The sequence below is a fragment of the Mustelus asterias genome, chromosome 12 (assembly GCF_964213995.1).
Source record: "Mustelus asterias chromosome 12, sMusAst1.hap1.1, whole genome shotgun sequence".
NCBI classification, from domain to species: domain Eukaryota; kingdom Metazoa; phylum Chordata; class Chondrichthyes; order Carcharhiniformes; family Triakidae; genus Mustelus; species Mustelus asterias.
Window position 1 is genome coordinate 100,760,153 of NC_135812.1, and position 60,948 is coordinate 100,821,100.

General features: G+C 45.5%; 1 protein-coding gene across 2 annotated transcripts; it reads left to right on the plus strand.

Annotated features, from left to right (window-relative positions):
• Positions 1–16,430: 16,430 nt before the first annotated feature.
• On the plus strand, positions 16,431–54,786 carry LOC144501741 (parvalbumin-like EF-hand-containing protein). Of its 2 annotated transcripts, none has more exons than XM_078225719.1 (5): positions 16,431–16,476; positions 31,076–31,202; positions 35,846–35,981; positions 49,201–49,316; positions 53,469–54,786. In XM_078225719.1, exons 2-5 carry the CDS (start codon positions 31,094–31,096, stop codon positions 53,513–53,515), a joined length of 408 nt encoding a protein of 135 aa, XP_078081845.1. In that variant the 5' UTR covers positions 16,431–16,476; positions 31,076–31,093; the 3' UTR covers positions 53,516–54,786. The 2 variants fall into 2 exon arrangements, with proteins under 2 accessions (XP_078081845.1, XP_078081846.1); XM_078225720.1 differs by lacking the exon at positions 16,431–16,476 and adding an exon at positions 20,699–20,935.
• Positions 54,787–60,948: the final 6,162 nt, after the last annotated feature.

The following is a 60,948-nucleotide window of genomic DNA, read 5'->3' on the forward strand; positions in this document are numbered from 1 at the left end:
TTCTACTTGGTCCCCGTTGATGTAGACAGGGGCATGTTCTCCTTTACGCTTCCTGAAGTCGATGACAATCTCCTTCATTTTGTTGACATTGAGGGAGAGATTATTGTTACTGCACCAGTTCACCAGATTCTCTATCTGGTCTGGCCTTCACATGACTCCAGACACACACACTGTAGTTAACTGATTTAACTAATCCTAAATGGTCCAACAAACCACTCAGTTCAAGGACAATTAGGGATGGGCAACAAATGCTGGCGAGATGTAACAGACTGGGCAGATGCCATTAATGGTGAGTGATATAATCTTAAGTTTCTTATTTAATATTCATGGGACGCCCTATACAATTGCAGCAAAACATCCCTATCCCTATATATATATATTATCCCTGTGAAGGCCAACATACCATTTGCCTTCTTTACTGCCTGCTGCCTGCGCACTTACTTTCAGCGACTGAAGATACACTCGTGGAGTACTCTTAAGTTGAACAAACAAATTTTATTCACAGGATCACTTCATTAGTTGCATCTTTCGAGCTAGTCCATAATACATTCTTTCCAACAAGGAAAACTCTCCCTACTAGAGCGATTCCCTGCACCAGGTGTTGATTGGTTCAGGCATGTGACCCTTACTCAGTAAGGCTTGTCTTAAAGTGACAATCACTACAACATTCCACACAGCATTCCTGTTACATTGAAGGAACCTGTTGCAAACCCAATTAAGGGGTGGGTGTGCTTTGATTTGATTTGATTGGATTTGATTTGAGTTATTATTGTCACATGTATTAGTATACAGTGAAAAGTATTGAACTTTAGTTTTGTTTCTTGCTATACAGACAAAACATACCATTCATAGAGAAGGAAATGAGAGGGTGCAGAATGTAGAGTTATAGTCATAGCTAGGGTGTAGAGAAAGATCAACTTAACGCAAGGTTGGTCCATACAAAAGTCTGATGGCAGCAGGGAAGAAGCTGCTCTTGAGTCGGTTGGTACGTGAACTAAGACTTTTGTATCTTTTTCCCGATGGAAGAAGGTGGAAGAGAGAATGTCCGGGATGCGTGGGGTCCTTAATTATGCTGGTTGCTGTGTCGAGGCAGTGGGAAGTGTAGACCGAGTCAATGGATGGGAGGCTGGTTTGCGTGATGGATTGAGCTACATTCACAATCTTTTGCAGTTCCTTGCGGTCTGGGCAGAGCAGGAGCCATACCAAGCTGTGATACAACCAGAAAGAAAGACAGATAGCCGTATCAAATATGATGAAAATGATCAACCAATAAGTCCCAACTCTAAAGACATAGCAAGCAACTGAGAGTACCTTCTATCCATTATCACCAAGTTTCATTCAGAGATTGTCAATGGCTGTGTGTGCCATCTGTGCATCAGCTTCAAAGGATTAAACCAAATTAAGTCTCTTGACTTAACCACTTTCTAGATATGATGAACTATCTGCCACATTTATTGATTGCGATTCAAAAACAGAGACATCTGGGAGATAAAAGTGAAGCATTGCATTGAAATGAACAATCTGGAGACTGCTGAAAGGAACCTAACGAGAAAGACTGAATTATTCAGACATGTCAATCTTTTAATGTGCTGCTGTCTTGAAAAGCGTGAGCTTGTGAATAATGTTATAATCTATGTACATTTCAGAAGTTCATTCCACTTTGAGCGAAACGGGATGATGATCATTCATTCCCAAATTCAAACAACAAGTAGGTCAGAATCATGCCCAGAGACCATATGATTTGATCAGGATTTATCGTAGAATCATAGAATCCCTATAGTCCCATTCGGCCCATCGAACCTGCACTGACAACAATCCCACCCAGGCCCAACCTCCTAACCCCAGGTATTTACCTTGATAATCCCACTGACACGAAGGATCAATTTAGCATGGCCAATCCACCTAACCCGCACATCTTTGGACTGTGGGAGGAAAGCGGAGCACCCGGAGGAAACCCACGCAGACACAGGGAGAACGTGCAAACTCCCCACAGACAGTCACCCGAGGCTGGACTTGAACCGGGGTCCCTGGCGTGGTGAAGCAGCTGTGCTAACCACTGTGCTAACCGTGCCGTCAAGATGGTAACGAAAGATTGGAGGATTTATTTGACTGCGTTCTGTTGAGCAACAATGTAATGTGATCTGTGCATTTTTTAAGTCACCAATGTACTTTAAACAGTGACTATTATGTCTGGGAATGATAACATACATTAAAATCCATGGCAAGCTTCTGACGGATTGTCAATTCATTCTGAATATTGTTTGTTGCTCTTCAGATTGTCTTGCTGATTACCCTGATGGGTGGCACAATCATTTAAGAGTGAATTTCGTTTCATCAACAGTGGCTCTGGTTCCGATCTCTCGTGTTCTGCCATTTTCAATCCTGAAAGATCGTTTATAAATCGTTTGTAATAAAATGAAGCAGCCAGTCGTTTTGAAAGTATAATCCACTTAATTTCCAATTATTCAGAGACTCCCACAAGAATATGAAATGTTATCTGACATTCAGAAGTGCGGGTAAAGTGCAAAAGGCAATTTCAGTGCCCCTGCCGCAGCACCGCTCTGAAAAACTGGAGTTAATAATTGCATCTTTGACAAACCTCACTTTTACAATTTTACAGTCTCTATTCAATAAGTACAAAGTGTGGAGATGCCAGCGTTGGACTGGGGTAAGCACAGTAAGAAGTCTCACAACACCAGGTTAAAGCCCAACAGGTTTATTTGGTGTCACGAGCTTTCGGAGCGCTGCTCCTTCATCGGGTGAGCGGAGAGCTGAGTTCACAAACACGGCACATATTGACAAAGACGCAATTGCAAGATAATGGTTGGAATACGATATTAACAGGTAACCAAGTCTTTACGGGTGCAGACAGTGCAAGTGGAGAGGAGGATAGTCACAGGTTAAAGAGGTGTGAATTATCTCGCTGTTAACAACGCAGAATCGCTGAGCAGAGACTGATAGCCAAGTTCCGCACGCATGAGGACGGCCTCAACCGGGATCTTGGGTTCATGTCACACTATCTGTAACCCCCACAACTTGCCTGGGCTTGCAAAATCTCACTAACTGTCCTGGCTGGAGACAATTCACACCTCTTTAACCTGTGATTAACCCTCTCTCCACTCACACTGTCTGTATCTGTAAAGACTTGATTACCTGTTAAGACTCGCATTCCAACCATTGTCTTGTAATTGAGCCTCTGTCTATATATGCCGTGTTTGTGGAACCTAGCTCTCCACTCACCCGGTGAAGGAGTAGCGCTCTGAAAGCTGGTGATACCAAATAAACCTGTTGGACTTTAACCTGTTGTGAGACTTTATAGAATAAGATGAAAATACTGGGCTGGTGGGGTGAAAAGTGAGGACAAGAGGAACCCTGTCATGGTTCTGGGATGGAGGGAAAGGGGTGAGGGTGGAGGTGTGGAAGATAGGTTGGACACAGTTGGGTATCCTGTCAATCACAATGGGGGGATGGGGAAGGAGTGGAAGAGAACTCGATTGAGACAAAAGGCAGACATATCAAAGAGAACAAAGAACAATACAGCCAAGAACAGGCCCTTCGGCCCATCAAGCCTGCACTGATTCCTAATCCTTATTTGGACCCACTACTTATTGCCTTTACACGGTTTCTATCCCTCTGTTCTCCTCCCATTCGTGAGTCTATTAAGATATGCCTAGGACGTTGCTAACGTGCCTGCTTCCATCATCTCCACTGGCAGTGCGTTCCAGGCACCCACCACCCTTTGTGTGAAAAGCTTTCCTTGCATGTCTCCCCTAAACCTTCCCCCTCTCACCTTGAATCTATGATCTCTTGTAGTTGACCTTTCCACCCTGGGAAAAAGCCTCTGACTATCCACCCTGTCTATGCCTCTCATAATTTTGTAGATTTCTATCAGGTCGCCTCTCAGCCTCCGTCTTTCCAGTGAAAACAATCCGACTTTATCCAACTTCTCCTCATACCTAAAACCCTCCAGACCAGGCATCATCCTGGTAAACTTTCTTTGCACCCTCCCCAAAGCATCTACGTCCTTCTGGTAGTGTGACGACCAGAACTGCACGCAATATTCTATATGTGGCCAAACTAAAGTTCACTACAGTTGTAACATAACTTGCCAACTTTTATACTCGATGCCACAGCCAATGAAGGCAAGCATGCTGTATGCTTTCTTGACCAACTTATCCACCTGTGTTCTCACTTTCGGTGATCTGTGGACCTGTACGCCCAGATTCCTCTGTATGTCAGTGCTCCTAAGGGTTCTGCCATTTACAGTATAATTCACACCTGAATTTGATCTTTCAAAAGGCATCACCTCGCATTTGATTAAGCTCCATCTGTCATTTCTCTGCCCAAGTCTGCAATCTATCTATATCCTGCTGTATCCTCAGGCAGTCCTAGTCACTATCTGCAACTCTGCCAATTTTAGTGTCATCTGCACACTTACTAATTAGACTACCTACATTTTCCTCCAGATCATTTATATATATGACAAACAACAGAAGTCCCAGCGCCGATCCCTGTGGAACACCACTAGTTACTGATCTCCATTCTGAAAAGCATTCTTCCACCGCTATTTCTGTCATCTATGACCAAGTCAGGTGTGTATCCATCTAGCCACCACATCCCAGATCCCATAGGACTTTACCTTTTGTACCAACTTGCCATAAGGGTCAGAAGCATTCTTTTCAAAGGTGGCATTATTGGAACAGATGCAGCGGAGGCGGAAAAACTTGGAGAATGGGATGGTGTCCTTCCAGGGAGCTGGGTTTGAGGATCTGTAGTCGAGCGAACCAACGTTTAAAGTTTATGTATCAGTGTCACAAATAGGCTTACATTAACACTGCAATGAAGTTACTGTGGAAATCCCCTAGTCACCACACTCCGGCGCCTGTTCAGGTAGGGAGAATTTACCATGCCTAATCCACCTAACCAGCACATCTTCTGGACTGTGGGAGCAAATCGGAGCGCCTGGAGGAAACCCACGCAGACACGAGGAGAATGTGCAGACTCTGCACAAACAGTGATCTAAGCTGGGAATTGAACCCGGGTCCCTGGAGCTGTGAGGCAGCAGTGCTAACCACTGTGCCACCGTGCCGCCCTGTGGGAGTGGGTGGTTTTGTAATGAATATTGGTTGTCAGTCAATCATCAGAAATGGAGACAGAGAGGTCAAGGAAATTTTTACCGTTGGGTGAAAATCAAATTCTCTTTAGTTATTTTCACTGGGCACCTGTTAGATTCGGGAAAACGATCCACCGATTTCTACAAACAAATTAAACCTTTATTGTTAAAAACTGCCTCATAGGATGTGGGGGGCGCTAGTGAGCTCGCCATCTATTTCTCATTCCAAACTGCACCTGTGATGGACTTTCTCCTTGAATATCCGCAATTCTTATTCTGATGATGCTGCCCTGATGTTGTGTGAAGAATTCCAGGTTTCCGACCCAATGACGATAAAGGTTGTTCTTTCCATTTGAAGGTGGTATATGACCAGGAGATCTTGGCGTCTTGTCCTTCTCCTGGCAGGAAGTCACAAGGTTGGGAAGTGTTGACAAAATAAACTTTGTGAATACCTTCAGTTTTCAAATGATCAATGCACATTTCAATCATTTTACGAAGAAGGTAAAGTGGGCAAAGTGCTGGGTTACAAATGGAAAATTTAATAATGTCACATTTGCCATGTAAGTTATTCATAGTTTGTAAGTGTAGTTTCAGGTTTCTCTGAAACTACCGAGACACACTCAAAATAACCTCTTTGCATCATTTCGCTGTCACACCGTATTTAACTCTCATACAATAAGGACGTCTATCAGAAAGACCAACCTTGAAAAATTAAGTTCAAGGGCAGAATTGTTTCCCACAAAGGCGAGGGGAGAATCTCACCAAAAAATGGCAGAGCGCAGTTTCCGGCGGGAAAACCGGAATGTTTCTTGCCTCTCCCCTTGCAGACCTGACGAGTGCAAGTGAAAGTTCTGGTCTCTGAAATCCGACGGGATACTGGCATTCAATGGGAGTCTGGTGGTGACATTCCCCCATCGTGTCCAGTCATTTCTCCTGAGGGGAAGATGGGGTTTAGGTTAACAACCTGCCAGGCAACAATTCTTCCCGAATCCAGGTAATTTTCTCGGGAGACACACACCGTTCAAAAAGCACGTGCCTCATCAATGTTGTCAGCAATTGATAAATTATGCAGAGCAACAAATTTTGGAAAACCATTATTATTTTTGGGAAGAGAGAAAGAGAAATATGGTGCAAAGATTCTGAAGTTACAATGTTATCCCAATATTAGGACTGGAGGCAATAAGTGTTTTCACAGAGCCATCCTCTTCCTTTTCTAGTAAGCAGAATTTCAGTTTTGATTTGATTTATTATTGTCACATGTATTAACATACAATGAAAAATATTGTTTCTTGCGTGCTATACAGACAAAACATACCGTTCATAGAGAAGGAAAGGAGAGAGTGCAGAATGTAGTGTTACAGTCATAGCCAGGGTGTAGAGAAAGATCAACTTAATGCGAGGTAAGTCCATTCAAAAGTCTGACAGCAGCAGGGAAGAAGCTGTTCTTGAGTCGGTTGGTATGTGACCTTAGACTTTTGTATCTTTTTCCCGAAGGAAGAAGGTGGAAGAGAGAATGTCTGGGGTGCGTGGGGTCCTTACATATGCCGGCTGCTTTTCCCGAGGCAGCGGGAAGTGTAGACGGAGTCAATGGATGGTTTGCGTGATGGACTGGGCTACATTCATGACCTTTGTAGTTCCTCGCGGTCTTGGGCAGAGCAGGAGGCTTACCAAGCTGTGATACAATCAGAAAGAATGCTTTCTATGGGGCATCTGTAAAAGTTGGTGAGAGTCATAGCTGACATGCCAAATTTCCTTGTTCTTCTGAGAAAGTAGAGGCGTTGGTGGGCTTTCTTAATTATAGTGTCGGCATGAGGGGGGACCAGGGCAGGTTGTTGGTGATCTGGACACCTAAAAACTTGAAGCTCTCAACCCTTTCTACTTCGTCCCCGTTGATGTAGACAGGGGCATGTTCTCTTTTATGCTTCCTGAAGTCGATGACAACCTCCTTTGAATGAGTATAAAAAGCATACTTAAAGAGTCGATCCAGTCTGGATTTTCAGAGGCTGAGATAGGGATGAATGGAAGACAAGTGGAAGCAGGCGCTCCTTATGGATTGATGAGATTAGCTAGGCTGTCTATTTATAGTTAATTTATTAGTCACAAGTAAGGCTTACAATAACACTGCATTGGAGTTACTGTCAAATTCCCCTAGTCGCCACACTCCGGCGTCTTTTCGGGTCAATGCACCTAACCAGCATGTCTTTCAGACTGTGGGAGGAAACCGGAGCACCCGGAGGAAACCCCCGCAGACATGGAGAGAATGTGCAAACTCCACCCAGACATTGACCCAAGCCGGAAATCAAACCCAGGTCTCTGGCGCTGTGAGGCAGCAGTGCTAACCACTGTGCCACCGTGCCGCCCGAAACCTTTGTGGTATTCAGTGTCTTCAGCCATTTCTTGAAAAGAAGCAATGTGCTGGAGTACGATAAAAGTCAGGGAAATGGTACTAAGTCATGATGCTCATTTGGAGAGACAGTGTAGACACAGTGGGCCAAATGGCTTCCTTCTACACTGTGACAATTCTGTGGTTCTGTAATATCAGATGGAGTGAATCGAATTGACTGACGACTGGCATTTGTGATTCTGGAGACCTCAAGCGGAGGCTGAGACGGATCATCCACTTGGTGCTTCTGACTGAAGCTGGCTGCAAATGCTTCAACCTTGTCTTTCACTACCACAGAATGTAGTTGAAGCCAAAACGTTGCCTGATTTCAAAAAGAAATTAGATATAGCTCTTGGGACTAAAGGGATCGAGGGATATGGGGTGAAGGGGGGGAATCAGGATATTGAATTCGATGATCAGCCATGAGCAAGATGAATGGCGGTGCAGGCTCAAAGGGCCGAATGGCCTACTCCTGCTTCTAGTTTCTATGTTTCCATGCTTTGCAAGTTTTATAGCGTCTTTCCATCCATTTATCTTAATAAGTGAACAGAATCACAGGCTGCACACTACAGCTTCACAAAGGTGAAATCTCCCCAACTTTGCTGGAAATACCAAGGTGCAGAATCTCTTCAATAAAACCCGTGAAACACATTAGCAGTGAAGCCAAGTTTCAGTTTGCAACCAATTTATGGGAAAAAAATCTCTTTTCTGTGGAGAATTCACGACACATCCTTTGGTCTCTATAATTTTTCTACACGTGGTACATTGAGGAAATCCTCCCCAGGCTGTTGTAGAACTGAGTAAAAAACATTTTGAGAAATTCATTGCAGTCATAGAATCATAGAATCCCTACAGTGCAGAAGGAGGCCATTCGGCCCATCGAGTCTGCACCAACCACAATGTTACCCAGGCCCTATCCCCGTAACCCCATGCATTTACCCTAGCTAGTCCACCTGACACTAAGGGGCAATTTAGCATGGCCAATCCACCTAACCCACACGTCTTTGGACTGCGGGCGGAAACCGGAGCACCCGGAGGAAACCCACGCAGACACAGGGAGAACATGCGAACTCTGCACAGACAGTGACCCAAGCTGGGAATCGAACCCAGGTCCCTGGCGCTGTGAGACGACAGTGCTACCCACTGTGCCACTATGCTACCCATAAAACAGACGAAGCCCTTGAGGAGTATAGTGAAAGTATAGATCATAGAATCCCTACAGTGCAGAAGGAGGCCATTCAGCCCATCGAGTCTGCACCAGCCACAATCCCACCCAGGCCCTATCCCCATAGCCTCATGCACTAACCCAAGCTAGTCCCCTGACACTAAGGGGCAATTTAGCATAGCCAAGCCACCTAGCCCGCACATCTTTGGACTGTGGGAGGAAACCAGAGCACCCGGAGGAAACCCACGCAGACACAGGGAGAATGTGCAAACTCCACCCACAGACAGTGACCCAAGCCGGGAATCGAGCCTGGGTCGCTAGCGCTGTGAGGCAGCAGTGCTAACCACTGTGCCACCCCAAAGTTCTCAAGGGCAATGTAGACAAAGGCACGGCCGTCGTATTAGGATCTGGTGCATAAAGGGTTAATGTGGGACTGAGTGCAGTACCGCCCACACTGTGATGTAGGAAAGCATGTGTCACAGGGCCAGGATCAGTCTCCAGGTAGGTAAAGATCAAAGCCTTTGGTCAGCTCCATACCCGTAACCTCTACTGTCAATATGTACATATTGTGTTGTGGATGAAGACTTGCTGTTAACACACTCCTGAGTGTGAAGCTTACCTCGCGGTATCTGAAGTAGGATTCTTCACTTGTGATGAAGCAATGTGGACTCTCAGCGATTCTGGTAATTCATGAAAATATTAGCAGTGATATTGCCGAACAGTCCAATAGTTACGCCATTCTGTCCCCCATCTAAATAAGATGGGGAGGCGATGGCCTAGTGGAATTATTGCTGGACAATTAATCCAGAAACTCGGCTAATGTTCTGGGGACCCGGGTTCGAATCCCGCCACGGCAGTTGGTGGAATTTGAATTTAATAAAAAAAGTCTGGAATTAAGAATCTCCTGATGAAACCATTGTCGATTGTCGTAAAAACCCACCTGGCTCACTGAATCTCCTTTAAGGAAGGAAATCTGCTGTCCTTGCCCGGTCTGGCCTAGATGTGACTCCAGAGCCACAGCAATGTGGTTGACTCTAAACTGCTCTCTGAACAAGGATGACTGGGGATGGGCAATAAATGCTGTAAGTAGTCTCACAACACCAGGTCAAAGTCCAACAGATTTATTTGGTAGCACAAGCTTTTGGAGTGTCACTCCTTTTTCAGGTGAGTGGGAGTTCTGTTCACAAACAGGGCCTATACAGACGCAAACTCAATTTACAAGATAATGGTTGGAATGCGAGTCTTTGCAGGTAATCAAAAAGGTACAGACAATATGAGTGGAGAGAGGGTTAAGCACAGGTTAAAGAGATGTGTATCGTCTCTAGCCAGGATAGTTAGTGAGATTTTGCAAGCCCAGGCAAGTCGTGGGGGTTACAGATAGTGTGACATGAACCCAAGATCTTGGTTGAGGCCATCCTCGTGTGTGCGGAACTTGTCTATCAGTCTCTGCTCAGCGACTCTGCGTTGTCGTGTGTCACGAAGGCCAGCCAGCGATGCCCATGGCCCACAAATGAATTTTAAAAATTCAGTCTGTATGGTAAAATGTAGAAATTAGCCTTACATAATGGGTATTAGATAAGTGCAGCCTGGGAATCTCTCACTACTCTGACATGTAACCTTCGTGCCACTAGATGTCCTTTAGACTTCACCAAACAATGGCCATTGCAAAGTTTCTAATGCTAATCGAACTGGTTGACAATCAAATAGCAATCCTTGTATTAAAGATTTGCAGATTAAATTTTTCCACATTGACTAAGGATGGAATACATAACTCAGTGATTATGGATGGAATTTGCCCGCCCTGTCACAGCAGGGGCAGGACCATTAAATGCAGAGAAATGTTCCAAAACCCATTGACCTCGGCAGGAGTGGAAAATCCCACCGGCATAAAATTCTGCCCTATGTTACAGGATTAATAATCCAGAGGCCTAGTCTAATGATCCGGGGCATGAGTTCACATCCCACCACGGCAGGAGGGGAATTTCAAATTTAATAATAAATCAATCCGGATTGAAAAGCCAGAATCAGTAATCGTGATCATGAAACTACTGGATTGTCATAAAAACCCATCTAGTTCACTAATGTCATTAAGGGAAGTTACTCTGGCATCTTTACCTGGTCTGGACTATATGTGGCTTCAGACCCATAGTAATGTGATTGACTTTTAGCTGCCTTGTTCAATGGCCTAGCAACCCATTCTGTTGTATTCAAGAAGGTGGTTTCTCAAGTACACCTTCTCAAGTACAATTAGGGATGGGCAATAAATACTCAGCCTTGCCAATGATGCGCGCATTCCTTGAATTAACTGTTGATTGTCGGAGAAACCCATCTGATTCACTGATGTCCTTTAGGGAAGGAAACCTGCCATCCTTACCTGGTCTGGCCTACATTTAAGAGTCAGCCATATTGTTGTGGATCTGGAGTGACTTCAGATCCACAGCAACGTGGCTGACTCTTAAATGCCCTCTTCAAGGGCAATTAGGGATGGACAATAAGGCTGGTTCAGCCAGTGACGCCCACATCTCATGAACGAATAATTTAAAAAAATCACAGTCCAGGTTCAATTCTGGCCTCGGGTCGCTGTCCGTGCAGAGTTTGCACATTCTCCCCGTTTCTGTGTGGGTTTCTTCCGGGTGTTCCAGTTTCCTCCCACAGTCCAAAGATGTGCGGGTTAGGTGGATTGGCCGTGCTAAATTGCCCCTGAGTGACAGGGGGATTAGTGAGGTAAATACATAGGGTTATGGGGATAGGGCCTGGGTGGGATTGTTGTCGGTGCAGACTCAACAGGCCAGATGGCCTCCTTCTGCACTGTAGGGACTCGATGAATCAATGATTTTATGAAATCGTAGCCTTGATTTACAAGCATCAAAAGGCTACTAGAGTGACAATTTGAAGAATGCCTGCTGTTTACATTAAGGAGATGATGCTGCCATAGCAATCAACGAAATAAGACCACAAGACAGAAGCAGGAGAAGGCCTTTTGGCCCATCGAGTCTGTTCTGGCTGATGTTCCATCTCGATGCCATGTTATGTTTTCTCCAAATACCCCTTGTTGTCGTTAAAATCTAAAACGTTATCAATCTCTTTCTTGAATACATTCAGTGATTTGGCCTCCACAATCTTCTGTAGGAGAGAATTCCACAGGTTCACTACCCCTTGAGTGAAGCAATTTTTCCTCATCTCAGTCCCAGATAGTTGACGCCGTATCCTGAGACTGTGCCCTCTGGTTCTAGATTTCCCAGTAAGAAGTTTAACAACACCAGGTTAAAGTCCAACAGGTTTATTTGGTAGCAAAAGCCACACGTTGGACTTTAACCTGGTGTTGTTAAACTTCTTACTGTGTTTACCCCAGTCCAACGCCGGCATCTCCACATCTAGATTTCCCAACCAGGGAAAGCATCTTCCTCCATCCAATCTGTCCAGCCCTGTTAGAATTTTATGTTTCAATCAGGTCTCCTTTCATCCTTGTTTACTCTAGTGAATACAAGCCTAGTCAAACCAATCTCTCCTCACGAGACAGTCCTACCAATCTCGGTATCAAGCTAATAAACCTCTGCTGCACTCCCTCTATGGCAAGTATATCCTTTCTTAGATAGGGAGACCAAAACTGCACTCAATGTTCCAGGTGTGGTCTCACCAAGGCCCTGTATAACCGTTGTAAGATACCCCTACTTCTTAGCTCAAATCCTCTTGCAATGAAGGCCATTTGCCTTCCTAATTTCTTGCTGCACCTTCCTCTCCATTTGACAAAGGGTCACCTGGACACAAGACGTCAGCTCTTTTCTCTCCTTGTAGATGCTGCCAGACCTGCTGAGATTTTCCAGCGTTTTCACTTTTGGTTTCAGATTCCAGCATCCGCAGTAATTTGCTTTTCTCCATTTTCATCGACTGGCGTACAAGGGCACCCAGATCCCTCGTTACGTCCACACTTCCATTCCATACATATCCCAATTTAAATAACACTCTTCCTTTCTGTTTTTCACACCAACTGTATAACTTCACACTTAGCCACATTGCACTGCATCTGCCCAATCACCCAACTTGTCTAAATCACCTTGAAGCCTCCTGGCATCCACCTCACAACTCACAATTCCGTCCAGTTTTGTGGTCATCAGCAAGCCTAGAAACATTACATTTGGTTCCCTCAGTCAGGTTATTTTAATATGTTGTGAATAGCTGGGAACAAAGCATTGATCCCTGAGTAGCTCACTAGTCATTGCCTGCCACTTGGGGAAAGAAAACACGTTTATTCCCACACACCAATTCACCATTCCATGTCAATACATTAGCCCCGATCACATGTGCTTTAATTTTGCCCATTAACCTCTTATGAGGAATCTTATCAAAAACCTTCTGCAAGTCCAAATACAACGCTGGTTCTCTCTTATCTAATCTACTAGTTGCATGCTCAGAAAATTCCAGTAGATTTGTTAAGCATGATTTGTCTTTCATAAACACATGCTAATTTTGTCCAATCCTGCTAATGTGCTCCAAAAGTTCTGTTATCACGTCTTTTATGATAGACTCTATTATCTTCCCCACCACTGATGTCAGGCTAACTGATCTGTAATTCTCCCTATTTTCTCTCCTTCCCTTTTTAATTAGTGGGGTTACATTTGCCACCCTCCAATCTGTCAGAACTGCACCAGTGTCCATAAGACCATAAGACATATTCTCTGGTTGGTTCCTGAACATATTGGTCCCAAAGACCATCACGTAATCTCCAGTGAGTCCACCCGTCGCTGCAGCTCTGAAATGCGGTTAGCCAGTAGCTGCAATTGGACACATTTCCTGCATACATGGTCACCAGGGACACTGGAAGTCTCCATGACTTCCCACATAGCACAGGAGGAGCATATCATGGGTGTGAGCTCCGCTGTCATGACTTCCTTTAGATTAAGAGGAAGCAACCTCTCAACATCAACCCTTCTGAAAACCTTACATGTCTCTCATTCTTCTAAACTCCAGTGAGTACAAGCCAAATTTACTCAAGCTGTCATAAGAAAATCCCTCCATACCCGGGATCAATCTAGTGAACCTTCTTTGGACTGCCTCTGATGCCAGTATATCTTTCTTTAGATAAGTGGACCAAATCTGTCACAGTACTCCAGGTAGTCTAACAAGTGCCTTGTATAGTTTTAACAAGACTTCCCTATTTTATACTCCACTATTATAATCATATGTAGTGAATCATTATTATAAACATGTATAATATATTGTCACGTGGCTATGCCCCTTTGTTTTTGAAATATGATTTTTCAGCGTTTTTGCAATTAGAAATGATTCAACTGGGAACAAAGAAATGGCAGAAGAATTGAACATTCACTTTGGTCCTGTCGTCACAAAAGAGGTCATAAATAACCTCCCAGAAATGTTAGGGAACCAAAGGTCTAGCGGGAGGTTAGGATTGAAGGAAATCAGTATTGGTAAGTACTTGGTGCTTGGGAAATTAATGGGGTTAAAGGCTGATCTACATCTCAGAGTATTAAACGAAGTGGCTGTGGAAATATTGGAGGTATTGGTGGTCATCTTCTGAAATTCTATAGACACTGGTGGAGTTCCTACAGATTGGCGGTGGCAAATGTAACCCCACTAATTAAAAAGGGAAGGAGAGAAAATAGGGAGAAATGATTTAAAAACACAAGGCCGCCCCCCAAGGTGAAGGTGAAAAACAAACCACTCTCGCGGGAGTGTGAAGAGAGAGATATTTACAATAGTTCAGACACCTATTGAAACTCACCACTGTCGGAGGAACAGACATTAAAATGCAAAATGCTGGATATTGAAACAATGGTTGCCACAGACAGACCCACCCAAAACCCCTCACGAAATACACAAGGGGTGAAGTATTTCAGCCTAGGCTGCAACCTCTGCAGAGAGAGAGATGGGAAGAAATCTCTCCGCAGTGGAAACAGGCTGGAAGCTGGGCCCTCTCCCTCTCTTACAACAAGTCTATTATTCGGTTCAGAAGGCAACTTTACGAGCAACCGACCAGTAAACTGAAATCTTGTAATAATTGCAACATCTATATTTGACTGCATGTGTGCTGCGAGGGTTAACAGCTGGATGCTTTCCCGCACTCAAGGTGTGCAATACATTAACAAAAGCAGTGCCCCTGCAAAAAGGAAAATAGCCATCTTTTGTAGGAATATCTCTAAACTCTCTCTCTGACTGTGGAAGCCATGATGTGGAGATGCCGGCGTTGGACCGGGGTGGGCACAGTAAGAAGTCTCACAACACCAGGTTAAAGTCCAACAGGTTTATATGGAATCATGAGCTTTTGGAGCGTTGCCCCTTCCTCAGGTGTGTGGAGTCCACGCATTTATAGAACATTTGTTGTTAGGGATGGGCAACAAATGCTGGCCCAGCCAGTGACGCCTTCATCCTGAGAGTGAATAAAAACATTCATGGCAGATTCCAGTCTGACAGCCAACCACGTTAAAACCATACTATTCTCAAGGGACCACCTCACACTACTGTAGGTTTGGATTGGCTGAGATGTAATTCCAAGCTGGCATGAAGCTACAGCTCTTGGGTCGAGAGAGACCAAGGGAAATGGGGAGAAGTCGGGGGGGGGAATCAGGATATTTAATTCGATGGTCAGCCATGATCAAAATGAATGGCGGAGCAGGCTCGAAGGGTCTAATGGCCTCCTCCTGCTTCTAGTTTCTATGTTTCTAAGCCTTTTGTCTATTTGACTTCCTGGAATGGTTTTTAATGCTTGGATAAAGAAGATAATCTGGGCCATGTACCCAGCATTAAAGAGGAGGAGCTATATCATAGTCATAGAGATTTACAGCATGGAAAGAGGCCCTTCGGCCCTTTGTCCATGCCGCCCTTTTTTTTTAAAACCCTGAAACTAGTCCCAATTGCCCGCATTTGGCCAAAATATCCCTCTATAGCCATCTTACCCATGTAACTGTTTAAATGCTTTTTAAAAGACAAAATTGTACCCGCCTCCACTACTGCCTCTGGCAGCTTGTTCCAGACACTCATCACCCTCTGTGTGAAAAAACTGCCCCTCTGGAATCTTCTGTACCTTTCCCCTCTCACCTTAAACCTATGCCCTCTAGTTTTAGACTCCCCTACCTTTGGGAAAAGATATTGACTATCTGTGCTCCTGATTATTTTATGGACCTCTTTACAATCACCCCTCAGCCTTCTACACTCCTGAGAAAAAAGTCCCAGTCTATCCAGCCTCTCCTAATAACTCAAACAATCAAGTCCCGGGAGCATCCTAGTAAATCTTTTCTGCACTCTTTCTAGCGGAGACGTAGGGTGGGAATTTACGGCCTCACTCGGGCGAGATTGTAAAATCCCACCCGAGGCCAATGGAGATTGCCCCTCTGGGAACCCCGCCCGCTCCAGTTCCAGGGCAGATGAGGTGGTAGAGTTTTGGCCTTAGCCTCAGTGTCACTGCACCCACCTGCCTCTCAGCAAATTGTGTCAGCTTTATAACACAAGGCTGCTCACTAAGCAACACACCTCCCCCAGGATAAAGGGATGGCAACCTTGGCCACATAGTCTGTTCAGTTGCCAGGACATTAAAATTCTTGCGTGAAAATGTTTAAAATAAAAGCGGTAGATAAAGGAAGGGCTGGGTTTAATATGTTTTGAAACTGACAGTACGTGAAACACAGGCTTGACAAATTAGAAACACTTGATAATTCTCAGAAGAATAAAGCAAGTCCACATCTGACATAAGGTTTGCTTTAAATAGCCGGACAAAATGATATATAAACCCAAAGAACAACAGACAAACCATTAGATAGTGGGGAGAGTCTGGATTCAAGAATTAAGGAGCACTTATCAGTGGTAAGCTTACTGTTAAAGCTTATATTTACACAATCTGGATAGACTATCTAGTTCTGTTTGCAAAGTAACTCACATGAGAAGTTTGTTTTTAATGTTCTGGAAACTGTATCTGAATCATTAGCTTCCTCCAAAAGCAGATTTTGACCCAATGTATAAATTTAATCTCCTCTGTTATTTTAAGGGAACCTGTTAAAGCATTTGCGTTAATTCCTGCTTTGACCCAGCCAGTATCCCAGTTATTTTAAATTGTGTTAACAACCGCAACAAAATAAGGAAAATAAATATTAGCGAGTTAGCCAGCGTGCTAAAAATATCTGCGTTCAACTTCAGGGCTTATTAACTTATTATTTTTACGTCACGTGTGTTTTTGCAATTTGGTTTATCCGCTAATGTGTTCACTTCATGCTGGACTTATATATTTACCTTCTTCATAATCAGTCTACAGTTAAAACAGCAGCTGAATAAATGGATAAATGGACTTTGTCTCAGTCTAAGGTAGAATTCGAATTGTGGGAGGGAGATATTGTGGAATAAATGTGATGCTAAGCCTCCTTTTCTATTTTGCTTAAATCGTATAAACAAAATCAATTAAAATGTTGCACATTGCTTCTGATTTTAAAATATTGCAACATGAAACCGGAGAGTGAAAGACACCGTCATAAGCAGAAACTTAATTGTCGAATTCTTCCGCAGTGCTTAAGTGGTTATTCTTTTGGGAGCGTTTAAGTATTTTGTTTTGCCTGCCGCTCTATCATGTGTTTTGAATAAGCAAGTAGATTTTGATAAACTTAACTCTCCCAGGAGTGCAACCTAAGGAAACACCAGCAGCTGCACTCCGTGGTGATCCAGTGAAGAGGTAAACCAGTCCTAAAATAGGTGACTGCAGTGTAGCTTCAGTTACAAGATCTCCTGGCTGCCATATGCAAGCGGATATCATTTTATTCTAGAGTTTTCTGGCTTTTTAATCACCGTTTCTGGATGGTGTTCATACTTCACTTCTGTTGGGGCCGGGTGAGGGTTCATGTTAGCCTAATTATCCAGTGGGGATGTGTCAGGGTGCTGCTCTCTGTTGACTCCAGTGGCTAGCTCAGGCATAAAATCAGCATTTCCCTCGATGGCACCTGGCCAGGGCTGGGTTAAAATTGTCCTCTTGTGTTTAATTTCAATAAATTCCAGCTCCCCTTGAGTTTCAATCGCAGAACTGTGCAGCACACACATTTGACCCATTACGTTTGATTTGATTTGATTTATTATTGTCACATGTATTGGTGTACAGTGAAAAGTATTGTTCCTTGCGCGCTGTACAGACAAAGCATACCGTTCATAGAGAAGGAAATGAGAGGGGTGCAGAATGTAGTGTAAAGTCATAGCTAGGGTGTAGAGAAAGATCAACTTAATGCAAGGTAGGTCCATTCAAAAGTCTGACAGCAACAGGGAGGAAACCGTTCTTGAATCGGTTGGTACGTGACCTCAGACTTTTGTATGTTTTTCCCGATGGAAGAAGGTGGAAGAGAGAATGTCCAGGGTGCATGAGGTCCTTAATTATGCTGGCTGCTTTGCCGAGGCAGTGGGAAGTGTTGACAGAGTCAATGGATTTGGTTTGCATGATGGATTGCTCCGATCAACAGAGATATCCAGTCTGAGCAAACTTTCTAGCTCTTGGTCCGGAGGTTATGGCACTTCAGGTACTTTTTAAATGCGTTAAGTGCCTTTGCGTCTATCTTTCAGACAGTGTGTTCGAGGCCCTTGCCTCCCTCTGGCTGAACAATGTCTCCTCAAATCCTTTCCGTCAATTAATTTAAATCTATGCTTCGGTTATTGATCTCTCTGCTATGAGAATTAAGCACAGTAAGAAGTCTCACAACACCGGGTTCAAGTCCAACAGGTTTATTTGGTTGGACTTTATTTAACCTGGTGTTGTGAGACTTCTTAGTGAGCCCACCCCACTCCAACCCCGGCATCTCCACATCATGAGAATTAAATCCTTTCTATCCACTCTACTGTGGCCCCTTAGAGGTTCAGGGGCCACAATTAAATCTACCCCCTGTGCCAAAAAAAAGAAATCACAGCTTATTCAATCTTTTCTCAAAGCAATGAGCTGCTCGTTGGAGTCAACAGAAAAAAGTTTATTCATTCAGGGACCTGGGTTTGATTCCCGGCTTGGGTCACTGTCTGTGTGGAGTTTGCACATTCTCCTCGTGTCTGCATGGGTTTTTCCTCCGGGTGCTCCGGTTTCCTCCCACAGTCCAAAGATGTGCGGGTCAGGTTGATTGGCCATGCTAAAATTGCCCCTAGTGTCCTGGGATGCGTAGGTTAGAGGGATTAGTGGGCAAATATGTAGGGATATGGGGGTAGGGCCTGGGTGGGATTGTGGTCGGTGCAGACTCGATGGGCCGAATGGCTTCTTTCTGTGCTGTAGGGTTTCTAAGATTCTAAGATGGGTGTCGCTGGCTGGCCAGCATTTATTGCCCATCCTTAGTTGTCCTTGAGAAGGTGGTGAGGAGCTGCCTTCTTGAATCGCTGCAGTCCACGTGCTGTGGGTTGACCCACAATGCCGTTAGGGAGGGAATTTCAGGATTTTGACCCAGCGACTGCGAAAGAACAGCATCATATTTCCAAGTCAAGATGGTGAGTTGCTTGGAGGAGAACCTGCAAGTTGTGGTGTTCCCAGGTATCTGCTGCATTCCCACACATACTTTTGCAACTCCAGCACTGGATTTCCATCTCTGGCCGCAGACCTGGGCAGGCATATTTGATTTGATTTATTATTGTCACATGTATTAACATACAGTGAAAAGTATTGTTTCTTGCACGCTATACAGACAAAACATACCGTTCATAGAGAAGGAAACGAGAGAATGCAGAATGTAGTGTTACAGTCATAGCTAGGGTGTAGAGAAAGGTCAACTTAATGCAAGGTAAGTCCATTCAAAAGTCTGACAGCAGCAGGGAAGAAGCTGTTCTTGAGTCAGCTGGTACGTGATCTCAGACTTTTGTATCTTTTTCCTAATGGAAGAAGGTGGAAGAGAGATTGTCCGGGGTGCGTGGGGTCTTTAATTATGCTGGCTGCTTTGCCGAAGCAGCGGGAAGTGTAGACAGAGTCAATGGATGGGAGGCTGGTTTGCATGATGGGTTGGACTACATTCACGACCTTTTGTAGTTCCTTGCGGTCTTGGGCAGAGCAGGAGCCATACCAAGCTGTGATACAACCAGAAAGAATGCTTTCTATGGGGCATCTGTAAAGGTTGGTGAAAGTTATAGCTGACATGCCAAATGTCCTTAGTCTTCTGAGAAAGTAGAGGCATTGGTGGGGCTTTCTTAACTATAGTGCCGGCATGGGGGGACCAGGACAGGTTGTTGGTGATCTGGACATCTAAAAACTTGAAGCTCTCAACCATTTCTACTTCGTCCCCGTTGATGAAGACAGGGGCATGTTCTCCTTTACGCTTCCTGAAGTCGATGACAATCTCCTTCGTTTTGTTGACATCGAGGGAGAGACTATTGTTGCCGCACCAGTTCACCAGATTCTCTCTCATTCCTGTACTCTGTCTCGTCATTGTCTGAGGCTCGACCCACTACGGTGGTGTTGTCAGCAAACTTGAAAATGGAATATTTAGTCCCTGTGTCATTCACCATGGTCAATTCCCAGATAATGATGTGCATGTTCTGTGTTGAACATCTTCAGAGCAATGCAGCAAGATTGGAAATTAAAACACATTTGGAGACCTATCCAGTTTGTGCAGCCGAGTGAGTGACAGATAATGGGATTTTTAATTGCTAAAGCCTCCGTGGTGTCGTTCTGTCTCTAAAATTTACACAGAGAAACCTTCTTCTGGTGGATTTTTAGTCAAAACCTTCTGCCTTTCTTGTGTAAAAATTAATCAAGGATCTAGTCTTGGCAACGCTGTCAGGTAGATATTTTTATCAGCAATGTGTTGTCTCCTGAGGCTAGAATTTAAATATATGCGCAACGTATAAATATTACTACTGCACAAAAAGACAAAACGTGCAGATTTGGAAAGAAAGAAGAAAAAAGAGATAGAAAAGGATGACTTCCACGTACATATACGGCCTTTCAGAATCTCAGCCTGTGTCTCAATGTGCCTAAATGAAGAGAAAGGAAAGGCAGCATTGCGACCTCCACACTGAACAGCCAGCAGCCAGTGATTGCTAAACACTCTGGACTCTGTGGCTATACAGTAGCACAGCCCGTCCCAGTAGCACGTTCAAGAGCACACTCAACGCTTTATGGCAAAACATACTTCTTGCAATGGTGTATTCGTGTGACTTAATGCGGCATGTACGCCCAATTTACGTGAAATTTGAGTCAACACTTGAGTCGTGACGAACAATAAACAGGCGCTTGATGTTATTATTTAATTAGAACATTCCCGATGGCTCTATTCATGTCGTTTCGCAACAACACCTCACATAAACGATATGATCATTTCTGCTTCAGGTTAGTGTCGATTTCAGTGGCGAGTCTGCTGTTTGAACAGAGATGATATTAAAAGAATCGTACTGTGATTTCTGCTGAGTTTTAAAAATTCTTATTTAGTCTCTTTATGCAGCAAGTGATCTCGCGGAAGCAGATTCACCGCTAACTTTCAACACTAATGCGAATTGAGTATTGCTTGAAAAAAAAGAGAAATGTTGAAGTTTTTTGCCTTGCACTCTTCAGGCGATGGCCTAGTGGTATTATCACTAGACTATGGGCGGCAGGGTGGCACAGTGATTAGCACTGCTGCCTCACAGCGCCAGGGACCTGCTTGGGTCACTGTCTCTCTGGAGTTTGCTCGTTCTCCCCGTGTCTGCGTGGGTTTCCTCCGGGTGCTCCGGTTTCCTCCCACAGTCCAAAGACGTGCTGGTTAGGGTGCATTGGCCATGCTGAATTCTCTCTCAGTGTGCCCAAACAGGCGCCAGAGTGCGGCGACTAGGGGGTTTTCACAGTAACTTGCAGTGTGAATGTAAGCCGACTTGTAACGAATAAATAAACTTTTAAAAAACTTTCTTTAAAACTTTTTTTTATTAATCCAGAAACTGAGTTATGTTCTGGGGACCCAGGTTTGAATCCCGCCGCGATGATGGAATTTGAATTCAATTTTAAAAATCTGGTATTAAGAATCTACTGATGACCATGAAACCATTGTCGATTGTCAGAAAAACCCATCTTGTTCACTACTGCCCTTTGGGGAAGGAAATCTGCCGTCCTTACCCGGCCTGGCCGACACGTGACTCCAGAGCCACAGCAATGTGACTGACTCTCAACTGCCCTCTGAAATGGCCTAGCAAGCTACTCAGTTGTATGAATCACTCAACCCACAGCATGTGGACTGCAGCGTTTCAAGAAGGCAGCTCATCACCACCTTCTGAAAGGCAACTAGGGATGGGCAATAAATGCTGGCCAGCCAGCGACACCCATGTCCCACGAATGAATTTTTAAAAAAACACTTTGCAAGAATCCCAAGGAAAAAACAACAAGCTACATATGTTAGAGCACAGGGCCGTGTTCTTTGCAGGCATAAAGGCTGGGATTCTCCCAAAAAAATTCTAAGTCCCCAATCGCTGGCCAGCCCCGCAACCCCCCATTGCCAACCTTCTGACTCCCCCCCCCCGCCACCCCGATCGCAGGCCTCCCAGAGCTCTCCAGGCAAGCCCCGATGTCTCTCCCCAACCGCCCACCCAGCCAGCCCCGATCTCCCGATTCCCCCCTGACAATCCTGACCCCCTCACCCCTCCAGCAGTCCCGGTCCCCCGGAAGCCCCGACCCCCTCACCACCCGGATGGCCAGCCCCGATCGCTGTCCCCCCTCCCTCTGTCATCGATCCCAATTGCAGAGTGGAAGCAGGTCCCCCCACCCCCATCAATTTTCTTCCCAGAGGCCCCGCCCCAATAGGCCCTGCCCCCTCTGGCCCCACCCCCTTGGCACCGGTTGATGTCCAGTGGGCAGTGCCAAGGTGCCCCTTGGGCCTTGCCAGTTTGCCTCTTGGGCAGTGCCAGGGTGCCAGGCTGGCACTGCCAGGTTGGAACTGCCCAAAGGGCACCCACGCACACCTGACCTCTCTTCACGCCAGCAGGGTCGGGCCACCTGTTCCCTGTTAGCGGGGAGCAGTTGTAAACCCCACTGGAGGGAACCACTCCCGACGGGGGGAGACACTAGTGGGCTCGGAGACTTCAGTCTTAGGATCATTATAGTAGAATCCTTACAGTGCAGAAGGAGGCCATTCGACCCGTCGAGTCTGCACTGACTCTCCGACTCAACATCATACCCAGGCTTACCCCCTGCCCGATCCCCGTGACCCCACACATTTCTCCCACGAATCCTCCTAACCTACGCATCTTGGAGCACTAAGGGACAATTTAGCATGACCAATGCACCTAACCCGCACACCTTTGGAGTATGGGAGGAAACCGGAGCACCCGGAGGAAACCCACGCAGACACGGGGAGAACATGCAAACTCCACACAGACAGTGACCTGAGGCTGGAATCAAACCCTGGTCCCTGGCGCTGTGAGGCAGCAGTGCTAACCACTGTGCCAAGCCTTCCCGGACCTGCTAATTGTATGGATTTCTGGCCCGAAGCTGATTACTTTGGAAATCGTTGCCACGGAGACACGCGGACGCCGTAGTGCCCAGCGGGAAGCCCGCGAATCGACTTCCACTGATGCCTACCAGCTTGAGCAGCACAGCAGATTGGGAGAATCGGCCCCAGGACTTTAATTTTCCTGTCCTGCCCGCCACAGGAATCGTGGCGGGGCAGGGGGGTGGGCGGCGGGATGTGTGGACTATGCATAGGTCCATTGACCTCGGGTGGGATTTTCCAGTTTTGGGGTGAGTGTGGCCGGAAAATCCCGCCCAAAGAACATGTATACACATTATGCCTGTTTCAGCCAAACCAAATAAATGACAGCCATTCGCTGATTCATTCCTCAAGGCAATGCCTTGAGAAATCAGGGTCAAGCTGCTTGATTTAAATTTCAAACAATGCTTGGCAGTTATCTGTCAATCACCATCAACTGGTGCATTCTCCATGACAATGCCTTCACCAATCAGAGTCTGCTTGCCAGTCAATTGAAATTCTCTTCTCGGGCAGTGTCGATTGTTGTTTTCCCCTTGTTCTGTTATTCTTGTGAAGTGTCCTGATGAGTGCAAGACAAAAAACTTTGATTGTCTCTTTTTTCAGCAATCCTCAAATTCTATACTACCAAAGAGAGTTAAAGCAAAGTTTATTTATTAGTCACAAGTAGGCTTACATTAACAGTGCAATGAAGTTACTGTGAAAATCCCCTTGTCGCAACACTCCAACACCTGTTCGGGTACACTGAGGGAGAATTTAGCATGGCCAATTCACCTAACCTGCACGTGTTTGGATTGTGGAGGAAACCCATGCAGACACGGGGAGAATGTGCAAACTCCACACAGACAGTGACCCAAGCTGGGAATCAAACCCGGGTCCCTGGCGCTGTGAGGCAGCAGTGCTAACCACTGTGCCATCTGTACCACCCTGAATATTTGGAATGGTATATATAGATAAATAAAAATATAAGGAACAATTTGCAGGACTGTGCAGTAAGAGCAAGGGTGTGGCACTAATTGGGTAAATCTTTCAATTAGATAGTAGAGACAATGATGGACCAAAGAGCCTTTCCATGCTCTCCAATTTATGTTAAAAGATATGGCAGATAACAGAACTGTTGAACATTTGTGAAACAATTATAATTTTCACTCAGAACTCTTGTTTTGTCACCAGTTCTATCCCATTCTCTGGCCATAATCTCAGGTGAACTGTCTGCAAACTCAGCAAGCCACTTGCCCCAGAGCTGAGCTTCAAACCGTATATCTTCCCCTTCACACGGAACCCGTACTTACACCTCCATAAGATTGCCACCTCCACACCTAGAGTGACCAAGTCTGGGTGAAAGAAAATAAGGGGCACTTTGCCCATGCAGGTGCGGGCAAAGTTGTGACAGCGGAGGTCCGCATCTGCATTACCAGCTGCCCCCCCCCCGCCACAAGATTGAAAAAATGGAAACCAACAAGACACCCTGAACACAAGCCATGAACCTTCTGTGCCTGACATGTGTGCAAGAAAATGGCCTCCAGTGGAATATGGGACAAAATGGGTCCCTCGAAGGATTGACCAGGGATATGGGGTGAAAGGGTACGTTAGAGGATAGTACTGGAAAATCTGGGACAGTTAGTCACCCTGTCCACACCTGCCTCAACCCAATTTTTCAATATTCATTCTTGGGACGTGAACATCATTAGCAAGGCTGGAGAAGGAGGTGGTGAGATATCATTTTGAACCACTGCAGTCCCTATGGTGTAGCTACACCCACAGTTCCCATTGGAAGAGAACTCCGCACTTTTCACCCAGTGCCAGTGAAGAAACAGTGGTACATTTCCAAGTCAGGGGAGGTGGTTGGCTTCAAGTGGAACCTGCAGGTGGTGATGTTTCTATCCATCTGCTGCCCTTGTCCTTCTGGGTGGTTGAGTCATAGATTTGGAAAGTGTCAGAATCATAGAATCCCTACAGTACAGAAGGAGGCCATTCGGTCCATCGAGTCTGCACCAACCACAATCCCACCCAGGCCCTATCCCCATAATCCTATGCATTTACCCTAGCTAGTCCCTCTGACACTAAGGGGCAATTTAGCATGGCCAATCCACCTAGCCCACACATCTTTGGGCTGTGGGAGGAAACCGAAGCAAACCCACACAGACACAGGGAGAACGTGCAAACTCCATACAGTGACCCGAGGCTGGAATCGAACCCCGGTCCCTGGTGCTGTGAGGCAGCAGTGCTAACCATTGTGTCACCGTGCCATCCAAGGAACTTTGGCAAGTTGCTACAGTGCGTCTTGTAGATGGGACACACTGCTGCCACTGTGTACTAGTGGTTAAGGGAATGAATGTTTAAGCTGGTTGAAGTGATGTTGGATAAGTGGGCTGCTTTGTTCTGGATGATGTCAAGTTTTTAGAGTGTTGTTGGAGCTGTATTCATCCTGGCAAGTGGAGAGTGTTCTATCACACACCTGACTTGTAACCTGGACATGGTGGACAGGTTTTGGGGAGTTAGGGGGTGAGTTACTTAGTGCAGAATTCCCAGCCTCTGATATGAGTCCAACCAATGGAGAGATATCCCCAATCCCTTTGACTTCTCGGGGATCTTCACAGTAACTTCATTGCAGTGTTAATGTAAGCCTACTTGTGACTAAGAATTAAATAGACTTTAATAAACTTAAGTTTGCAAGAACTCCTTATTGTCACAATTGGTCAAATGTTGCCTTGCTGTCAAGGTCAGTCACTCTGAGCTCCCCTCTGGAATTCAATTCTTATCCATATTGGATCAAGGTTGTAATGTGGTCTGTGAGGCGCGTCTGATAAATAGACAAGGCTGATGTTGCCAGGAACAGAAGGCTTTTATTCGCTAAAAAGGAACGATGTGGAACAGACAATAAACAGAACAATACTGGGCATGAGGATCTCCCGACTGAGGCCGGAGGGGGAGGGCTGCAGCCTTTATACCCTGAGGGCGGAGCCTCCAGTTAAAGGTGCAGCCGAATTAAAGGTGTCAGGGAGTGTCTCATATACGAACAGTAGTGGCAATAATATATACAGCTCAACCGTGCCGAAGGCACGACAGTGGTTTACCACAGTCTGGAGTTGTAAAACTTAAACCGAGCATCAATGAGTAGGTTATTGCTGAGTAAATGCTGCTTGATGGCATTCTGGATGATACCTTCCATCACCTTGATGATTGAAAGTAAACTGATCCATAGAATCCCTACAGGGCAGAAGGAAACCATTCGGCCCATTGAATATGCACCACGGGGCAGCACGGTGGCACAGTGGCTAGCACTGCTGCCTCACAATGCCGGGGACCTGGGTTGAATTCCCAGCCTTAGGTCACTGTCTGTGCGGAGTCTGCACGTTCTCCCCGTGTCTGCATGGGTTTCCTCCGGGTGCTCCGGTTTCCTCCCAAAGTCTGAAAGACGTGTTGGATAGGTGCATTGGCCGTGCTAAATTCTCCCTCAGTGTACCCAAACAGGGCGCCGGAGTGTAACGACTAGGGGATTTTCACAGTAACTTCACTGCGGTGTTAATGCAAGCCTACTTGTGACACTAATAAATAAACTTAAACTCTCCGAAAGATCACCTTACCAAGGCCCACACCAATCTCCATAACCCCTTGCATTTATCATGGCCAGTCACCTACCCTGCACATCTTTGGAAGATCCTGGAATTCCCTTCCTAACGGCATTGTGGGTCAACCCACAGAACATGGACTGCAGCGATTCAAGAAGGCAGCTCACCACCACCTTCTCAAGGGCAACTAGGGATGGGCAATAAATGCTGGCCAGCCAGCGACGCCCATGTCTCACCAATGAATGAAAAAAAAGGATGCAACATAGCAGTCTCATCTTTGTAACAGCTGCACACATTTTGATGGAACAGTTCATCAGTTGCTTCAAAAGATCATAAGGGAACATTATTATTTTCTTAAGTTTGAAGCATATTGAGTGAAAGAGCTAAAAACATTATTATTAGATCAAAGTTGGTTTTTATATTATGCAGAGTTACAGTGAGCTGCACCTAGTACCCAATCACAGTCGCCTTCCTTAAGGAAGGAAATCCTTGCCTTAGAAGTGGCGGAGCAGATGTTTACACGATTACTTTCTGGGATAAGAGAGTGAGTTTGAATCAAATGGGCTTGCTTTCTTTGAAGTTTTGAAGAATAAGAGGTAGATCGCACTGAAATGTACCAAAGGGTGCGACAGGATAGATTCTGAGATCATTTCCCCTCCCTGGGGAGTATAGAACCTTTCATAATCTCAGGGTAAGGGGTCAAACCTTCACAAGTGAGATGGGGAGAAATTTCTTTACTCAGAGGGTTGTGAATCTTTGGAATTCTCTGCCCCAGAGGGCTGGAGATGCTCAGCCAAGACTGAAACTGAAACATATTTGAGGGAATCAGAGACAGTGGGAGGAGGGTATTTGATTTCATTTGATTTATTATTGTCAAATGTATTAACATACAGTGAAAAGTATTGACTCTTGCGCGCTATACAGACAAAGCATACCATTCATAGAGAAGGAAAGGAGAGAGTGTAGAATGTAGCATCACAGTCATAGCTAGGGTGTAGAGAAAGATCAACTTAATGCAAGGTAGGTCCATTCAAAAGTCTGACAGTAGCAGGGAAGAAGCTGTTCTTGAGTCGGTTAGTACGTGACCTCAGACTTTTTCCCGATGGAAGAAAGTGTAAGAATGTCCGGGGTGCGCGGGGTCCTTAATTATGCTGGCTGTTTTGCCAAGACAGCGGGAAGTGTAGACAGAGTCAATGGATGGGAGGCTGGTTGGAAAGTGGTGTTGATGTAGATATTCCCGCATGTTCCTTTTGAATGGTGAAGGGGTCTCACAGTGCCCTATGGCCCACAGCTGCTCATGCTTTTCATGTTGTAATGTTTAATATTAATTTTTATCTGACTGTGCATGATTTTATGTAATGCACAGGGTTAAGCAGGGTTAGCATTCATTTCGAGAAGACTAGAATACAGGGATGTACTTCTGAGGCTGTATAAGGCTCTGGTCAGACCCCACCTGGATTACTGTGAGCAATTTTGGGCCCCGCGTCTAAGGAAGGATGTGCTGGCCTTGGAGAGGGTCCCAAGGAGGCTCACAAGAATGATCCCGGGAATGAAAGGCTTGACATATGAGGAGTGTTTGAGGACTCTGGGTCTGTACTCAATGGAGTTTAGAAAGATGAGGGGGGATCTCATTGAAACTTACAAAATACTGAAAGGCCTGGATAGAGTGGACGTGGAGAAGATGTTTCCATTAGTCAGAGAGACTAGGATCCGAGGGCACAGCCTCAGAGTAAAGAGACGACCCTTGAGAACTAAGGTGAAAAGGAATTTCTTCAGCCAGAGGGCGGTGAATCTGTGGAATTCATTGCCACAGAAATCTGTGGAGGCCAACTCATTGAGTGTAGAGATAGATAGATAGCTTCTTGATTGGTAAGGGGATCAATGGTCATGGGGAAAGGGCAGGAGAATGGGGTTGAGAAACCTATCAGCCATGATCGAATGGCAGGGCAGACGCGATGGACCGATGGCCTAATTCTGCTCCTAAATTTTATGGTCTTATGGTCTATAAACTGTTATATAAAAATGAAGCAACATTTGTGAGGAGAAATATATCCTTGTCGGCCAAGGATTTAGACTTAACCATCATAAGACCATAGACCATAAGACGTAGGAGCAGAATTAGGCCACTCGGCCCATCGAGTCTGCTCCACCATTCAATCATGGCTGATATTTTTCTCATCCCCATTCTCCTGCCTTTCCCCCATGACTGTTGATCCTATTACCAATCAAGAACCTATCTATCTCTGTATATCATCAAGTATATTCGAATGCTTTTACCTCCTGGGAGTTGACTCATCACAAGAGTTCCAGAAGACCTTTATCAGATTAAACGTATTGAACATCGTATAACTTCAGAAAAGTGACAGGATATTTAAAAAAAAAGAAAGCAGAATAGACAGAAAAAAATCTCAGCCATACCAAACATGGAGCACTCCAACCCATGAAGGTTCAATGACTTGTCGCTGAACCAAATCAAATTATATGGTCTGAAACTTCAGTGGAAGATTGTGCTTTTTGTGTCATAATAAAAAATGATACAATGTTCAAATGATGCCAAAATCCCAGCACCCTCTGGGTCACCCCACTTAGTGAAACACAAAATGGCTGCTGTAGAATCGCGACAGATTTTAACAATCGCTTGCGACTTCAAGAGTATTTTAAGTTTAAAGATTTATACCAGTGCTGGGCAGCATGGCCAGTGAGTGGGCTGTGTGAGAGGTCCTCCTCCAATTCAGTGGGCCACAGAGATTGAAATCAGGCTTGTTCACTAACCGTGACCCCATGGATAAGATTAAATACATTTAATACACACCAAATATTTCATAATGTGTTATAGGTAACTGCTTAATCATTGATACATTAATTGAGCTCTCATCAACCTCAAATGATAAAAACAAAAGAAATATTTACACTGTGGACACAGAGGGAGCGCACAGCTCTAATGTTGTGAGCAATCAGCACACACCTCACTTCACTTGCCCCTACTCTACGTGCGAATCACTTCAGGCATACTGGCAGGATAAGCACAGTAAGAGTTTTAACAACATCAGGTTAAAGTCCAACAGGTTTATTTGGGAGCAAATGCCATTAGCTTTCGGAGCGCTGCTCCTTCGTCAGATGGAGTGGAAAAAGATTTCCACTCCATCTGACGAAGGAGCAGCGCTCCGAAAGCTAATGGCATTTGCTACCAAATAAACCTGTTGGACTTTAACCTGGTGTTGTTAAAACTCTTACTGTGTTCACCCCAGTCCAACGCCGACATCTCCACATCATGGATAAGCACTACACAGAGGAAAATCTGCGGAATGTGGCAATCCTGTGTGTGGGTAACAGTCAACGAAATGTCTTGTGGGCCGCACTCAGAACCCAGATGGGCCGAATGTGACCCCCAGGCTGCACCATTGACCAAAACTAAAGTACGATTACAACTAAACAATTAAAGCCAACTTTTTTCAGCATTTCTTTAGGGGAGATTGGACTTTCAAATGCAGCAAACAAAATTTGATGTTGCCGGAATTATTGCAAATTGCATAGAATGTACAGAACAGCACTGAAACAGGCCATTCGATCCATCTGATCCATGCTGGTGTTTATGCTCTGCACACACCTTCTCCCATTCTACTTCATGTAATTCTGTCAGCACACCCTTCCATTGCTTCCAGCCTCATGCCCCCATGAGTTTCCTCTTGAATTAATCTACACCATCCACCTCATGTGGATGCAAGTTCAAAGGAATGTAAACGTTTGCAATCTTTTGGTTCATGCAAAGTGTCATTTTGCAAAACATTGTGACGTAAATTCAGCCCTGAGTTTTGTTCTTCACGAGGTAACACGTCAGGCCTTTCCGGTGAAAGTCGAGTTGAAATTTTCAACAAAAGCATATGCCTGGTCTTCGAATCTCATCTGAGCATGAAATCCCACTTCTCATTCAGTCTCTCAACCAGGCATAAAACCCTCTTAATGATTTGAGCTTTGGAACGCACTCAGTCCTGCTGCCAAGTTGCATCCAACAGCGTGGTTCAGGATTCCAATTAATCTGCGTACATTTTTGGTTCAGTATTTTCTTTAATCCTATCGCGGAATGAGTGATTGCGCAAGGGGGATGAAATACAACGTTGACTTTTAATTTATAAATTTAAGTAACTTATTAATGTAAGTCTGTGGAAATTCAAACATAATTGCAGGCAAGCTCAATTATCACAACTGTACAACTTTGGGAAATTGCATGAAAGTATTATTTGATTTGTTGCATCATTTTTCATTGCCACTTTACATCAAGGGAATGCATGTTGAGTTAAACATGCTGGACTGCCCTGCGCTGCTCACTTACTTCCAATGAAGCATAAGATGCCAGAAGTCATTAAGTCATCTACTGCTTTAAAATGCCTGTGTTGTCTCTCGTCTTATTTATTGTTTCACTGAACTGCTGCGTCTCGTTTTCTGCTTTAGCCGGTCAAATCCGAGAAGATGGCCTCTTCGAACTTCAACGCGCACGTGAAGCAGGTCGCCCATGCCATGGGCACCAGTCTAACAGACCACGACATTTCCCTCATGCCCAGCGAACTGTGGCTCAGAGGTAACTCCATCCATCACACTCCGCCTTGCTGTAGCTGTCGGTCGCTGGTGGTTACCAATTGAAATCCAAGGATGGGCGGCACGGTAGCACAGTGGTTAGCACTGCTGCTTCACAGCTCCAGGGTCCCAGGTTCGATTCCCGGCTCGGGTCACTGTCTGTGTGGAGTTTGCACATTCTCCTCGTGTCTGCGTGGGTTTCCTCCGGGTGCTCCGGTTTCCTCCCACAGTCCAAAGATGTGCGGGTTAGGTTGATTGGCCAGGTTAAAAATTGCCCCTTAGAGTCCTGAGATGTGTAGGTTAAGAGGGATTAGCGGGTAAATATGTGGGGGTAGGGCCTGGGTGGGATTGTGGTCGGTGCAGACTCGATGGGCCGAATGGCCTCCTTCTGCACTGTAGGGTTTCTATGATTTCTATGATGTGCAGTAGGTGGATTGGACATGGTAAATTGCCCCTTAGTGTTCCAAGATGTGGGCCGGGACTATCCCAAAAAAATTGTAAGTTCCCCAATTCGAGTTTTTTTTTTAAGCGTGATTTTCAGATTGCATCTCCCACACTCTGAGCACTGCAGAGTGCCCCAGCGGATTCACTCTGAAAATCAGAGAACAGGACCTATTCCTGCTGGAGAGGCCGGCAGCGTAGTGGTGAGCGGGCCACTGCGCTTGTAGTAGCCCCGCCTTGCCGGACTCCCGATCGCTGCCCTTCCAATGCCCCCACTCTCCGATCGCTAGCCTCTCGGACCACCACATGCAAGCCCCGATATCACCCCCCCCTCCCCCCCCCCCCCCCCCCGCCCCCGGCAGGGTTGGGGGAGAGACGCTAGTGTGCCCAGAGACTTCAGTCCCGGGCTCGCTAATCAGATGTAAATTTAAATATTAAAATCAGCTCCGCACCGATTCCCAGCACGGAGCTGATGACGCTCAGAATCTTGGGCTGGGAGACTCCCGGAGGTCGTGGTGTCCAGCGGGAAGCCTGCGAAAGGACCTCCGCCGATGTCTCCGGGCCCATTGCGCTGCTGGAGCCGTGCAGCGAGCCGGGAGAATCACCCCCGTGTAGTTTAGTGGGATTCGCCAAAGTAAATGTGTGGGGATAGGGTGGGGGAGAGGGCCTGGGTGAGATACTGGGCGAGATTCTCTGGCCTTCCAGCTGCGTGTTTCCCGCCGGCGGGAGGTGGCGCGTTGTTTGCTAGCGGTGGGATTCTCCGGTCTCACCGCTGTCAATGATTTGATTTGATTTGATTTATTATTGTCACATGTATTAGTAAACAGTGAAAAGTATTGTTTCTTGCGCACTTTACAGACAAAGCATACCGTTCATAGAGAAGGAAAGGAGAGAGTGCAAAATGTAAGAAATTGAATTAAAGCATTGTTCGAGAGTTTAAAAGAGTTAGAATGAAGTTTGAGAAACCTGGAGTGAGATAGAATTAGAAGGTATGCCGGGCACAGCTTGCAAGAAGTCGCCTCACTCCGACGCCATCTTGGATTTCCACTGATGTCACCCCAAGCAGGCGGAAAACCCATGGGGGTTTGCTGCCAGGGCGTCCGGAGAATCCCGCTGGCGCGGGACCGGCAGGAGAATTCCAGCTACTCTATCAGAGAGTCGGCGTAGACCCGATGGGCTGAATGGCCTCTTCTGCACTGTTGGGATTCTATGATTCGATGAAATCTGGACTGCTGGGTTTCAATTCTTTCTTCAGCTTTGAGTGGAGATGAACTGTGTGTAAAGTCCTGAAACTGCACCTCCCAGGATCAGCCAGCAAGTGTCAGCCAAGGTCTGAGCTGAGAGGAATCGAGAAAACTTAGACCCATAGTAAGAACAGAGAACTTCTATTTATGTAGCGCTTCTCACGACCTTAGGTCATCCCAGAGTGCATTGCAGCCAGTGAAGTATTTTTAAAGTATAATCACTGTTGGAATGTTGGAAATATGGCAGCCAGAGGGTGAGCAGTAAGCTCCCACAAACAGCAATGTATTTTGATGCTGTACGGTTGAGGTGTAAAATATCAGTCAGGGTGTTGGAGCGAATTCGCTTTCACAAACAGGGCAGGGGCATTGCTGAAGTGCCCAGCGAGGGCAAAAACCTTGGCCGGGGTTTTCCAGCCCCTCCCACCGCTGGAATCCTCCAGTCCTGTCGAAGTGAATGGAAAGTTTGAATGGCCTGTCACGTCCACCATGGTGGGACACGCCTCGCCAGGTCTGGAAAATCCTGGCCTTTGCTTCAACGTAAAGGGACGATCCTTTAAAACAGAGATGAGGAGGAATTTCCTCAGCCAGAGGGTGGTGAATCCGTAGAACTCTTTGCTGCAGAAGGCTGTGGAGGCCAGGTCATTGAGTGTCTTTAAGACAGAGATAGATAGGTTCCTGATTAATAAGGGGTTATGGGGAAAAGGCAGGAGAATGGGGATGAGAAAAATATCAGCCATGATTGAATGGCGGAGCAGACTCGATGGGCCGAGTGGCCTAATTCTTCACAGTCACAATTGTACTAAAACTGCACTAACGTTATGTGAGTGCATTCAAAGACGTGGGAGGCTCGATAGCCGCAGAATCATTTTTAATTTCATCAGTTTCAGAAACATTCCAGCCACGTGAGGATTCTGTTTGGCCCAGCTCCATTCTCTGAGGCACTCCATTCCAATGCCCCCTGCATTGGGCAATCCTGGAGCAGGATTTTGAGGTTTGAGTCGGAGCTACATTGTGAGCAGTCACCCAGCTGCGATTATCTCTGAATTGCCCCCTTAGTGGCCAGGAAGCTGATTGGATGAATTAGCTAGCCAATTAACAATGGTGGGGAGGCTCTCGAAGGTGGAGGACCAATAGGAGATAATCCAACAAGGAAGGAGATGTAGCCTGCCATTGGTCAATGAGCGAGAGAGAGAGAGAGAGAGAAAGGGCCTCCATCTTGAGATGCCCTCTTAACACTTTTCAAAAATTGGTTTTAAAAATGGCCACATCAGCTGGACCATTTGAAGGGAGAACAAAGGTTGGTGGATTTGCAGATAGCAATGAGGACCATCAGAGGATACAGCAGGAGATAGATCAGTTGGAGACTTGTGCGGAGAGATGGCAGATGGAGTTTAATCTGGACAAATGTGAGGTAATGCATTTTGGAAGGTCTAATACAGATAGGAAATACACAGTAAATGGCAGAACCCTTAAGAGTATTGATAGGCAGAGGGATCTGGGTGTACAGGTACACAGGTCACTGAAAGTGGCAACGCAGGTGGAGAAGGTAGTCAAGAAGGCGTACGGCATGCTTGCCTTCATCGGCCGGGGCATTGAGTTTAAAAATTGGCAAGTCATGTTGCAGCTTTATAGAACCTTAGTTAGGCTGCACTTGGAATATAGTGTTCAATTCTGGTTGCCACACTAGCAGAAGGATGTGGAGGCTTTGGAGGCTTAGTTCAGTCAGGCAGCATGGTCGGTGCAGGCTTGGAGGGTCGAAGGGCCTGTCCCTGTGCTGTAATTTTCTTTTGTCTTTGTTCTTTGTTCTTTCCACAGGGCGGCCTGTGGTCAGGTAAGCTGGAAGGAGAGATAGACCCCTGGAAAATTCCAGTTGGCCTTTGATAAGTGGCCTTAGTTGGCTTTTCTCATTCATTAGTTGGCTATGGCGGCACAGTGGTTAGCACTGCTGACTCACAGTGCCAGGGACACAGGTTCAATTCCAGCCTTGGATGACTGTCTTGTGCGGAGACTGCACATTCTCCCTGTGTCTGCGTGGGTTTCCTCCGGGTGCTCCGGTTTCCTCCCACACTCTAAAGATGTGCAAGTTAGGTGGATTGGCCCTGCTAAATTGCCCCATAGTGTCCCAACATGTGTAGGTTGGGTGGATTGGCCATGGGAAATGTGTGGGGTTACAGGGATAGGGCTCAGTATTAATATCTGAAAAAGGAGACAAAACACAGTCCAATGTCAAGCAGTTTTTAATATTTACATCAAAACAAGGTCCTCGAAGAGCTGTACAGGAGGACGGACCCATGCTAGATCCTATCACTCAGTTCAGTCACTCTCCCCTGAGAGGGCTGAGTGAGTTACTCTGTTACAGAGTCGGTGCAGACTCAATGGGCTGAATGGTCTCTTCTACACTGTAAGGATTCTCCAGTTCCATGATACCCTGGCAAACTGACATGCTGTCCAATGGCATGAAATTACACACACAAAAACAGAAACTGCTGGAAAATCTCAGCAAGCCTGACAGCATCTGTGGGGAGGGAAAGTTCTGTCCCCACGGATGCTGTCAGACCTGCTGAGATTTTCCAACATTTTCTGTTTTTGTTTCAGATTCCAGCATCCGTGGTATTTTGCTTTTATCTTAGTGTGAAATTACACGCTCACTCGCCTACATTCACCCCCCCCCCCCCCCCCCACCCCCAAATTGGAGCAAACGTTCTGTCCCTGGATGCAGATTGCTGGGTGCAGAGCAATAATGGTTGCCTGGGATGGAGTGGGGGATAGCCGGTGCGTGGGAGGAGTGGGAGCGGGAGGAGGGGGAGAGTGAGGAGGGGGAAGCGGGTGGCTAATGATCAGAACGTTACCACTGTGACCTGACCCAATCGATCGCTCGGTCTGGTCAACCTGAACCATAGGCCAGCCAATGCCAAATACCCGGTTCTTGCTTCTCATTCGAGCTCTGTCTTCCTTTCTCCAGGTCCATTCAATTATCACAAATTCTTTGAATACATGGAAACCTTCAAGAAATCGGGTCAGCTTGATGAATCAATTCAGAAAGCCTTTGAAACGCTGGATAAGGACAAAAGTGGTTACATCGAATGGAACGAAATTAAGTAAGAGTTCCCATTATTTTAACGCCACTAAAATGCAAACTTGCATTGTTGAATGTTTAGCAACAGCCTTTCTTCTTGCTGAACCACATCTTTGCACTCAGAGATATCATAGAATCCCTACCGTGCAGAAGGAGGCCATTCGGCCCATCAAGCCTGCACTGATAACAATCCCACCCAGGCCCTTTCCCCATAATCCCACGCATTCACCCTGTTAATCCCCCTGACACTAAGGGGCCATTTAACATGGCCAATCCAGCTAACCCGCACATCTTTGGACTGTGAGAGGAAACCGGAGCACCCGGAGGCAACCCACGCAGACATAGGGAGCACATGCAAACTCCACACAGACAGTGACCCGAGGCCAGAATTGAACCTGGGTCCCTGGCGCTTTGAGGCAGCAGTGCTAACCACTGTGCCGCCACACCGCCCCCAAGATATCTTAGGCCACTCAACAGAGAGTGAGAGAAAATTAGAAGAGGTAAAAGCATGGATGAAGAGAGAGATGGATAATGTTTTCTGAGCGGCATGGTGGCACAGTGGTTAGCACTGCTGCCTCACAGCGCCAGGGACCCAGGTTTGATTCCAGCCTTGGGTCACTGTCTATGTGAAGTTTGCACATTCTCCCCCATGTCTGCGTGGGCTTCCTTCAGGTACTCCGGTTTCCTCCCACAGTCCAAAGATGTGCAGGTTAGTTGGATTGGCCATGCTGAATTCCCCCTTAGTGTCCCCAGATGTGTAGGTTAGATGGATTAACCATGGTAAATGTGCAGGGTTACGAGGAGAGGACCTGGGTAAGATACTCTGTCAGTGGGCCAGTGAAGGCTCAATGGGTCAAATGGCCTCCTTCTGCACTGTAAAGAATCTATGATTTCTAAATGAGGGAGAGACTATGGTGTGGAGGGAAGGTGGTCCAAGGGGATGAGTTACTGAGGACATGAACCGCTGTATAGGCAATAACAACTTACATTTATATAGCACCTTTAATGTTGTCAAACATCCCAAAGTGTTTCACAAGAATGTCACCAAACAACATTGGACACCAAGCAACTTAAGAAGATGGACAGGTGAAAGGAGTAGGTTTTAAGGAGCATCTTGAAAAGAAGAGAGTGGCAGAGTGGCTCCAGGCAGGGATTCTAGACATTAGGGCCAAGGCAGCTGAAGGCATGGCTGTTGATGGGAGAGCAATCTGAATCGGGGCGTGGAAATGTGATGTGGTGACAGTCCCAGCATCATCAAGACAATACAGGCTTTGTTAGGAACAGAAGGTATTTATTGAATGAGAAATTATGTTCAGGGATTTGCAGCCCTAAACTGCTCCATATTTCAGAGGGTGATGGGGGCCTGGAATGCGCTGCCGGGCAAGGTGGTGGAGGCGGACACACTGGGAACGTTTAAGACTTATCTAGATAGCCACATGAACGGAGTGGGAATGGAGGGTTACAAAAGAATGGTCTAGTTTGGACCAGGAGCGGCGCGGGCTTGGAGGGCCGAAGGGCCTGTTCCTGTGCTGTATTGTTCTTTCTTCTTTTGTTCTTTATTTACTGCATGGCTTCCAGATGTATTCAGCCCAAGAGAGGACTCCACCCTCTGGAGTGATCACTCACTCTCGCTTCCCATTGGTCCCTCAAACCAGGTGACCCTCTTCTACTGTACTGTCTTAAAGAGACAGACACTACAATCACTACATCCCTCCCCCATTAGTTTACTTTATACAATCTTCAAAATAGATTTATTCAAACCCACATTCTAAATAAACATACACAGAAGTTAGAAGTTTGTAAATCGATGTAGCAATTATGTGATGATGAGATCTTGAGGATTGTATTTAACAGAACACTCCTATTAGTAGCTTCAGCCATGCACAGTTCCAAATATGGTCTTGTATGGGACTCTTCCATATAGATTTGCTGCTTTCTAAGTTCTGTCCTAGACTGTGTGCTGACCAATGACTACACATTTTACCCTGCGGACGGTACCACTCTCCAATCCTCTGTTGATCCTTTTCTCTGTCAAACACCTTACTCTACAATGTATGCAGGTCCCATCATTATCACACAACACAGTGTTGACAGCTCATTCACCACCTCGGTCTGTCACTTACGAAGGAATGGTCGTGGTACTCTATTTCTGGAACCTAGGTTGTGTGATAAAGTTCTTTCTCTCTTTAGCATTTCTATTCATGTGACCATTTCGTAGAATCATAGAATCCCTACAGTGCAGAAGGAGGCCATTCGGCCCATCAAGCCTGCACCGACAATAACCCCTCGCAGGCTCCATTCCCGTAACCCTCTTTTACCCTGCGAATCCCCCTGACACTAGGGTCAATTTTAGCATGGCCAATCAACCTAACCCGCGCATATTTGGACTGCAGGAGGAAACTGGAGCATCCGGAGGAAACCCACGCAGACACGGGGATAAAGTGCAAACTCCACACAGACAGTGACCCGAGACCAGAATTGAACTAACCACTGTGCCACCACGCTGTCCTGTTTTTTTCTCAATTCTTTGTACCTCTTATTCACATCTTCCTGCTCCAACTCCAGTTCCTTCACCGCTTGATGGTGAGTGTTTCTTGCTGGGCTTAACTAATTTTCTTGCTACTTCCAGCTTTTTCCATTGTGTTTGTTTTTTCTCTCTGAGCTTTGAGCCGGGCCGCTGTAGATTTGGGTCACAAACCTTTACCTCATTTGCTAGTTGCTGTACTTCTCGGTGAAGTTTATCCAACTCTTTTCTCTTCACTCTTACTTCTTCTTCTGTTGTGGCTTGTTTTACTTTCTGACTGATTCCAGCTTTATCGTTTGTCTGTAGTTTATTGCTAAAACTTTACAAGGAGCTTCTCATTCCAGTACAAAAGGATGGGACGCAACTGAGTCTTGCTGCTTCACTCCAGTTAGGGTCTTCTGTTGCCCTCTTTCTGGGTTCTCTTTGTGCCCCCCTCTCTGGGGTCTTCCAATGCTCCCCCCTCTTTGAGATTTTCAGTGCCCCTCTCTGTGGGATTTTCCAATACTCCCCCTGTCTGGGGTTTTCCAGTGCCTTCCCTTCTCTGGGGTTTTCCAGTGCCTTCCCCTCTCTGGGTTTTCCAGTCCTTCCCCTCTCTGGGGTTTTCCAGTGATTCCCCCTCTCTGGGGCTTTCCAGTCTTTCCCCCCTCTGGGGTTTTCCAGTGATTCCCCTCTCTCTGGTGTTTCTCCCTCTCTGTGGTTTTCCAGTTCTTCCCCTCTCTGGGGTTTTCCAGTGTTTCCCCCTCTCTGGGGTTTTCCAGTCCTTCCCCTCTCTGGGGTTTTCCAGTGATTCCTCCTCTCTGGGGTTTTCCAGTCTTTCCCCCCCCCTCTGGGGTTTTCCAGTGATTTCCCTCTCTCTGGTGTTTCCCCCTCTCTGGTGTTTCCCCCTCTCTGGGGTTTTCCAATCCTTCCCCCTCTCTGGGGTTTTTCAGTGCTCCCCCAGGGTTTTTTCCAATATTCCCCCTTTCTGTGGTTTTCCAGTTCTTCCCTTCTCTCTGGGGTCCATTATTGCCTACTCAGGCTCTGGCATTTCATCTTCCTTGAGGCTTTATTACCTCCTCTAAGCAGAGATTTGCAGCCTAGGTTGCATTGGAACAGTCTCTCTGTCTGCTCCAGTGCTTACATGCTTACCACATGGCTTCCAGATGTATTCTGCCCAGAGAGGACTCCACCCTCTGGGGTGATCACTCACTCTTGGTTCTCATTGGTCCCTCAAGCCAGGTGACCCTCTTCTGCTGCACTGTCTTAAAGAGACAGGCACCACAATCACTACAGTAAGAAGATGCCAGTGTTGGAAGAGTGAAGGGTATATGTGGGAAAATATGGTTAAAGAAGGTCACTGAGGTTGAATGGGAGATACTATGAACGGACTTGGAAGCATGTCTAAGGATTGCAAAACCAATTCACTGGGATGTGGAGAACAAGTGCAACTTGGCAAGAAGTGGAGAGTAACTGATGTATGAACCTTTGTGTAGGTGAGAATATGGGTCACAGTTTGGTCATTGATTTGGGACCAATGGGCTGGAAGAGAGGAAGATGTCTGGAAGAATATTGTTCCTGATTCATTACCAAAATTGTCCTTAAGATGGTAAAATATAGGAGCAGGATTGGGCCATTCAGCCAATCGAGTCTTCGCCACCATTTGATCATGGCTGATGTGTTTCTCAACCTCATTCTCCCACCTTTTCCCCGTAACCTTTGATCCCCTTACCAATTAAGAACCTATCCATCTCTGTCTTAATTACACTCAATGACTTGGCCTCCACAGCCTTCTGTGGCAATGAATTCCACAGGTTCACCAGCCTCTGGCTGAAGAAATTCCTCCTCATCTCGGTTCTAAAGGGTCGTCCCTTTACTCTGAGGCTGTGCCCTGGGATCCTAGTTTCTCCTACTAATGCAAACATCTTCTCCACATCCACTCTATCCAGGCCTTTCAGTATTCTATAAGTTTCAATGAGACCACCCCCCCCCCCCCCCCCCAATCCTTCTAAACTCCATCGAGTACAGACCCAGAATCCTCAAACGTCAATGTTTTCATTCCCGGGATCATAAGAACATAAGAAATAGGAACAGGAGTAGGCCATCTAGCCCCTCGAGCCTGCCCCGCCATTCAATAAGATCATGGCTGATCTGAAGTGGATCAGTTCCACTTACCCGCCTGATCCCCATAACCCCTAATTCCCTTACCGATCAGGAATCCATCTATCCACTTCAGTGGGCAGAGAATTCCAGAGATTCACCACCCTCTGAGAGAAGAAGTTCCTCCTCAACTCTGTCCTAAACTGACCCCCCTTTATTTTGAGGCTGTGCCCTCTAGTTCTAGCTTCCTTTCTAAGTGGAAAGAATCTCTCCACCTCTACCCTATCCAGCGCCTTCATTATCTTATAGGTCATTCTCATGAACCTCCTCTGGACCCTCTCCAGAGCCAGCACATCCTTCCTTAGATATGGAGCCCAAAATTGCTCACAATATTCCAAATGTGGTCTGACCAGAGCCTTAGCAGTACATCCCTGCTCTTGTATTCTAGTCCTCTGGAAATGAATGCTAACATTGCATTTGCCTTCCAGTTGGTTGTGTGGTGACGGGGACAGAATGACACAGTGAGACTTAGGAATGGAGTTATTTTGCTTAGAGAACCTTGACATATAATCCAACACAGCAGCTGCAAGTGGGGAATTGTTTTCTCTAAATGTCATTTAGAAACCTAACTGAACAGTCTCTATAGAAAGTGATTGAAATTATATTCAGCATTCCTCATTATGATTGAAGTGATTGGCCTGTACTTATGATGGCTCAGTAAGCATTTATCTATCAGGTTGTCTGTATTGCTTTCCCAAGTGAGTGGAAACCAGCCATGACCACATCTTTACTGTATAGAAAATTCCAGAATAATTTAAATGGTAAAATATGGCAGCATGCTGCTGTGCAGAGGGACCTGGGTGTCCTTGTGCATGAATCACAAGGAGTTGGTTTGCAGGTGCAGCAGGTAATTAAGAAGGCAAATGGAATTTTGTCCTTCATTGCGAGAGGAATGGAGTTTAAAAACAGAGAGGTCATGTTGCAGCTGTATAAGATGCTGGTGAGACCACACCTGGAGTACTGTGTATAGTTTTGATCTCCTTACTAAGAAAGGATATACTGGTACTGGAGGGGGTGCAGAGGAGATTCACTAGGTTGATTCCGGAGTTGAGAGGGTTGGCTTATGAGGAGAGACTGAGTAGACTGGGGCTATATTCATTGGAATTCAGAAGAATGAGGGGAGATCTTATCGAACATATAGGATTATGAAGGGAATAGATAAGATAGAAGCAGGGAAGTTGTTTCCACTGGCAGGTGAAACCAGAACTAGGGGCATGGCCTCAAAATAAGGGGGAGCAGATTTAGGACTGAGTTGAGGAGGAACTTCTTCACACAAAGGGTTGTGAATCTGTGGAATTCCCTGCCCAGTGAAGCAATTGAGGCTACCTCATTGAATGTTTTTAAGGCAAGGATAGATAGATTTTTGAACAGTAAAAGAATTAAGGGTTATGGTGAGCGGGCGGGTAAGTGGAGCTGAGTCCAAGAAAAGATCAGCCATGATCTTACTGAATGGTGGAGCAGGCTTGAGGGGCCAGATGGCCTACTCCTGCTCCTAGTTCTTATGTTCTTATGTCCTTATGTGCACTTTTGGTTCAGTGTTTTCTTTAATCTGGCCACTGACTAACTGTACAAGAGGTGAAATATAACATTGGCTTTTTATTTAAGTTAGAAATTCCAATGGATAATCATTATTGACAAATAAAGACACCCCTTTATCACAACTGTACAACCTTCTTGAAAATTGCTGGAGAAGGAATTTGTAGATAAAGTTGTAGAATTAAATTTGGACTTTCATACACCCTGAACATGTTCAACTTTAGCTTCATATTCCCCGTGAGAAGCATTTCAACTCACAATGAATTGATTTTTCTCTGATATCACCGATGGGAGATTGCAGCAAATAACTGAATCCTCGATTCCCCGGGTTACCCTTATCACTTTCAGTTCTTTTCCAGAAGGAAGTAAGTTACTACTCAGTATCATTCTTCCCCCTGTGCTATCCTCTATGTGATAAGAAGCTTGTTGTGGTCTTTATCCCATTCCATTTTAGCAAAGCTGCCCTCGGTTCTATAGAGGCCCTGGGGTAAAGTGGGTAGCATCCCTGCCTCTGAGTTAGAAACTCAAGGTTTAGGCCTCACCCCAGGTGATGAGCAAGGAATGTGTGTTCATGACGTTGCCAAACAGGTTGATTATTAATCTGTACATCGTTCCAACACACGCCAATGGCAAGCAGTAAGAATAGGAGAAATTCCCGGTCAGCCATGTGTTAGGGACCAGAGCAGAAACTCCAAGGTATTTTATGAAGGTATCCTAGACCCCAACTTTCTTTGATTTTGACATTAATGTGAGCATAAGGTGTTTCGCTCCAGGTTAGATTCTAATGACCCACTAGGAAGTTTTTATTAAAACAAACTTTACTTAACAACACAGTTAAAAAAAACAAAAAGAATTTACATAATTTTTACCAATTGAAGTACTTAAACATGACAAAGTATAATTCTTAGCTGCTAGCTTTCTCTATAATTCCAATTTTAGTTATCTCCCCACAGACATATATCCCTCTTCAGAATCAGTTAGCACAAAACATATAGGCTTACGTGGATGCGAGGCTTCCAGCCTTTTAATACGTCTAGACAGAGATACAGAAAGACAGCCATCTTCTGACTCCCATGCAGCGGCCTTCAGAGAAGGATCTATCTTCAAACAGCAGAACTTCAGAGAAAGAGACTATTTTCTGTCAGGCCCCAGACTCCAATCCCCAGAGAGAGACAGAGAGCCACTTTTCTCTAAAGATCCCAAGCAGCAACTGAGCTTGTTTCGCCCTGTGAACCTAGCCTCACTCAGTCACATGATTTTCCCTGTCAATCAACCTAATCAAACCCCACTCTGAAAAACCCTAGGGGAAAACACTAAAATAACCAAACTGCATTAACCCAAATTGAAACAAACATTCCAACAATTAGGATAAATTATTCTTCTTTAGCATCAACATGTGGGTTGCCGGTTATAAACAAAGTGGCGCCGGGTAAATAGAACTGATTTCTAAAAAAGTCCTGCACAAGAAACGTAACATTTCTTAAAGAACAAAGAACAAAGAACAATACAGCACAGGAACAGGCCCTTCGGCCCTCCAAGCCCGCGCCGCTCCCCAGTCCAGGATTGAATCCTGAATCCAGGATCCCCGCCCAATTTTCCAGCCTATCTACATACCAATATCCTATCCACCGAGCTGTCCCTCACAGCTACGATGCTTTGTTCATTACAACCTATTAACTTACCCCCACCCCCCCATTCCAGACCATGTGATCTCCAGGGAGAGGCGAAAACCCAGAGTGAAGGCACAGTATTGTCACACATGCGATGGAAAATAAGCTGGTGTCGCTACCATCACTATCCATAGCTCCATGTGACAAACTGAATGGGAAAGTACATGTTTCCTCAGCAACTTGGACTACCTGAGTGAACTGCAACACTCCGCCACCACCACCCACTGCTCTTGACCTCTACCCTCTAATTAACCACTCCTGCCCTTTCATCTGGACCGTACCCATATCCCTAACAATTACCCTCTCCTTTCATGGAATGTGACCAGGTCAGCCTTTGTTGCCCATCCCTAATTGCTCTGGGAAAGGTGGTGGCCAACTTATTGAACCCCATGTGGTGTAGGTACACCCACAGTGCTGCTATAGTGTATACTGTATGTTGGTGAACGTGATACTGACTGGTGCTATGGGGAATTTATGCCCTTTGGGGATGGCTATTCCATGGAATTTGCTTCATAGAATCCCTACAGTGCAGAAGGGGGCCATTCGGCCCATCGAGTCTGTACTGACCACAATCCCACCCAGCCCCTATCCCCATAGCCCCATGTATTTACCTTGCTAGCCCCCCTGGCACTAAATGGTAATTGAGCACGGCCAATCATCCTGACCCGCACATCTTTGGACTATGGGAGCAAACCGGAGCACCCGGAGAAAACCCACGCAGGCACGGGGAGAACATGTAAACTGCATACAGACAGTGACCCAAGCCGGGAATTGAACCCGGTTCCCAGGCACTGTGAGGCAGCAGTGCTAACCACTGTGCCACCATGCCACCCAGCTTGCTTTGAGAGCTGGGAAATTATGAAACAAAAGCAAACTCATCAATGTTGGCAGCTTTAGATGTATTATTATGTATTGGACCACAATCAGTGTGTATGAACATGTTGTAACACAAATCACAAATATGGTGAAGACAGTACTTGCCAGCAGCCTTGCATACCCTTCATATTTGAGTGACATATTGTTATGTAGGATCCCTCCTCAGTATACTTAACAGCTGTCCTCCCTGCCAGCATCGGCTAACCTAGGTGTGCAGGGTATAATTAAAAAGTCAGGCTTTAATCAAATATTATTACACAAGCTAGATTCACAAACTCATTGAAAACTCATTAAGTAGTTAGAAAGTAGCCAACTGTTGGTGAAACATCAGGGGTTCATTTAGGCAAGTGCTTGTGACTGGCTGCTTAATTTTCATTATTACTAAATTGTTCATACTTTCAGAAGACTTCACTTCCAAATTTGTACATTCCAATGATTTTGCTGGGGTTGTGCTCATTGCCATGACAACTGGAATTGTCTGGTGAGGTTGGAAGGCTGGGGAAGGAAAACACTGTTTGGGTCAAGGGCTTCCTGTGAAGTTCTATTCTTAACTTCGAGGCTCTCCTCGAAGGCATTCGCTAACATTTCTGAAATCTGATCCTCCCGGCTATGAGAATCCGATACTCTCAAACCACTGCTGTTCAAACGTTACATACATAGGAACATAAAGAAAAGGAGGCCCATTTAACCCCTTCGCCGGGATTCTGCCGCCCCGCCCGTCACGGAATCGGAGCGGGCGAGAGGCGGACAACGGAAATGTCCGTCGACCTCGGGCGGGAATTTCCAGTCTCGCTCGAGCGAGGCCATAAAATCCCGCCCCTTGAGTCTGTTCCTGCTTTTCAATATAATCACGCTTTATCAACAACTTGACTCCACATACTAGTCTTTGTCCCGTATCCCTTATTACTTCTGACAAAAACAAATTCTAGCAATCTCAGGTTTTAAAATTAATCTAGCATCAAATGCCGCATGCGGAAGAGAGTTTCAAACTTCTACCACACTTTGCATGATGCAATGTTTCCTCATTTCAATCTTCAAAGGTCGAGCTCTAACCTTTAGACTACCCCTGGCAAGCTTACAAGAAATGAATCTTTCGTACCAGTGAAGGGACGATGTTTCTGCTGCGGATTGTGGAGGATGCATTCAGGCATTCATAAGTCATGAAACACTTGACTGGTAACAAATGCTCCTAACTCACTGTCCCCATGACTACTTTCCATTTATATCAATGTTTGGCATGTGACTCAGTGAATAGCACTATGGCCTTCTGAGTCAGAACATTGTGAGTTCATCTCCCACTCCAGAGCACTTGAGAACACAACCCACGCCAACACTCGGGTGCTGAGGGAGCACTGTACTGTCGGTGGTGCCATTTCCCAGATAAAGGGGCCGGATTCTCTGACCTTGCCCTTGGGAGGGATTCTCCGCTCCCGCTGCAGTGAACGGAGATTTGGCTAAGCGCCAAATTCTCTATTCTCGTTGGCAGTGTCAGTGGGCCATGAATGGCCGGAGAATTCTGGCTGAGATGTCTAACTGGGCTTTCACATACACTTGAGAGCCTCTGAGGAAGCCCCAGAAAGAGCCCATGCATGACTTGAAGGCTTATGTACTCCACATTTAAATTAGTCCTACCAAAATGAATCACCTCACATTTATCAGGGTTAAACTCCATTTGCCATTTGTCCCTCGCCCAACAGCAGTGGTTTAACTGGTCACTTGATTCATTGTGGAAGCTTGCTGATAGGCTGCTCTGTTTCCTCACATTGCAGTGGCTTTGAAAGTTCTTCTCTGACTATGAAACACTTTGACATGAAGAGAGATGCACCCATAAAGTGAACTTCATATTACAGCATGCATCATCGTTTAAATCTACATTTCAAGTCCATCTGACCCTTCTACTCGAAACATTAACCCTGTTTCTCTCATAGAACATAGAACATAGAACATAGAACAGTACAGCACAGAACAGGCCCTTCGGCCCACGATGTTGTGCCGAGCTTTATCTGAAACCAAGATCAAGCTATCCCACTCCCTATCATCCTGGTGTGCTCCATGTGCCTATCCAATAACCGCTTAAATGTTTCTAAAGTGTCTGACTCCACTATCACTGCAGGCAGTCCATTCCACACCCCAACCACTCTCTGCGTAAAGAACCTACCTCTGATATCCGTCCTGTATCTCCCACCACGAACCCTATAGTTATGCCCCCTTGTAATAGCTCCATCCACCCGAGGAAATAGTCTTTGAACGTTCACTCTATCTATCCCCTTCATCATTTTATACACCTCTATTAAGTCTCCCCTCAGCCTCCTCCGCTCCAGAGAGAACAGCCCTAGCTCCCTCAACCTTTCCTCATATGACCTACCCTCCAAACCAGGCAGCATCCTGGTAAATCTCCTCTGCACTCCTTCCAGCGCTTCCACATCCTTCCTATAGTGAGGTGACCAGAACTGCACACAATATTCCAAATGTGGTCTCACCAAGGTCCTGTACAGTTGCAGCATAACCCCACGGCTCTTAAACTCCAACCCCCTGTTAATAAAAGCTAACACACTATAGGCCTTCTTCACAGCTCTATCCACTTGAGTGGCAACCTTTAGAGATCTGTGGATATGGACCCCAAGATCTCTCTGTTCCTCCACAGTCTTCAGAACCCTACCTTTGACCCTGTAATCCACATTTAAATTTGTCCTACCAAAATGAATCACCTCACATTTATCAGGGTTAAACTCCATTTGCCATTTTTCAGCCCAGCTTTGCATCCTATCTATGTCTCTTTGCAGCCTACAACAGCCCTCCACCTCATCCACTACTCCACCAATCTTGGTGTCATCAGCAAATTTACTGATCCACCCTTCAGCCCCCTCCTCTAAGTCATTAATAAAAATCACAAAGAGCAGAGGACCAAGCACTGATCCCTGCGGCACACCGCTAGCAACCTGCCTCCAATCCGAAAATTTTCCATCGACCACCACCCTCTGTCTTCGGTCAGACAGCCAGTTGCCTATCCAATCGGCCAACTTTCCCTCTATCCCACACCTCCTCACTTTCATCATAAGCCGACCATGGGGGACCTTATCAAACGCCTTACTAAAATAAAATAAAAACTTTCCCTCTCTCCACACATGTTGCCAGATCTGCTGAGTTTATCCAGCATTCTCTGTTTTTATTTCAGGTTTCCAGCAACTGCAGCATTTTGCTTTTATATCTTGAGCATTATCTGCAAAGTCAAAGTGGATTTCACTTAAGTAGTCACCTTCACGTGGATTCTCACTCACAAATGAGGAGGCGATGGCCTAGTGGTATTATCGCTGGACCATTAATCCAGAAACTCAGTTAATGCCCCGGGACCTGGGTTCGAATCCCGTCACGGCAGATGGTGGAATTTGATTTCAATAAATTAAAATATCTGGAATTAAGAATCTACTGATGACCATGAAACCATTGCCGATTGTCGGAAAAACCCATCTGGTTTACTAATGTCCTTGAAGGAAGGAAATCTGCCGCCCTTACCTGGTCTGGCCTACATGTGACTCCAGACCCACAGCAAAGTGGTTGACTCTCAACTGCCCTCTGAAATGGCCAAGCGAGACACTCAATACAAGGGCGACTAGGGATGGGCAATAAATGCTGGCCAGTCAGCGGTGCCCATGTCCCATGAATGAATGAAAAAATGTATTGAATCAACAAAATTTGATTTGATTTCATTTTTTGATTTGATTTATTATTGTCACATATATTAGTATATAATGAAAAGCATTGTTTCTTGCATGCTATACAGACAAAGCATACTGTTCATAGAGAAAGAAAGGAGAGAGTGGGGAATGTAATGTTACAGTCATAGCTAAGGTGTAGAGAAAGATCAACATAATGCAAGGTAGACTTTCAAAAGTCTGACAGCAGCAGGGAAGAAGCTGTTCTTGAGTCGGTTGGTACGTGACCTCAGACTTTTGTATCTTTTTCCCGATGGAAGAAGGTGGAAGAGAGAATGTCCGGAGTGCGTGGGGTCATTAATTATACTGGCTGCTTTTCTGAAGCAGCGAGAAGTGTAGACAGAGTCAATGAATGGGAGGCTCATTTGTGTGATGGACCTCTTGTAGCTTCTTGCGGTCTTGGGCAGAGCAGGAGCCATACCAAACTGCGATACAACCAGAAATAATGCTTTCTATGGTACATCGTAAAGGCTGTGAGAGTCGTAGTTGACATGCCAAATTTCCTTTGTCTTCTGAGAAAGTAGAGGCGTTGGGGGGCTTTCTTAACTATAGTGTCGGTATGGGGGGGACCAGGACAGGTTGTTGGTGATCTGGACACCTAAAAACTTGAAGCTCTCGACCATTTCTACTTCATCCCCACTGATTAATTAAATTAATTAATTTAAAATTAAATTATTGCATTAAGGAAGTTGTTTTTGGAAAATATTAATGCTTTTGTCGTGTCTCCCATTTTGCACCTTAATGAGGCATCCCAAACTCCTTTGCTGATTACACGTTGTGTTGCAGATACATTCTCTCGACAATTCCCACCACCGTTCCCATTGTCCCTCTGTCAGATGAAGAAGCTGATGCGATGCTCCAGGCCGCGGACATCGATGGAGACGGGAGAATTAACTACAAAGGTATGATTTACAACTGGCAAGCCTGCTACCCTTTGTGAATATCGCGCAACATCTGCTCAGTGATAGATGCCTCCAAGGGGTACGATAAGGAAGGCGCAACAATTTAGGATCCAAGGTGTAAGAATCATCCACCTATCGCTGTGGATGGGGAGACTGGTGTCAAGTCCGGGTTGTCAAACCTGCAGAATTCTCCTGGAGTCTCCAGAAAAACCAGGCTGAAAAATGATATAAGCATAAAAAACTGGGTTTCTATTACATTTTCTTCAAAAGGTTTTGTTCCTATGTCACAACATAATTACGATGTGGAGTTGCCGGCGTTGGACTGGGGCAGGCACAGTAAGTAGTTTCATAGAAATCATAGAAACCCTACAGTGCAGAAGGAGGCCATTCGGCCCATCGAGTCTGCACCGACCACAATCCCACCCAGGCCCTATCCCCACATATTTACCCGCTAATCCCTCTAACCTACGCATCCCAGGACTCTAAGGGGCAATTTTTAACCTGGCCAATCAACCTAACCCGCACATCTTTGGACTGTGGGAGGAAACCGGAGCACCCGGAGGAAACCCACGCAGACAATGTGCAAACTCCACACAGACAGTGACCCGAACCGGGAATCGAACCCGGGACCCTGGAGCTGTGAAGCAGCAGTGCTAACCACTGTGCTACCGTGCCGCCCAACCTGGTGTTGTGAGACTACTTACTGTGCTTACCACAACATTATTACAGATGAGGAAAAAACAGCTGTTTGGCTAGGCTGGCTGGGAACAAGACCACAATATAAAGCATCAGGAATACATCAACCCAGAATTCTTCATCTTATTCAGAACACGAGCTGCTGCTGAGTAGGATGCGATACTGGTCCCTGCCAAACAATGTCGGCCAAGATGTTCCGTAAATCAATAGAGAGTTAGGCTGTGTGCGGGACCAAAATAGTGAGCACAATGTCCCAGCACACTTTGAGGGTGTGGGATGGTCAATGCAACATGAGTCATCATTCAAAGCACTCACTTCGGACTAGGCAGGAACATATCTGTCAAGTTTGGTTGATTTGGTTATTGAGTGGCCTGGGAGCAGGTTGGGGTTAACTATCAGCTAATGTAGGGCATGTCAGAATCGCCACCGATCACCAAAGCCTTACACAACAAAACGCATTCAAGAGTTCATGCTCAACAGCTTTTTGTCAAGCCATGGACCCGGAATAGGTTGAAGGTCTGGGGCCTAATGCTTTACATATCCAGTTGCATCGCTCCTTTGTCTCAATGATCCGAGGAGTTAATGCTGAATGAATTAAGTTGCTCCCAATTTAGAAATGTTTGATCTGAAACCATAGGAACCCTACAGTGCAGAAGGAGGCCATTCGGCCCATCGAGTCTGCACCAACAACAATCCCACCCAGGCCCTATCCCCATAACCCCACATATTTACCCCACTAATCCCTCTAACCTATGCATCTTGGGACACTAAGGGGCAATTTCAGCATGGCCAATGCACCTAACCCGCACATCCTTGGACTGCTACTCGTTTCACCATTTGTGTTAATATTTGTTCACCTATCCTTCCTCGGCTGGCTGTTAACTTTTATTTGGTTATGCTCCCGTTAAGCAACTCTGGACAGAAAACCACATTAAACATGTTACATAAATGTGAGTTTTCTAAGCTACCCTTGAAGATAATCCCTTCCTTATCCTTCAGGACATTAACATCAACATTTCTGACTTCGGGTCATTCATCTTTTAATATTTCATTGGGTATTTTACATCTCCAAAACTATCTTACTCCAAAATCGCTTTGGAGTAAAGTGTGAGAATGGCTTATCCGAGTCTTTCAGTGTATCTGACTTTGACAGGGGAGCAAAGTTCCGATTGAATGAAATGTTCACCTCTTTTCATTCGCTTTTCTATTTCTTGCTACATATCATACTATTGGGTGTTTATTGACGTCCCAGTTCCTGGAGGGGTTGCAAGGTAAGGATGAGGGACATCAGGCAGGATTTTCCATGCCTCCCCCCGCCCTCCCGCCACCCCCCGACGTTGTTTCGCTGTGGCGGAGACGGCCACCCATTGCCCAGTGGCAGCCAACCAGAAGATTCCACTGTGGTCAATGGGGTTTCCCACGCTCTGCACGCTGCCACCAGCTGCACAGAAGATTCCACCAGCAAGAATGGTTGGAAAATTCCGGCCATTATTCCCTTTTCACACCAACTTTAATTAGTCCCTACCATTGCTTTTCCCAAACCATAACTTCATGGCACAAACCGTCGATGAATCATAAAATCCCTACAGTACAGAAGGAGGCCATTAGCCCATCAAGTCGGTACCGACCACAATCCCACCCAGGACCTATTCCCACAACCTCACATATTTACCCTGTTAATCCCCCTGACACTAGGGTCAATTTAGCATGGCCAATCAACCTAACCCACACATCTTTGGACTGTGGAGGAAACCCACGCAGACACGGGGAGAATGTACAAACTCCACACAGGCAGTGACCCGAGGCCGGAATTGAACCTGGGGTCCCTGGCGCTGTGAGGCAGCAGTGCTAACCACTGTGCCACTGTGCTGCCCTTAATATTGCAGCACTTCCCTTCCTTATAATCTTCAATCATGCCTGAAACTAGAGGGCAGGGATAATGATAGACAATTAACCCATTCCCAGCGACACAGACAACAAACCAACATCATGCTGCCTCCTGTTTGAAGTTTGTTTATTAGTGTCACAGGTTGGCTTACATTAACACTGCAATGAAATCACTGTGGAAATCCCCTAGTCGCCACACCCTGGCACCTGTTCGGGTACACTAAGGGAGAATTTAGCGTGGCCAATACACCTAACCAGCACATCTTTCGGACTGTGGGAGGAAACCGGAGCACCCGGAGGAAACGCATGCAGACACGGGGAGAATGTGCAGACTCTGCACAGGCAGTCACCCAAGCCGGGAATCGAGCCCAGGTCCCTGGTACTGTGAGGCAGCAGTGCTAACCACTGTGTCACCGTGCCGCCCACATCTGGGTGTGACCAATTCAGAGTTCGTATGTATTTTAATACTAGCAACCCATTTAGCTCAATATTGTCTATATAGCTTACATATATAATCATTTATTTGAGCCTATTGTTCAATGCCTTAGGACATGAACTTCCACAGCAATGTAGATTTATAAAGAGCTTTTTAGAAATGCTCTGAATTTAAAAAACTACATTTATGATTCCACAGATTCCACAGACTCTCTCCATAGTGCATTGAGGGGCTGGAACCTGTTTAAAACCTCTTGGAGCATATGCAGCAGGGAATGTTTTAACATAAAATATAAATAGAACAAAGAAAATTACAGCACAGGAACAGGCCCTTTGGCCTCCAAGTCCATGCTGCCCAACTGAACTAAAACCTCCATATCCCTCCATTCCCATCCTATTCGTGTATTTGTCAAGACGCCCCTTAAAAGTCACTATCGTATCTGCTTCCACTACCTCCCCCAGCAGCGAGTTCCAGGCACCCACCACTCTCTGTCTAAAAAAACTTGCCTCATACATCTCCTTCAAATCTTGCCCCTCGCACCTTAAACTTATTCTCCTTGGTAATTGACTTCCACGCTGGGAAAAAGCTCCTGACTATCCACTCTGTCCATGCCCCTCATTATCTTGTAGATTTCTATCAGGCCGCCCCTCAAACTCCGTCGCTCCAGTGAGAACAAACCAAGTTTCTCCAACCTCTCTCCTCATAGCTGATGCCCTCCATACCAGGCAACATCCTGGTAAATCTTTTCTGTACCCTCTCCAAAGCCTCCACATCCTTCTGGTAGTGTGGCGACCAGAATTGAACACTATATTCCAAGTGCGGCCTAGCTAAGGTTCTATAAAGCTGCAACATGATATATTATGAATATAAACTGGAATTGTAAATGTAGTGAAGCATCTCAGAGTGCCACTTACTGTCTTAAAAAAATCTGAATTGTATTGCAGTTTATGTAATGCTAAATTTGAACTGTTATGTGATTAACATTTTACAGATATTGTGAATAAAATATAATATTTGAAACAAAAACTAGATTGTTCAGCTGACGAATAAAACCTTTCAGCTCTAAGTGATTGAGAATGTACAAGTTAACTGGAGGCAATGTAAGATTTCTATTCACTTGTTCTCTCTTCCAGAATTTGAAGCTCTGGTCAAAGAAGATAAGATGTCCAGGAAAAAGTAGAAACCAGAAATCAAAATGTCCACTGTTAGAGAGTGAATTTGCACGTGGCCAGGAACTTTGCATAGACTGTGGCGTTGTTAAGCTTCTGCATTCTCTGCAAAACCCCTTTTCTCCCAGACACGTCTTACAGGAAATAGATTATAGAGACAAGAATTAAACTGACCTGATTCTGCAGTAGTTGTAATAAATGATCCCCTAAGACTCAACAGTTCCAGAGGGGACGAGGGATCCACCAGCTCAGTCTGTCAATGCACATCCCCACTCTCATCCCCTCTGAACACACTCACCCAAAACACCCAGTTACTGTTGACGTGAGCACAAGAAAACCCAGGCAGACACTCCAGCGCAGTACTGAGGAAGTGCTGTGCTGTCAGAGGCACTGCCTTTTAGGTGAGATGGTAAACCGATCTGTCTGCTCCAGTGGAGGTAAAAGATCCCACGGCACTATTTTGGAGGAAGAGCAGTGGAGTGAGTTGTCCCTGGTGTCCTGGCCAATGTTTAATCCCTCAATCAAACTTCACTAATAAATTGATTAGCTGGTCATGATCACTTCCAGAATTTTACCGCCATGCACGCCCCGAGGCTCGCTGAATGGAATTCCCCGTTGCTCTCAGGTGGGATTTTACGAGCCTCGCCCGAGCGAGGTCACAAAACCCCGGTTCACATTGCTATTTGTGGGATCTTGCTGTGTGCAAGTTGGCTGCCATGTTTCCTACATTACAACAGTGACTACACTAAAGTACTTCATTGACTATAAAGCCCTTTGAGACATCCGGCAATCTTGAAAAAAACAATTAACCTTTCTTTTCTTGGAGAGGGAAACCAACATACAAACTAAAAAGAAATAGTGATATTAAAAAATTTCTTTAGTTTTAAAGTAAGACATCCTGGAACAGAAAGGGACTAAATCCTGTTCAGCCTAATCATGCAAGGCAATATTGGCCACTTGGAGAGTTTTCTTTTCCACTAGGGAATGCGTTCTTTGCTAATCTGCTGAATCTGCACTGAAAATGTACAATCTAAGCGCTGGGTTGTCGCTGCTGCTTTCTGCTTGTCACATCTGTGCGTTTATCAGTGAGCCTGCAGAGGAGCTGATGGGGCGTGTACAAACTCCTCAAGTCTTAACCACTCCCCATTTCTCCCCGCTGCTTTTGACCGGGGTCACATACCAAGCTTTGCCATTCTGCAACCTCCACAATTCGTGTGAATGACTTTGTTTTCTTGAGAATGTCTCCATTTCCTGAATAAATAAAATGGTCTTGTTTGCTCCCAGCTGCAAGTAGACTCTTCATTAATGCAAAACCCAATTTGTTGCAATGCAGAATGGAGGGAAGGTCAACTTCCCAATCCCAAAGAACCAACCCCTCAACGTCTGCAACATTCCGTCAGTGTTCTGTCAACCCAGCGAATGGGTGCATTTGAAACCACATTAACTTCAGAAGAACGATCAGCGTCTTGATATAACTGATCATTATTACACTAGCAATCCCAAATTGTGAACTTAGAAACAAACTACAAGTTGCAAATCAATGTAATATATATTGCGTTCAGATCATTTAGTTGCAAACCATTTATTTTCAACTTTTCTGCATTGTCAAAAGTCAGTACTTAATTTTTTTGGTTTTGATTTGTTTTGATTTGATTTATTATTATCACATCGAACAAAGAAAATTACAGCCCAGGAACAGGCCCTTCAGCCCTCCAAGCCTGCACCGACCATGCTGCCCGATTGAACTAAAACCCTCTACCCTTCCGGGTACCATATCCCTCCATTCCCTTCCTATTCATGTATTTGTCAAGACACCCCTTAAAAGTCACCATCGTATCTGCTTCCACTACCTCCCCCGGCAGCGAGTTCCAGGCACCCACCACTCTCTGTGTAAAGAACTTGCCTCGTACATCTCCTTTAAACCTTGCCCCTTGCACCTTAAACCTGTGCCCCCTAGTAATTGACTCTTCCACCATGGGAAAAAGCTTTTTGCTAACCACATGTATTAGTATACAGTGAAAATTATTGTTTCTTGCGCGCTATACAGACAAAGCATACCATTCATAGAGCAGGAAAGGCGAGAGTACAGAATGTAGTGTTACAGTCATAGCTAGGGTGTAGAGAAAGATTAACTTAATATGAGGTAGGTCCATTCAAAAGTCTGATGGCAGCGGGGAACAAGCTGTACTTGAGTCGGTTGGTACGTGACCTCAGACGTTTTGGTGACAGACGAAGGTGGAAGAGAGAATGTCCGGGGTGCGTGGGGTCTTTAATTATGCTGGCTGCTTTTTCGAGGCAGCGGGAAGTGTAGACAGAGTCAATGGATGGGAGGCTGGTTTGCCTGATGGATTGGGCTTCATTCATAAATTGATGTATTCTCAGCAATGATCAGTCTGTTAAGATGGACCCTGTAGTTAGCCATTTCTCCCTTCAAACACATTGATGGCACAGGTTGTAAAAACTCCTTCTTGCTTATTTAAACTCCAGGGTCAAAATTCAATGGTGTTAACTTGGAGGGACAGTTCAGAGCATTCTGAGAAACATACATCTATAACAGGAGTTCTAATGGTATGTCGGAGAGAAATGCAATCTCGCTGATTTATTGAAATTTAGTGAGTCAAAATTTCAATTTCAGCAAATGGAATAGTGGGATTTTTATAGCTGCGCTGGGAACATAATTCAACTCTGGCCGTTACTCTGTGATACATTTAAATGTGTGAGTTTTATGAAATATTTTCCTTTAATCTGTACATTTAATCATTACCCCCTGAGCAGCTGTAAACCTGAGAATGAATCCACATCAAGCTAGCATGCAAGATGCACCAGTTTGTAGTTAGCCAGTTGTGACATGGGAATAATTGGGTTTAGTTGCTTTAGGGCACTCCAGAGATTTGGTGATCTTGTGGAAAGACCTGACTTTGTCCGGATGCGGGCAAGGGTCCCGAAATGTAACAGCGCAGCATTGATGTTGTTGGGCATTCACACCACGGGAGAGGAATATATCGGCCTGGCATCATTCTGGGGCGGGGGGGGGGGGGGGGGGGGTGCGGGAGGATAAAGCTGGAGCATGAGAAAATTGGAGAGTGGTACCTGATAGGTTTCATAGAACTGGAAGGTGAGGTGTGAGCTTTGGCTCAATGGTGAATTTGTGGGCCCCAATATTAAGGGGGGTGAGGGCCGCAGACAGATTGCCCTGCTGGAAGCAAAGTTAGAGTTTTAACAACACCAGGTTAAAGTCCAACAGGTTTATTTGGTAGAAAATGCCATTAGCTTTCGGAGTGCTGCTCCTTCGTCAGATGGAGTGGAAATCTGCTCTCAAACAGGGCACAACATCAAGTTACAGAATACTGATTAGAATACGAATCTCTACAGCCAACCAGGTCTTTAGAAAAAGCAAAGTTGGCATGGGGCGACCCATTCCACACTGGCCCTCCCTCTCAGCCGTAACGTGCTGCGGGTGGGCTAAAAAGGGCCAATATGGGACTTCTGCCCTTCACTGGGGAGGATGTCCTAGCCTCAGGAACTGACAGCCAATTGGAATGGCTAGCAGCTCCATCGATCCCGATAGCGCCAAGAGCACATTAGTGGACATTGTCGGGACTGCAAGAGGAGGAAGAAGATGGCCCAATGGACCTCTGGAAACAAGTAAGTCCGGGTTCTTGGGCTGGTCAGGGAGGGGAGTTCAGGGTGGTGGGTTCAAAACTTGGTAACAAGTCCGATTGACCCTTGTTTATCGATTTGAATATAATGGGTGGGCTGCTGATTTCAGCGTTCGTGCACTCCCCTATTACGGGGCTGAGCTCAGGGGTGAATGGAAAGGTGGTGGTGTGGGCACCTGCCCTATTTTACATGCCCCTCCCTCAGAAAACGCACCCAGTGTGGTCACGTAAAATGCAGTCTGTGGCATCTGTCAACAATGAGAGAAAGGGAAGAGGTGAGGCTCGCTGGGAGCTATCCTGATCTCAGCACTCTGGTTTGAGAAGTTACAAAGAGATAACAGCAAATATTTACTGTAGTATTTTGTGATTGGTTCCTGAAATGTTTCTGGGTGCGGTTCTCACATTGTCCATCGGCCCATTTTTCCCAGCTGCGCTTCTGTCTGTTTCTGTCTTATTTGTATCAGTAACTGGTATGTTTGCATTTCCTAATGAGACAAACAACATCAGCGATACTCGGAGGCTCTGCTTTCTGTATTCAAATAATTTTTATTCAAAGAAGAACTCAAATTAGAATGAGGCAAGACACAGTGTCATGTTATTCATGTTATTCAAATTTACACAGTGTCATGTCATTCTCTTACCCTCAATGGCTTTCTGCAATTTATTTTCTCATCGAATAATTATCCAATTCCCTTTTAAAAGCCATGATTGAGTCTGCCTCTAGCACTGTCCCAGGCAGTGCGTGCCACCTTCTAAACATTTGCTGTGTAAAACAAGATTGGCCTTGCGTCACTTTTGGTTCTTTTGCAATTCACCTTAAATCAATGTCCTCTGGCTTTTAACCCTTCTGCCAATGTGAACAGTTTCTCCTTGTCTACTCTCTCCAGGCCCTACATGATTTTGAACACCTCGATCAAATCTGCTCTGAACATTCCTCTAAGGCGAGCATTCCCAGCCTATCCAATCTATCCATGTCACAGAAATCTCACATCCCTGGAACCATTCTCGTTATTTTTTCTCCACCCTCTCTAATGCCTTCACATCCTCCTAAGGTGTGGTATCCAGAATTAGATACAATGCCCCATTTGAGAGCAAACCAGTATTTTATACAGGTTCAGCATAATGATCATGTTTTGTTCGCTATGCCTCTAATTAAGAAGCCCTAGATCCCATATACCTTATTGACCACTTTCTCAACCACCTTCTACCATTCGTACAGATATACTCCTAATTTTATCTGTTCTTTCACCCCCTTTAGAATTGAATCCTTTATTTTTTATTGCCTCTCCTCATTCTTCCTACTAAAATGTATCACTTTGCCCTTCTCTGCATTAACTTTCATAAATCTTGGGTGGAATTTAATGGCCTCGCTCGTCCCAAAACCATAAAATATCGCCCGAAGTCAACAGACCTTTCCATGGTCCACCCCTCCCCCGCTCCAATTCCCATGGTGGGTGGGACGGTAAAATTCCAAAGAACAAAGGACAGTACAGCACAGGAACAGGCCCTTCGGCCCACCAAGTCTGTGCCATCATAGATGCCTCTCTAATTTAATATTTTCTTGCCTCTATGTGGTCCATATCTCTCTATTCCCTGCCTATTCATGTATCTATCCAGATGCCTCTTGAATGTTGTTATAGAATCTGCTTCCACCACCTCCTCCAGCAGCGCGTTCCAGGCATTCACCACCCTCTGTGTGAAAAACTTGCCACTTACATCTTTTTTAAACTCCCCCCCCTCACTCTCAACCTATGTCCGCGAGTAATTGATCCTTTGACCCTGTCATAATCTTGTAAACCTCTATCAGGTCCCCACTCATCCTCCGACGCTCCAATGAAAACAATCCAAGTTTCTTCAACCTTTCTTCATAGTCCATATCCTCCAAATCAGGCAACATCCTGGTAAATCTCTTCTGCACACTTGCCAATGTATCAACATTCTTCCGGTAGTGTGGCAGCCAGGATTATATACAATACTTCAAATGCGGCCTAAACAAAGTCTTATATAGCTGCAACATGATTTTCCAATTCCCATACTCAATGCCAGCATGCCATACGCCTCTTGACCACCTTGTCCACCTGAGTTGCCACTTTCAGGGAACTGTGGATCTGCACGCCTAGATCCCTCTGTCTGCTAATATTTCTAAGGGCTCTACCATTTACTGTATACTTCCTTTCTGCAATAGACCTTCCAAATTGCATCAACTCACATTTTTCCGGGTTAAATTCCATCTACCATCTTTCGGCCCAGGTCTCCAGCCAATTTATATCCTGTTGTATCCTCTGACAATCCTCCTCACTATCCGCTACTCCCCCAATTTTTGTATCATCTGCAAATTTAATAATCGGGCTACATACATTTTCCTCCAAATCATTTATATATATTACACACAACAGAAGCCACAGCACTGATCCTTGTGGAACACCACTTGTCACAGACTTCCAGTTAGAAAAGTATCCTTCCACTGCTACTCTCTGCTTTCTACGCCCAAGCCAGTTTTGTATCCATCTTACCAGCTCACCTCGGATCCTATATGACTTCACCTTCTGTATCACCCTGCCATGAGGGACCTTATCGAAGGCTTTATACAACATCCATTGCCCTGCCTTGGTCAATCTTTCTTGTCACTTCCTCAAAGAACTCAATGAAGTTTGTGAGACACGACCTCCCCTTCACAAAACCATGCTGCCTATCGCTAATAAGCCTTTCTCTTCCAGATGTGAGTACATCCTGTCCCTAAGAATCTTCTCCAATAATTTCCTCACCACTGATGTAAGGCTCACAGGCCTGTAATTTCCAGATTGTCTCTTCTGCCTTTCTTAAACAGATAAACACTGTTGGCTACTCTCCAATCTTCTGGTACCTCACCCGTGGCTAAAGAGGATACAAAGACTTTGGCCAAGGCCTCAGCAATTTCTTTCCTCGCCTCTCTCAGTATTCTGGGATAGACTCTATCTGGCCCTGGGGACTTGTCCATCTTAATGTTTTTCAAAACCTCCAAAACCTCCTCCCTTTTTATCTCAACATGTCCTCGAATGTCAACATCCTCCTTTCTTTCCGGCCCTTGTCTCCATCTCATAGGAACATAAGGACAAGGAGCAGGAGTAGGCCATCTGGCCCCTCAAGCCCGCTCCACCATTCAATAAGATCATGGCTGATCTTTTTGTGGACTCAGCTCCACTTACCCGCCCGCTCACCATAACCCTTAATTCCTTTACTGTTCAAAAATCTATCTATCTTTGCCTGAAAAACATTCATTCAGTCAGCTCAACTGCTTCACTGGGCAGGGAATTCCACAGATGACCAACCCTTTGTGTGAAGAAGTTCCTCCTCAACTCAGTCCTAAATCTGCTTCCCCTTATTTTGAGGCTATGCCCCCTAGTTCTAATTTCACCTGCCAGTGGAAACAACCTCCCTGCTTCAAATCTTATCCATTCTCTTCAGAATCTTATATGTTTCTATAAGATCTCCCCTCATTCTTCTGAATTCCAATGAGTATAGTCCCAGTCTACTCAGTCTCTCCTCATAAGGCAACCCTCTCAACTTCGGAATTAACCTAGTGAATCATCCCACCATTCTGTCTATGTCCTCTTGAAGTCTATCACCATCTTCCTCACAATCCTTCTAAGTTTTTTGGAGTTTGCATTAGAAATTACTGTCAGCAGGACATACAGGCACAGTATGTGGTACAGTCTACATGGCATCTGGGATCCGGATGAACAGAATAAACAGCTGTGCAGTTCCCTAACTAATCAGACTGCAGATTCAAATCAAATCAGGATGGT

Coding starts and splice junctions, on each gene's coding strand:
- LOC144501741 (XM_078225719.1), top strand. CDS start 31,094: ATGGCCTCTTCGAACTTCAACGCGCACGTGAAGCAGGTCGCCCATGCC. Junction 35,982..49,200: donor ATCGAATGGAACGAAATTAA/GTAAGAGTTCCC, acceptor GTTGTGTTGCAG/ATACATTCTCTCGACAATTC. Junction 49,317..53,468: donor CGGGAGAATTAACTACAAAG/GTATGATTTACA, acceptor TCTCTCTTCCAG/AATTTGAAGCTCTGGTCAAA.